At 41.7% G+C, this 72089-nt stretch overlaps 1 protein-coding gene across 1 annotated transcript; it reads left to right on the forward strand.

Moving 5' to 3' along the window:
• Positions 1 to 6679: 6679 nt before the first annotated feature.
• TMEM170B (transmembrane protein 170B) lies at positions 6680 to 41989 on the forward strand. Its single transcript, XM_044258931.1, has 3 exons — positions 6680 to 7273; positions 23921 to 24091; positions 34362 to 41989. Exons 1-3 carry the CDS (start codon positions 6952 to 6954, stop codon positions 34490 to 34492), a joined length of 624 nt encoding a protein of 207 aa, XP_044114866.1. The 5' UTR covers positions 6680 to 6951; the 3' UTR covers positions 34493 to 41989.
• The last annotated feature ends 30100 nt before the right edge of the window (positions 41990 to 72089 follow it).

Here is a 72089-nt window from a genome sequence, read left to right on the forward strand (position 1 = left end):
CCAGACTGTAATTGCATGATGAGTGGCTAATCCGTAGAAAACCTCCTCTCCCAAAAGTCAAAAATTAAATTATCTCTTTGAAATAATTTAAAAGTAGAAATCAAAACTACAATGGCAGAATTTCTGGAAGGTAATAATAGAAAATGTTAATGGAACAGTATGCTTCAAAAGCTCTAGAACAGAAGTACCACTCAGTGAACACTCAAACTTACGTACGGATTCAGAAACAAGAACAAAAGTAAATGAATCAAACAGCTAATGTAAAACTAATAGAAAATATCAAAATGATACAAAGGAAAGCAGAAGAAAACTGATCATGATAAAAGTAAATAAGTGAATGAATATATAGACACATGGAGAACTGATAAGTATCTCTTAAGACCTAGTTAATGGGGAGAAATATAAAATCATCAGCAAATATAATTAAGATAAAATGAGGGAATATGCAAATTCACAAACTAAGCAATGTGTTGGAAAAGTTTAAAGAGGCATTGGTTAACAGTGAAAATTATTTTTTAGGGGTGCCAGGGGGGCTTAGTCAGTTCAGCGTCTGTCTTCTGCTCAGGTCATGATCCCAGGGTCCTGGGATCCAGCCCCACATCAGGCTCTCTGTTCAGTGGGAAGCCTGCTTCTCCCTTTCTCACTCCCCTTACTTGTGTTCCCTCTCTCTCTGCATCTCCCTTTCTCTGTCAAATAAATAAATAAAACCTTTGAAAAATTATTTTTTAAAATGGTGGACAAACTTATAAAAAGGAATCAAGAAGAGAAAAACATATCCACATGGATTGACTGCCCCGGGGGGAAAATATTAAATAGAAAAAAGCTGATGAAGAACTGCTTCCCCAAAGCATCAACAGCAGTTGAATTCCTCCAAACCTTTAAGGAAGCGAGGAAACCCAAATAAGAACAGTTTCTAATTATTTTATATAAAGCCAATACAAATTAATTAGAAAAAACCCTAAATTAAACATGTTTTTAAACAGAGAACTGCAGATCAATCTCACTTGTAATATTAACGGCACAATTCCTTTTGTTCAATTTTTAAAGTATTTTATTTTTTAATTTTTTAGAGACGGGGAGAGAAAGAGCACAGGAGTGGGGGTTGAGGAGCAGAGGGAGAGGGAAAGAATCCTAGCTCCACACCCAGCACAGAGCCAGATGTGGGCCCAGATCTCATGACCCTAAGATCATGACCTGGGTCAAAATCAAGAGTCGGATGCTTACCCAACCGAGCTACATAGGGGCTGTCACCCACTCTTTTTAAGAAGAATTTATTTTTAAGTAATCGCTACACCCAGTGTGGGACTTGAACTTAACCATGCCATAATCCAGAGTCACATGGTCTACTGGTTGAGCCACCCAGGCACCCTCGATGGCAAAAATTTAATAAAAAATTAAGATGCAGAATTATCATATTAAAAGAATGAGAGATCATGACCCAGTAGCATTAATCATAAGAATTCAAAGAGAATGCATTAGGAAATGTATTAATACAATTCACTGTATGTGGAGAACCAAAGGAAGAATCACATGGTCTTATCTACAGATATTAAACAGATATTTTTAATAACTTTTCAAAATTAAAATTCTTAAAACAAGGGGAAAGTTCTCAATTTCCCCTAAACTTATGTATAAATTTAATATGATTCTACTAAAAATATAACCGGTAGTATTTTTAGAATTAAGAAGCTGATTTTAAAGTTCCTCTGGGATAATACGCATTCAAGATTAATTTTTAAAAAATTGAAAATGAAGAATAAGCAAGACAGAATTTAGATATTAAAGCATATTTTACAGTTAAAATAAAAACAGTGTAATACTGATACATGAATAGATAGATGGAACAGAAATGAAAGCCTGAAAATAGATCCAAGTATATAAAGAATTTTGTACATGAAGTAGCTGGTATTTTCGATGGTTAGATATTTTAAGCATTTAGGTGAGAAAATGATGGATTATTCAATAAATGTTTTAGGACAATTGAGTGGCCACCTTAAAAAAAATTGGATCTCTGCCAAGCTCCTTACATTAAAAAAATTACAAGTGGACCAAAGTTGTAAACAAAAACACTCATAAAATATTCAGGAAACATAGAAGAGACTTTAAAAATCAAATCTGAGAGAAAGGAAGACTTTCTAAAGCACAGCTGAAGACTCAGATACCATAAAAGGAAAGCCTGACAATGTAAATATCAGAAATTCTGTATGACAAAAGAATTTTATTAAAATTAAAAGGCAATGGACAAAGGTTATGGAAATGATAAATGCAATGCATGTCACAAATGGTGTGTTGTTAAATATCTAAAAGGTCCTACATGCTATTTTTAAAAGATAAAATACTCCAAGGAAAAATGGTAAAATTCCCTAGAAAAGGTAACCCAAATATTCCTATATGCATGAAAAAACATGTAACTTCACTCAAGATCAGAAAAACATTAATTAAGATACAGTGAAATATGACTTTCACCATTTTGTTCTTGGCATATAATGTTTGCTGATGTTTAGCTCAACAGTGAAATAATTTAAGTACTGAATGCAGTGAGAATTAGGTATTACAAATCTATAGGTGCTGTTCAGTCAACAGACTATTTTATGTTTTACATTTGGCCTTCCACCTATAATATGAGCAGGGTGGATGCAGGGTAATTTGTAAACATTGGTTTTAGGGTGAAAACTAAGTCTTGTATGTTGTCAATGCAGGATTTTGTGTGCATGTGATTTTAGCAATATTTTTCTTCTTGTGCTTGCATTTAGCCTTCAATATATGAAATTTTAGAGTCCAAATATCATTATGTATTCTCTCTTTTTAAGACTTGGGATGATATTGGGGCGCCTGGGTGGCTCAGTGGGTTAAGCCTCTGCCTTCGGCTCGGGTCATGATCTCAGGGTCCTGGGATCGAGACCCACATGGGGCTCTCTGCTCAGCGGGGTGCCTGCTTCTCCTCCTCTCTCTCTGCCTACCTCTCTGCCTACTTGTGATCTCTGTCTGTCAAATAAATAAATAAAATCTTAAAAAAAAAAGACTTGGGATGATAAATAAGGTGGTTTGAATACACAGGCAAAGATAAGGCACAAAAATGAGATGGAAAATGGAGCTGGAGGCCCTGGTGGTTATCTCTCTGTCCTCCCATTTCAAACATGGCCTTGACCCTTGATGACTATGGATGGACATCCCACTGCCAATGTGGAGAAACTCTTCCTTTTCTGGCAGCTCCATAATGGTAGCTTGGCATCCTAAGTGTGCCATATTGGGGAGATACAATAGGACACACCTTTGTATTTCCCGGACACAGAAATTTCAACTTTTTAAATTCCCAAGGTAGGCAAAGTGGAATGATTCTAATTGTGGTAGCTAGGCTATATTTGGGGTGTGAATTTGCAGTGTCATTTTGCAACATTGTTTTTAGAATTACAGCTTTTAGAGAAGGAAATACTCTTTACCTTGTTTCTCTGATTTACTGTGATAAAAATGTCTCTTGACTTAATAAGTATTCTGAGAAACAGTGCAACATGTAAATTTCGGTGCCATAGCATATCTATATACAACTCTTTCTTCTTCTTACTTCTGTCATTTCTTTCAACTGAATTTTATTTTCTTCAGAAAACAAGCAACAATGATCTCACTGTGCGTGTGTGTGTGTGTGCGCGTGCAAAGATTTGGACAGCTTTAAATATGGATTTTGAAAACAAAACAGTTTAAAAGTGTTGTGAAATTTTAATTCATCTTTGTGAAAATTAAATCTGTAGTATTTGACACAAGGCCTGACATAAGGAAGGAGGTTGTGTTCATTATTACTATTTCTCAGAGGACATCAAATATTTGGAGAGAGAGATAATATTATTATTCCCATTTTAAAGCTAGTTGCAGGCAGTCTTCAAACCATATTTTTCAGATAATCAATCTATTGAACCTATTCCACTACTCAGGGTTTAGAACCACTAAGACGTGCAAGAAGATGAAATTAGATTGTCTATGCAATGTGACATTATGCCGTAGTACTGTAGACCAAGAAAGGAAGATAATAAAGTGAAGGAAAAAATTCTGAATTGTCAATGTTTTTCTCAAAGGATCATATCATTTTATATTCCAGTTGATTTTGAAAGCTTTCTTGCGGGCCCTCTCTGGACAATTAATAAGATGCCAAAGACTTAGGGGTGTCCCTTCACTTGCAAGCAAAAAATAAACCAGGGACTGTTTGTAGATTGGGCACAAGGCACAAGATTGAAAGACACCTCAAGGATTCATTTGAGGCATTCCCCGACTTCTGCAGTGTGACTAAGCCATTCCTTGATTGCTACATTAATTCAGTATCAAAAATCTGTAAGGAAAGAAGTTACGCATGCGACTTCTTTTTGCATTAACTCAGTTTGGAGTTTCATTACTCTGGCTATTGGGAAAATGTTCAGTTCTCTTAAGACAATAGGGTTCTACATGGTGGGTATCATTAGCTTTATCAAAGCAAAGACAAATTAAATGCAATACATTAGCCTAGAGAATAGGGACCTTATTCATCTTCAAATTCTATAGATGAGGCCTCACATAGAACATTATGAATAGTAGGAGCCGAATAAATACTTACTAAAGTGAACTGAAAAGGAGGGAGAAAATTGTCAGGTTACCGAAGTACAGATCAACTTGAGGCTTCATTGCTGTGTTTTACTTTCTCATTTCCTGATGTTGTTTAGATTTAGTTTAAAAAAATATGCAAAACAAGCAAAATGCCAACTCTTCTATGAAGTTCATTCAATTATTCATTCAGCTAATATTTATTGAATATTACGTGCTAGGCACTGCCACAACTCCTGAATGTTTTAAATATATGCTACCATGTTTAAATAGTGTGTAACCAGAAGCACCCCAATTGATTCTATGTAAACTGACTAAAAGTTCTTGATGTGAGAGTTTAATGCAGCTGTTCCTATAAACCCTTCATAAACCCACATCATAGGATGTGTTCATGTTCTCTGATACCACTAACCAAATAATACCTAGTCTCTTAATGTTGCCATAAGGTAACCTGCACTTCCCCATTCAGAACCTTAAGTTATGGAGTTAATTACTGAGGTGAGAAAGATAGTGTCATTTGCCAGAAAGAGTTCATAGACGAGGAATTCAGAAACTGGGCTTTCGAGCGGTGTCACCTCTGTTCAATCACTTAATTCTGCAGGATTAGTTTTCTACCTGTAAAATAAAATGAATTAGAAAATTATTAAAGCCTCTTTTAAGTCTGGTAGTGTATAATCTTACATTAATTAAGATGTAATACTTCTAAATGGTAGGAAGAAGATAAACTGTACATTGTGAGTTTGGGCTCAATTCCTATTAATAACGCAAAAATTTCCCTTTCCTGTGTTGTAATATCCAACAGATAATACATACATATACACAACAATTACATACATATAAAATTATTTTTAAAGTGGTCACCAAGATCACTGTCTTAGAGGTGATTCAGTCAGTCCCTCTGTGCTTTGGCCAGATATTCTTGGTGATTTAGCTAACACATGAACTTCTTTATTTCTCTTTGTCGATTTTCTTTTCCAGAAAGCAGAACAGTTGAAAAAGGCTGGAGAGGAGGAGGGGCTGCCTAGTGTATGTTTATGTTATCGCCAAAATTTAGCTTTAATTTTTCAAGTTAAAAGGATTCATCCTTCAAGGAGAAGTTAATAAATGAATTTGCTGTAGTTGTAAATCAGACAGCTCCTCGGGCTCAGGTTGGACACAGAGATAGGCAGCAAGCCATGGGAAGAGAGTCTAGTTTCAGTCGAAGGGGGAAAAAAAACAACGGAGGCTCTGACAATTTAGATAAAAAGAATATTGCAACGAAAAGAGAGCGAGACTAGAGGACGGCATTCAGCATTAGGACACCTCCGGATCCCTGGGTCAATAGGTGATCTCGGATGCTAGCGCCACGGGAGGCCCAAATTCTTGAAGCAGGAAGGACTGGATGAATGATACAGCGGGTCTATTTCTGTTTTAGCGGCTTAGAAATGTATTCTGCAGGTTGTGACCTAGACAGATCAGCTGACTTATTTGAAAAACAACAACAACAACAACAACGCAAATTTTAATACATCTAAAACGTTGAGATATTTACATCCTTAAAAAAAAAAACCTTGCACGCAAACATCTTTATTAAAAACATTTTGAAGCCAAAGAGCGGTAATGCCACAGAACCCACCCCACGCGCTTGAGCACCCCGGCTCCGCACAAGGTGGGTCAGGGCTGCCCCGCACGCTTTGAGTCCAGCATCTCCGCCCCCAGCTCCGCCCCGGGGCAAGACTCCAGCTCACACCAGGCGCGCGCCCGGGGTCTGGGGGCGGGGAGGGAGTGGAGGTGGTTCCCTCGGAGCACCCAATCAGCGGCGGGGCCGGGCGGTGGCGCTAGTGACGCAGGCCGCGCTTCCCTCCGCCCCACTGCGGGCCGACGCTCGGCGCCGTCAGTCACCCGAGCTCGCGCGCGCGGGGAGGGGGAGGAGGAGGGCTTTGGGGGCCGGCAGGCTGTCGGAGGGCGGCGGGTCGAGGGGAGGGGGGAGAGTGAGCATGCGCAGCGGCTCCGGGGAAGGCGGGGGAGGTGGGGACCTGTGCGCGCGCGCACGAGCGGCCCGCCGGCGGCCGCGGGTGGAGGGGGCGGTTCCTCGAGTGTCCGCGGCCGGAGGGTGGGCAGGCTGGCGGCAGGTGCCGCTGCGGCCGCCGCCGCAGCCTCCTCCGGGTCCCGGGTCTCCTCGTCCTCCTGCGGTGATGAGCTGGGCCCCGTCGGGGGCTGCACCTGCCGTCTGCCCATCACCCCGGGCCTCCCTGCGTGACCTCGGCCTCCTCGCGTGCCCGGCCCCCGCGGCGCGGGGCTCCCCCTGAGAGGGAGCGGCAGCGGCCTCTTCCGCCCCGAGTCCTCGCTCGGGGGCCGCGCGGGGAGAGCGCCCGGCCCCCTCCCCTCCCCCGTCCGCCGTCCTCAATGTCTCCCCGGCGGGGAGGGGGCTGCCTGGGAGACGCGCTGAGCTGCCCCCCCCGGAGGCCCGTCGGCGGCAGCAGCAGCGCCCGGCCCGGCGCCCCGCAGCCTTCCCCGGCGGCGGCGGCGGCGGCCTGGAGGAGCCCTGCACCCGCCGCCGCCCCCGGAGCCTCGCAGCCGCCGCCGCCACCCGGCGCCCGAGGAGAGGGCGGCGGGCGCCCCCCGGGGAAGATGAAGGCGGAGGGGGGCGACCACTCCATGATCAACCTGTCGGTGCAGCAGGTCCTGAGCCTCTGGGCCCACGGGACGGTGCTGAGGAACCTCACGGGTAATTGATGCGCCTGGGGTGGGGACGGGGATGCGGTGCCGCCCCCTGCCTCCCTTCTCGCTCCCGAGGAGGGGCCGCGCTCCTGCAGCCCCACCCCCGTGCGCGCCGGCGGGCTGGCAGGCGGTCCCAGGTCCCGACCGGGAAGGTGTTAATTGGGGGCACTCCATGCGGGTCCCCGGGGCCAGACGCTCGACACACTCCCAGGGCGCTCCGAGGGGCCTGATCGCGGGCGGAGAATCCACGACCCCCTCCTCCTGCCCGGCGCGGGGAGGGCTGCCGACGGTGCTGCCTTGTGTAGTACGCGCGGAATCGCGTTAGTGCTGAGACTCGGGCACAGTTAGCGCTGGTTTCCCCCACACCCCCCGCCCCGCAAGCGCGCACACACACCCCGCTTCTTGCTGCTAAAATCCTCTTCTTTCTGGCAAATCTCAGACCGGATGCAGGATTTAAATTCTCTGTTCACCATGATCAGTTTGCTTCACCTGTTAAATTGTTGTTGCCCTAGATGACTGATGAAGTAGATTATAGGGGGTCAGGGGCTTGGGCCAAGATCTAGTGCATTTCAAGCATTTCAGCTTAACCATTTTCTCCCTCTTCTCTCTCTCTCTCTCTCTGGCCTCAAGCTGCCGCTTCTGTGACATTTGATTTTTTTTTCTTTTTTTTTTGCATTTCCCTTCATTCGTCCAAGGCTGTCAAGAGGGAATTGGACTTAACTACATTATAATAATTAACCTCAATTTTGGTTGTAAAAGTGAGCAGTAATATTCTTTTTTATCGAATTTGTAGGTTTGGTTTGTGAAGAAACTTCTGCATTAATGTGGAAATTCTTACACTCTGATTTCTGAATTTAAAAAATACTCTTTAAGATTAGTGGTTAGAGGAAAGAGATTCACTTGCAATGTGGGGTCTCCTCAGTCTCTGCTTCCCAGGGAAAAAACTTAAAAACATACTCAGGATTTAATTCTTGCAAATGTATAAAGCTAAATTTGGTAGGAACATTTAAAATACATTATGTCAAACTTGTTAAGTGTGAGGAGTATTTTACAAATATAACCTGTCCTGACATTATATACACATGTGTATTATATATATGATAAATATAGAGTATCATTTATAATATAGTAATATATGTATATATTTATTATAAAATCTGGCATGATATGGAATTCAGATATCTGTAGAGAACAATTTTATAGAATTTTTATACCGTAGAATGAATTTAAAGACACTGATTTTCTTGAATGCGGCAACTATAAAGTTAACATAGATTCTGGATTGATTCATGGTGTCCTCACTTTTAATCTGTGGTTATTTAACTTGATACAAACTGACCTTACATGATGGTTGAGGGTGAGGAACATATTTTTATTTCTAAAAAAAATAACATTGACAGGAAGACCATTTCATGATTCAATTGAACTTGGAAATAGCCTATGTTATCTTACTTCTGGCTTTGCTTATATTTATTTACTGTTCATATTTCAAATGTTGTATCAATAGTGTTTGTAGGATTGAAGTGAAAAGTAAGAACTTAAATATATGTTTGTATTTGGTAAGGACTGGCTTAGCTCATCATTTATTTAGAGAAAATTAGTTTGGGGAGCTGTAGAGTAGTGTAAATGTAACTTACCACTTGGCTAGATTTAACAGTATTTCTAAAATATTGACTTTAGGATTCCAATCATTATAGTGGCTTCCAGTTCTTTGAGTCAACCAGTAGGTTGATAATAGTTTCAACCCAGGGTTAGCTCTCATTATTGCTTAATATAATCTTAATAATTGTCCGTTGCTCATCAGACTTTGCCATTTCGTAAAGGATATGCTGAACATCCAAAACTAGTTCCTTGGGTGGGACTGAGGAATATGGGGACCGCTTCTAGGAAGTACCGAGCCTGACTATGCAAAATGCTGTTTGTCTGGGTAGAAACAGAGGAAGATGTAGGTCAGAAATACGCTTCACCAGCAGGTGAGTGGACCACATGTTAGGAATCCGTTTCTAAAAAAAAAGTGGATTCTGGAAGTGGTAACATTTGACGTGATGTGATTCACTGTGGCCCTCTCATGCTGGTGACCTTAGTAATCCTATATGTACCTTGGTCATTAGTCCAGAGATGCTCACCATGGTGCCATTTAGGATTTGGTCTATTCAAAACAGACACACACGTCCTAAGACAAGACTCGACTGCCACTTACTTTGCGAGTGCCTGCTGTGTAGCAGACACTTTACATATATTGTTTCTGATCTTAAGAATAACTTTCCAAAGTAGAATTGCAGAGAAGAGAGGCGAAGTTGCCCCAAATCATATCACCAGTGAGTGGCTGAGCAGGACTTTGAACCCCTGTCTTTGCCCACAAATGTACTCTTTCCCCTCTGCCACCTGCTTCCGCTCCTCGTTTTTCTTTTGGCAGAATGTGTTACTTAGCTCACCCTGCTGCTTCTGCTCCATGTACGTGCTTTTATTATTATATTGTTCAATTATAGTTTTTATTTGTCTCTTCCAGACTGAACTTTTGGGGAGGGGGTCATTGTCGTAATCATGAAATTCTAGAGTTTTAGCATTATTCTACCTGCACATATAAATACTCAATATGTGTTTATCGAATTGCATTTCTGAAATAATACTTAACAATTGCATTAGTTAAACATTCTACTTGCATTAGTTGGTGTGAATATACTGTTAACTAGGGGATGAGTTGTGTAAGCAAATTTTATGGCTAGATGTTGAACCTTTAAACTACTTAATCCTGAAACTACTTAAAATGCTTATTAAATATACTTTTCTGTGCTTGTTATCATGGCTTCATGTATTAGATCTTTTCGATAATCTTGAAAGAGATTATTGTTTATCTTTATGGATTCAAACATGGAAGCTGAGAGTAACTTGCTCAGCTCTGATAGCTAATAAGTGAAAATTTATTACCTTTTTTTCAGACTATGATAACACATTAACTCAGAAGACATGTTTGTCATCATGATAAACTTAGAAATGAAACAGGTAGAAAGGAGCATAGTGTAGAACCAAATTAATTTGGGTTTAAGAAATGACTGGGTGAAGGATTGTAGAAATCTGGTTAATAGGAACTCTGCTTAATTAAGCAAAAGGAGAGTGTGTTCTCATCTCTATTTTTTCTTTACACTAACATAAATAACAGGTGTTATTTATTCTTCTCTTTGTATTTTATCCTAAACAAAGGTGAAGTAGGGAAGTTTTTATATTGACTTTTTTTTCCCTTAGCTACTTATCTTTAGGAAACAGTCTTGTGTATGTATTACTTCAATAGAAATGCATTTTCAAAAAAATGAAAGTAAGAGCTAGAAATTAGAACAGGCTTTAGAACTAGAACTTACATAGTTTGACTGCTTCATTTTAGAAATACTGATGTATCACATCATTAAAGTAACATGGCTGGGATCAGTTACTCAGGGACAGAGGCAGGCCTAAAAATGATGTTCAATGATGCTTAGTTCTGTGCATTTCATTTTGTTCCACACAGAGTTTTAACTCAGGAACGTCTGGTGATAAATCTTAAGATATTTAAGAATAGCCTAGCATTATTTGCCCTGATAAGCCTAATAACATGTGAATGGAACTACTTTTTGTCCAGCAAACAAAAGATACTGGAAAATGTAAGATATTATTGAATAATATTTCTTTCCCAAAATTTTAAGTTGCCACTGCCTGTGTAAAAGTTAGTGATCATATTTATTATATATGTAGCTTTACAAATCCTCCCAAATTTGCTCTGCTATTTATTTTTTCTCCTTCCTGAAGACACTAGTATAGGGATTCCATATAGAACAGATTAGTACCTGGAAATTCCATCTCTTCTGTTAATCACCATTGCTAAAGTTCTCTTCTCTATCCATCACTTCCCAAAGTGTGTCATTCACAGGATTCCAAAATTATTAATGGTGTGTGGGTTATACGCTTCTTCAGCTTACTGAAGTAGAGATAAATGCCTTCTTTATGAAAATAGTTTTTCTTTCTTTCCATATGTTCTAAGTCTCCTTTCCCCAGTCTAAAATTATAGTCAGTATGCATGTACTCTTTCAGTTTTATGGGTAATTTGACTTAAAAAAAAATAATCTACAGTGTAATACATTCCTTTGCTTTACTTTTATTTTCTTCAACTACTTTGGCTCCCAATTTTGTGTTCTGACCCAAATTTAGTTGCTAAGGATTTAGAGAAGAATTTTTTACTTAGAAAAACACAGGATCCCTAAACCCGTGTGTAAACACAGAGTGAGACTGGTACTGGGAAAAGATAATTGGTCCCTGGGAAAAAAGGCACAGGCTGGCCTCGGGCTCATCTCCTTTCGCAGTGTCTGTTGCAAATGTGGGGCAGGTGCCCCTCTTCTGTTGGTACAGACATCGAGAAGCTGGGAATTCAGGCTTGAATGAAGGTCAGATAAAATATATATGTGCTTATTTTTCCTGTTATACATACACACTATTCTAGTTCCCTTTTAGACTTTATAGTGGCTGAGCTACTTTAGTGTTAATATTGACTGTCAGCAAAAAAAGAAAGAAAGAAAGGTGGTGGGGGTTGGGAAGTTTTTTTTATCCATTTTGTGTAGTTGGAATTGTCCATACTCACACGGGAATAACCAGCACCTTCCTTCAGTATGCCCCCAAGAAAGTGTGCAGCTTTCTGGGGTTCCCTGCTCCCTAGCTTCCAGTGAATTAAGTACTTTCTAGATGCTCTATTACAGGAGGTTTTTCTGCAATACAAGTGAAAAATTCCTTACTCTTATGTGGTACAGAGCCCATTAACTAGCGCTGCTATGATTTGTACTTTATAGGCTTTCACTTTTTGGAAGTTTTACCTATATGTCTTACTGAGAATGAAGCTACTGTAGTTTTTCAAAAACCAGAATTGTCATCTATGGATTCTTACTTTCTTAGTCTCCATCTCATTATCTTTGAATCATGCGTCCGTATGATTCATCCATATCCTCTGGCAATAGGAAGTCCGAGGTCTAGATGACATTTCTTAAAGCAATTTCTGGGTACGTCTTTGGACTGTGTGAGCTATAATTTTGACGCTTTAATAGACTCTTAATATAAACTTACCTTTGCTTTGTTTGGTGATTGAAAGGAAGGACCGGAAAAGTAAGGTAATTCAGGAAGAGGAGTCAAAATCACTAGAGGTATTTGTCTTGTAGAGAGAAAGCCTAAACTGCAGAGGAAGCGTGAGTCCGGGGTGGGGCAGAGGCAGTGAAACCAGGAAAGGAAATTGGGATTAAGAATATTTAGGTGTAAACTGCAAAGCTCCTGGAGAAAACAGAGGCAGTAATCTTTTTGACATTAGCCATGGCAGCATTTTTCTAGATCTGTCTCCTTGGGCAAGGGAAACAAAAGCAAAATTAAACCGTTGGGACTATAGCAAAGTAAAGCTTCTGCACAGCGAAGGAAACCCATCAACAAAACAAAAAGGCAATATACTGAGTGGGAGAAGATATTTGCAACTGATATATCTGTTAAGGGATTAATATCCAAACTATCAAAGGAATATAAATAATACCAAAGAAAGAATGATCTAATTAAAAAATGGGCAGAGCACCTAAATAGTCATTTTTCCAAGGAACACCTTTGGATGGCCAACAGACACATGGAAAGATACTCAACATCACTCATCATAAGGGAAGTGTGAATCAAAACTATAATGATGTATTGTAGAGTCAGACCAGGTAGAGTCAAAATGACAAGAAATAACAAGTGTCGGTGAGGATGGGAATAAAAAGGAACTGTCACGCACGGTTGGTGGGGATGCAGACTGGGGCAGCCACTATGGAAAACAGTGTGAAGGTTTCTCAAAAAATTAAAAATAGAGCTGTCATATGATCTAGTGGTTCTACTACTGGGTATTTACCCAAAGAGAATGAAAACACTAATCCCAAGACATACATGCAGCCCTGTTGTTATTGCAACATTATTTACAATATCCAAGGCGTGGAAGCTACCCAAGTGTCCACTGGTAGATCAATGGATAGAGAAGATGTGGTATATATGTACAATGTGATATTAGCTATTAAAAAAGAAAGATTTGTGACAAAATGGATGGACCTAGAGGATATTAGAATGAGTGAAATAAGCCAGACAGATAAGTCAGAGAAAGACAGATACCATGTGATGGTACTTACATGTGGAATCTAAAACCAGAACCAGCCAACAAATAAAAAACAGAAACAGACCCATAAATACCAAGAACCACCTGACGGTTGCTAGAGGGGAGGGAGATGGAGGGGTGGGCAAAATATATAAAGGGGATTGAGAAATACAGACTCCGGTTATCGAATGAATAGGTCACCCAGATAAAAGATACAGGATAGGGATTATAGACAATGGTGTAATAGCGTTGTATGGAGACAGACAGTACAGCCGTAGTGAGCAGATGCATAGGGCAGCGTCCAGACTTGTCCAATCACTGTGTTGTGTACCTGAAACTAACATTGTGTGTCAGCTCTTCCTTAACTAAAAAAAAAAAATCAGCTGTAAGAAGAGAGCCCCGAGACTATATAACATGCTGAATTTACCACAGTATCAGATGAAAAATTCTAATAAATACCAAAGCTCTAAAACAGTGATGTTCATTGAATATTTACTACATACCAGACACAAGGCAAAGCATTTGGTATGCTTCTTTTTTCCTATAATGGAAGTGACCATGTAACTTACTACTTTATTAAATGTATGTGGTTATATCAGGTATGATAGATGAATTGTGCTTTTCGTGGCAAAGTATTTTAGCATTAGAAGTATAATATAAAAAAGTAAAGTAAATAAAAAGTGTAATATAAAAAAAGTATGATATTAAAGAAAAGTAAAAGTAGTATAAACAGTGGCAGTGGAATCATTTAAAAAAAGGTCTCATTAGATTATCCAATTCCAGTGTAACCCCTTAGCTGAGGAGATTTTTCACCAAACCTTGTACAAGTAGGAAGAACCAGACTTTTACCTGGGTCCAGTTGCCTGTTCTTACAAATCTTGGGATATAATCTAGAAGGACTTTTTGTAAGAGTGAAGTGATATAATAGGAGATTTCGGAAAGCAGGAGGCAGCTGTATACTACTCCTATCAATGTCTAGCTGCGGTGTTTCTGTCAGTGTTGTGGACTGGATTTTCATGATGAAATTGCTCCCCTCTCCCATTCCCTGCCACGAATTACTTTAATCCAACATAGTTTCTGAACTTCGCTCCTTATCAGCATCACCTGGTTTGGGTTAAAGGTACAGATCTAGGGTTCCAGTCCCTATTTATGGAGGACTTTTGAGAAAGGGGTCTATGAAGCTACATTTTTAGCTAGTTCTGGGTGATTTTGTTATTGAGAGCTCGAGGTTTAGGAACACCCAATTTTTAAAGATAAAGTTTTTGGTGATCAATCTGTAGCTATGTTGTGATATATAAAGCAAATTAATATGGAGAATTTGGTATAACTAAAGACATTAAATTTTCAATATAAACAACTCATTTCCAAGAGGATGCTCAAACCCAGTTTTTAATAAGCGACTTTTAATCTTAATTATTAATATTATTTTTAATATTTTAGTAATGTTTCTTTATATGAACCATTAGCTGTAGAGAATAATTCCTATTAAATGACCATATTTTGAAAATTCAAGATGGCTTAGCTACATTAGATCTGAAGTAAATGGGAGAATTTAACATTAGCAATATTTATGTAAATACTTAGATAATGTGCAGTTATTGGAACTCTTCCTTTTGGAATAATCTGGGTTCTGTCAGATTTTTGTATGCAAATAGAGAGTCTAAAGAAGCAGTAGGATCCCTACATTTATGGATCAAGAAACTGAGTTTTATGCTTGACTGCAACTAACTGGATTTTGCACGTTGGACAAGCCACATGTTTCCCAGGCTCAGGTTCCTTGTGTGTAATACAATCTGATGCCAGCCGTTCTCATGCTGATGTTATGGGAAAGCTGAGTTAGAAATTAGAAAGTAGGGAGAGAAAAGTTTAGTTAGGGGCACCTGGGTGGCTCAGTCCTTAAGTGTGTGCCTTTAGCTCAGGGCATGATCCCAGGGTCCTGGGGTGCAGCCCCACATTGCGCTCCTTGCTCGGCAGGGGGCCTGCTTCTCCCCCTCCCACTCACCCTGCTTATGTTCCTTCTCTCTCTGTCAAATAAATAAAATAAAATCTTAAAAAAGAAAAGGAAAAGTTTAGTTAACTATGAGTTAAGGAAAATGCTTACCATTTGCTTATAAACTTATTTCTTTAATCTTTAAAATTAAGAAATTTTTCTTTTTTAAGGGGTGCTTCCTCAGATTTTTAATAGGCTGATTTGTGAGGTGAAGCTTAGGATCTAGAAAAATCCATGCTCTCTGAACACCATTTAACAGCTCTTAGGATGGGGCCTTCTTAAAATTTTGTTTAGGAAACTCTGGATTCAGTATCTGAAATTGTGTCTTCGTTTAATTTCTTTTTGTTTATCCGTGTGTGGTGTAACTGCTTCCTCTGGATTATTGTCAGGTGATATCCAAGGTGTGATGCTCTGACCAGGCGTGCACGTTACTTGCTAAGTTTTCTTGGTTGTGCTTTTATTTTCTGATCTGTCATTCATCTGGTCCTGTATTTAGATTTAACTTTAGGAGTTTATTACATCGAGAATTTCATTATACGTTATGCTCATTCATGTAAAAAGTTCAATTTTCAGGGTTCAGTGTTAATATCCCTTGGAAATACTGTGTCATGAGATTGTGAAACATTTTATCAATTGCTGACAAGATTTGATAGATCAGTGACTGATTCAAACAAACATGTTGTTACTGACTTTTTTTTAGTATGACATGTATAATTTAAGATACTTGAGGGCATACAAGTAATAACAATTGAAATCATTGTATAATGCTATAATTTCATAATAGATTCAGATTTTGACATTTAATTCTTATGCTTTTGTAACTGAGTTGCTAATCAATTACAAGGAAGAACAAGTTGAGTGACATCTTTTAGGAAGACAGTACTATGGCTTGAATATAGAGCAGTATTTGAACTATTTTAAGTAGCCTTAACCTGATTGCTTTAAAGCGGTGATATTTTGATTGTTTTAAATTAAAAACTTGCTTTTTAAAGAAATTTCTTTTACTATTCAATGATAAGTACTGTAATTTACAGTTTGAAATTATATAATTAACTGGCAAAAGTGTAATTTAGTGAAAGTGGGTAATAAGTGTTGCCATAAGCTTTGAGAAAGCCAATAAATTAAGGCAAACCTTGACAGTATCACCATTGAATTTAAAAACTAGTGTTTTTTTCTCTCTTTAAGAAGCAGAAGCAGATAGCTATTAAATATTTACTGTAGCTTCAACTTCTATGTTAATTGCAGTTTCAAGTGGACGAATACAGCGACTTATTTTTAAGTCCAGTTAATATGTTAAGAATGATTAAAAATAAGGAAAAATGTCCTTTATGTTTACCTTCATTTTAACTTTCTTTTTTGTTCATTTCTTTGTGTAGAGTTAAGCTTCCATCTACTATCATATTCCTTCTGTCTGAAGAGCATCCTTTAATATGTCTTTTAGGTCCACTGGCGATTAATTCTCCCAGCTTTTCTTCTTTTTGATGTTTCATTCCGCACTCTTGGTATTTATACCAAAGAGCAAATTAAAGCAGAAAAGAAATGCGCTTTTCTTCTTTTTGAAAAAAGTCTTCATTTCACCTTCAGTTTTGAAAGCTATTTCTCCAAAATATAGATTCCTGCCTTTTCAGGTTTTTTGTTTGGGTTTGGTTTGTTTTCCCCTTTCAGTCTTTAAAAAAATGTCACTCTATTGTCTTCTGGTTTGATAGTTTCTGATGAGAAGTTTGCTATACTTTCTATCTTTGTTCTCCTATATGTAAACTGTTCCTACTACTACTTTTAATATTTTCCCTTTATCTTTGATTTTTCATCATTTCATCATATCTAGGTAGTGTATAGCTTATTTTTATTTTATTGTGTTTTGGTTATTTTGGCAAGTCTTTATCTTGCTTGAGATTCTCTGGGAGTCTTAGATTTGTGGTGTGATATCTTTCATTACTTTTAGAATTTTTCAACTATCTCTCTTCAAATATTTTTCTTCTCCATTTTCTTTTTCTTCTCCCTCTGTGACTCCAATTACATGTGTGCTAAACCACTTGAAATTGTTGCATAGCTCTTAGATGGGTCATTCCTCTTTTCCCTTAATCTCCTTCTTTCCCTTATTCTCCTCCTTTTTTTCTATTCTTTTTTCTCTCATATTTTAGTTTGAATAGTTTCTTTTGGTCCATCTTTAAGTTGACTGGTTCTTTGCTTAACTGTGTCAGGTCTATTAGGGAGACCATTAACAGAATTTTTTATCTCAGATATTATGGTTTTTGTTGTTGACTTTTAAAAAAATTTCAAGCATTTCCATTTGACTTTTACTTGGACTTTACATTTTTTTGCTAAAATTCCCCATCTGTTCATGTGAGTTTTCTACCTTTCCCATGAAAGCCTTTAACATGTAAATTACAGTAACTGTAAAGTCCCTTTCTGCTTATTGTAAAGTCTGGGTCATTCCTCAATTTGGTTCTATTGATTGCTTTATTTCTTGACAGTGGATTGTTTTATTTACCCTCATGCCATCTCCAATATGTGTATTATTTGGTTAAATTAAATTTATTTAAAAAATTCATATGTGACAGTGAATTCTCTTAGGACCTTCCTTGACATTGTCCTTCTTGTTCAAGCTTCTCTTCCACATAACATCAGCTACCCACTGTGCTCTGAAGAACCCGAGTTATTAGAATATATGCCATTGAAGTATCATTAACTAAGCACTCAATGTGTCAGCTCTTGCTAATATATGAAAGTACTGTATTAAATTAATTAAAGTACCACAGTAAATATTTTCAGCTATGCAGGCCATATGATCTCTGTCATAACTACTCAGTTTTGCTTTTATAGCATGAAAGTAGCCATAAAGAGTCTGGATGAGTCTGACTGTGTTTCAGTAAAGTTTTATGGACACTGAAATTCAAACTCTGTGTAATTTTGAGGTGTGAAATATAGTTCTTTTGATTTTTCAACCACTTGAAAACGTAGGAACCATTCTTAGCTCACAGACTTTACAGAAACAGGTGGTGGGCCAGCTACAGCTCATGGACCCTACTTTGCTGACCTCTGATCTAGGGGACTTTTTCAAATTACAAGTACATCATCTTCCTGAGAGTCTAATAAGTCACCTAGGTGAGATGCATCCCCAAACTGAGAAGTCACTGATATTGGAAACTAAGGGGAGTGATTTCCACACTTTTAGATTTTCTGGAATGAGAACAGAGCTTGAGATAATCTAATGTGAACACAGACTATCTAAACATACAATGTGGACCATTTCTATAAAGAAGGTAGAAATCATGAACAGCTTCAACATATGGTCTTACTGGCATGCTATTTTCTGCTGGAGACTTCGAGTATATCGAGCATACAGTAAGAGTTCGGTATCTGTTAATGATTTTAGTAGAAAGGTGAGATAGTCTCTAGAGGATTAAAAATATATTTAGTGTTGTTTGTCTAATGAGATGGTTTTGTTGTTTTTATGACTTGGGGATTTTTTCATAAGCATCTTTTCTGTAACTTTAGCATGGGGTAGTAATTCTGATTTCTATTCCATGTTGTGATTATTTGGTAGAGTTGACGAAAGTGTTGTTCTTTAGGTCCTACCTCCAGAGATTACTTTAATTTAGGGTAATTCTTGTGAGCAGCCTGGGTTAAGGAACTTTGACCTAGTAGAGCACATTCATTGATGAATTTTAGAATGAAAAACTACTTTTTTGAAGACAGTATGTTTGCAGCAAAATTAAAAAATTTACACATTTCAGGCAGATTCTAAAAAATATAAAGAATATATAAAATAATATCACCCATCTCTTATCTTTAAAAGATAGCCATTGTCAAGTTTTCTGTTTATGCTTTTTTTCTGTACATAAACATATTTTTTAGTGAATAGGATTGTACAGTATGTACCATTCTTTGACTTGTTTTTACCCAGTTAATACATTTTAGACATCTACAGAAAACCATTTCTCATAAATAATTTTGCCCAAGGATTAAAAACAAAAGCACAGAAGATAATTTTTGAGCAACTTGGCAACGGGCGCTGATGAGAGATACAGATTGGGAGCAGGGCTATTCTAGGATTGTTTGGAGGCCGGGCACATCACAGTTCTCCGTGCAACAATTCAGGCAAAATTTGTTTACGGTGAAGATTCCATAATCTTTGAATAGGGAAAAATAACCAGAGGAGATGCACCCAAGAAGAAGGAATATTTCCTTCCAGTGAATTAAGGTGAGTGTATGGATGGCAGGCTTCAGAATTTTCTGCTTTGTGCATTGCATTTTTAAAATTTTGTGTTGCGTCTTGTTTAGCATGCACCAAGTCTCCCTCTGGCCTATCCTCCTCTCACCGTTGCTCAATTGCTGGAGGCTTGGATTAGGTGGGCTGTTGGCAGACAGGAACACTGGGCCTGTGGATGTCCACATCAGCTGTAGGCAGCCTAGGCAGTTGAGGAGAAGGTGGTGGTATTCCATGCCTGTCCTCCTAGCATCTGTCCTTCCTCTCGGGCTCTTGGACATCTGGTCTTGCTCTTCTCTTAGGATCCTGCAGTTCTCTTCACCTGAACTAACCCAGCAGGCTTCCTCTGTTTGCCAGTAGTGAGCAGGGCCTAAGACAGACTTGCTTATGCAGAGGAGATCAAGTTCTTCAGAAGCCCTGTCCACGGACCAGGTTGCGTGCAACCATCAGGTAGTTCACAAGCATAGTGATAACAAGAGGCCTAAGTTAGCTATAGATATTCTCAGCAGAGTTCAGTTTTTCCAAGATAAATAATAACAATTTTTTAACAAAGACAGAAATAGGAAAATAAATTTAAGTTTAGGTAGTTTATGCTCAATCTGCTTAAGGGATAACCCTGGCCTGGTCACTAGAGGACTCTTCGAGGTTCTATTTTAGTTGTATAATTCTTTGATATCTTGGGGCTTCATAGAACATTAAACTTAAAATTTACATTTCCAAATGATCAGGCCAATTTATTGTTGAAGCCAATAACTATATAGTCAATAGACAAACACCATTATTTATAATGTCAAATAATTCCTCACTCATAGTCTTAAATATAGTTAAGAATGCTTTCACCCTATTTGTATTTCAAGGACAACGAACAAAAGTGTTTTCTGGGGTAGATCTGGTAAGCTACCAGAGCTGGCTTGGGATACGAGGCAGATGATTGTTTTCTTTCTTCCTTCCTTCCTTTCTTAAGATTTTATTTATTTGTTTGACAGACAGAGATCACAAGTAGGCAGAGGGGGGTGGGGGAAGCAGGCTCTCCGTGGAGCAGAGAGCCTGATGCAGGGCTTGATCCCAGGACCCTGAGATCACGGTCTGAGCTGAAGGTAGAGCCTTAACCCGCTGAGCCACCCAGGTGCCCCGATTGTTTCCTTTCTTAAGAGTATCTGCCTGTTGCTATCGAACCCTTCTTGTCTCAGAGCCCCCCTGATGAAAATGCCTTCGTGTTCCCTTATATTCCTTTATATTTCCAGTTTTTTAGGTTCACTTTGAAAAATTACATCTTTTAAGATAGAAATATCTTCTGAGCAGGTTAAGCCTTTTTGTCTTTAATGCATTTATTATAAATTGAAGCTATTTGTTTGGGATTGACAGCATGAAAACACTATTTTCCTGAAATCTGGAAAGGCAAGCTTTGTATTCTTTTCCATAATGACCAGCATCTGTCTCTTATGCCACTGAGAAGCATGCATGGTCCTTCAGCACACATTGGAAAATATGTCTGATGACTCTTCCTTCAAATTATTTCACATTAACTGAGTCCAATCTGATTGTTACTCTTAAGAATTTGGCATGCTGAAATGATTTTATTTTTTAATCTGTTTTCAGTGTATCCTCTCTTTTAAAAAAAAAGAACTTTTTACTTGGAGACGATTGTAGATTCACATGCGTTTGCAGGAAATAATGGAGAGAGAACCCCCTTACCCTTTACCCAGTTTACCCGATGAGATCATTTTGGAAAACCACAGTATAATATCAAAACCTTGATATGGACCTTATTCAGACTTCACCAGTACTACTTGGATATACTCCAGTACTACTTGGATGTACTCAGTTATGTGTGTGTATTTATTTCTGTACAGAGTGACAAAACTGTGCACTTGTACAAAACCACTGCAGTCAAACTATAGAATAGTTCCATTGCCCAAGACCCCTAGTATTTACCTTGTTCTATCCACACCTTCTTTCCTTCATGAAGTGTTTTTTTTTTTTTAAGAATGCATTTATTTATTTATTTATTTATTTGAGAGAGGGAGAGCGCAGGGGTGGGGGGAACAGAGGGAAGAGGACAAGCAGACTCCCCACTGAGCGCAGAGCCAGACGCAGGGACCCATCCCAGGACACTGAGACCATGACCGGAGCCAGAATCATGAGTCAGGTGCCTAACCAACTGAGCCACCCAGGCGTGCTACTTCACACGTCTTTAATTTGTTTCTCATTTATGGTCATTAAAATAATTATCTCTTTTTTTCTTTAAATTTTATTTTATTTTTTTTAGTGTTCCAAGATTCTTTGTTCATGCACCACAGCCACTGCTCCATGCAATATGTACCCTCCGTGATACCCACCACCAGGCCTTCCCAACCCCCCACCCCTCACCCCTCCAAAACCCTGTTTGTTTCTCAACCGTGAAAGACTGTGGACTCAGAAAATAATTATCTTTGAAAATTATATCCATACTTTAAAAAGTTTATTTTTAATATGGTTAAAAAAAAACGCATAAAATTTCCCATCGTACCTATTTTAAGTGTGTAGTTCAGTAGCGTGTAGTCCCTTCACACCGTTGTGTAACGGATCTCCACATCTTTCTCGTCTTGCAGAACTGCAGTTCTGTACCCGTTTCCCTCTCCCCAAGCCTCGGGCAATCATCATTCCGTTTGTTCTCCGAACCACACTGCTTTGGATCTACCTCATGTGAATGGAATCACGCAGTATGTGTAGTTTTCTGTGACTGGCTGACTTTACTCATTATGACATCCTCAAGCTTGAGCCCTGTCGTGGCATGTCCCAAGGTTTCTTTCCCCTTTTAAGCTGACTACTATTCCATCGTATGTGCCATCCCCGTTGGTGGACACTTGAGCTGCTTCCGTTTCTTGGCTGCTGGGAATAATGCTGCTATGAACACGGGTGTGCAGATCGCTCTTTGGGATGCTGCCTTTAATTCTTTGGCTCTATACACAGAAGCGGAATTGCTGGATCACATGGGAGTTCTTCTTCCAAGTTCTTGAGGAACTACTCTACTTCTCCTTGGCAGCGGCCCCATTCTACATTCCCACCAACAGCACATACCTGATAAATCTGTTCTTATTCATCCATTTTTGCTCTCTCTGTCTGTTTCATGACTGTTTCATTGACCTTTCTTGAGGTCAATGAGAGAGAACGCTAGCGTAGATAGATATCTTGCATTACAGAATGTTGGCTTACCAAGGATGATCCTCAAGGTGACATCCCAGCATTCTGGTGTCAGCTCTTCCAGCTCTAAGTCACACAATGTGTTTACATGAAAAGGAATTTTATGACAAGGAAACTAGGATGTTATGTGGAAACTAAGGGTGATGATGTGGCAGGCCATAGGAATCACTGGAATGAGGGATTTGGTTGTCTCTTCTCTTTGGTGGGTATAGTTTTCTTTTGTCTTGTCCCAAGGCTCTCATCATGTGATGAAGAAATGGCCCTTCAGAGATCCCTCAGCCACCCAAAGACTGAGGTGCTCCCTTGGGCCCAGTCCAGAATTCCCAGAGGAAGGGAAAGAGCGGCTCAACTGGGATCAGTTGTCTCCCCTGACGTATCTCACCATGGGCTTGGGCGGGGAGATGGAGTCAATGCAAGGACCTGGCCAAGCCTCTTGGAGCTGCATGGGTTGACTGGGAGGGTGCAGGAAGCCAGAAAGAAAGGGAACAAGCATGAGAAAGACAGAATGGAAGGTGTGCTCATTGACCGTAACCTAAACCACAGTGAACAGTAATTAAGGACACTCTCAGGAAGGAACAATGGAGCTTGGAAAGGTCTGGGTAAGGACTATTAAAATTATGCGAGACAAAGAAATTAAAAAAAAAAAAAACAAACCCATTCTGAGTGATGCCTTAGTATATAAAGTTGGGATCCAAGAGGGGAATTGCCTGAAATGCCTAAAATCATAAAAGATGAAATTGTTGATTTCTGGAACAATTTGAATTAAGAGGTAGATTTCAAAAATCTCAACACTGTTATTTGGTGTAGAAAATAGACAATCCTATCTCAAACAGCAGTTAATAAATTTATTGCACGAGATTTGCAAATATATTAGGGACTCTTTAGACATGTTGATGGGCTTTAGCTGTATGATGGAGACAGAGCCAGTCAGAGCGTCTTCGCCTTAATGTTTTGAAGGCTGAACTGTTCCCCCCTCGAGCATCAGTGATGATGATCATCGTTAATGTTTAGTTAGTGTTGCTACGTGTGAGGCACTTTTCTATCCGTTCTCTCATTTACCCTTCCTCCAAACCCTGGGTGCGCCCCTGTTGGTTAACCCGGATTGTCTAGGTTGTTTCCAGCAGAACTATTAACCCTCTGCTCTTCTTTTCAGAGATGTGGTACTGGATCTTCCTGTGGGCTCTCTTCTCGTCCCTGTTTGTCCACGGTGCTGCGGGCGTGTTGATGTTTGTGATGCTGCAGAGACACAGGCAGGGGAGAGTGATCTCCCTCATCGCCGTCAGCGTCGGATTTCTGGCTTCTGTCACCGGCGCGATGATTACTAGTAAGCTGGTTTTGCTTTGCTTAAGGACCTGACCGTGCATGCACTTTATTCTTACGATGAAGGGGACGTTCGTGTCATCTCCCACGGAAGGTTTTTTCAGCACCGATTACACTTCACCTCCGAGGGAAGGATCCGTTCATGGGCTCATGGAATGGAGAGTTTTAGTACTTCTCTGTGAAGAGTCGCTATGCAAGGTTCTGTGGGAACTAGAACAACTTGTGGAAATTGACAAGGGGCACAGAAATTCAGGGGGAGGTTTATTTTCTAGTGGACTTAGTTTTTGCTTTAAAGGAACTCTGATCTAGTCAGGGAGAGAGACAGGCACAATGATTTGACAGTGGTCATTGTCATTAAAAAAGTGAAAATAGAGCCCGGAGGTCCTCGATGTGATCTGCCGAGGACTACAAGGTAAAACCGCACTTTCTTCTTCTTCTTCTTCTTTTTTTTTTTTAATATTTTATTTATTTATTTGACAGATCACAAGTAGGCAGAGAGGCAGGCAGAGAGAGGAAGGGAAGCAGGCTCCCTGCTGAGCAGAGAACCCGATGCGGGGCTCGATCCCAGAACCCTGGGACCATGACCTGAGCTGAAAGCAGAGGCTTTAACCCACTGAGCCACCCAGGTGCCTCCGCACTTTCTTCTTAAATACAATTTGTTACAACACAAATCTCCTCTGACCTAGTGGGGATCGGCCGCGTGTGAGTGTCCTCAAGCCCTGACCAGCTGTCCTCCTGTGCTGCCTGAGGTGCCCAGCAGCCCTCGGCATCCTTCCCTCTGCCTTTCCTTGACGCTAGAGCTGGGCCCAGCCTCTGCCTGGGGTTCAGAGAGGCGGTCCCAGGTCCTGCGGTGCTGGTTGAGCCGGGGCTTAGATGTCCTGTTGAGACCAGAGGGTGCCATGGCTGCTTCCTTGATGCAGCTCTGCCTGCAGGGGCTGCTTCTCTGTGCTGCTGGGGACTTCTGCCCTCACCAGGGCATCATAGCAGCTTACATGGCCCTGCACTTGGGGCCTGCTCCCTGGTGTCTGGGCAGCTCACTGCTGCACAAGAAGGACATCTTCCTTTCTGGTTGGTTTCTAGCCCCCCAGATAAGAGTCAGTCCTTTTCTTCTCTAGTTCAAAGGCCTCCTTTTGTGGGGGGCAGTCACCTTTTCCCAGAGGGATTTGCATACCTTGTCCTGTTCCCATGTCCCAGTGTCTGTCCTGTGGCACTAATAGGACATTCATAAACAGCTGTGGGACAAAGTGTAACTATGATTTGTACTGGGATTTAAGGGAATGGAGAGGTTAATGTGGAGGGAACTGGTATAGTAAACTATTCCCCCAAAAAACATGTATTAGATTTCCATGTCGTCATCTGTTTCTTCATCCTTTCTTCCCTCACCATTTGGTTTTTCTGTGTTACTCTGTTTTGGGTTTCTGTTGCCTCAGGCAGCCTGTAACCCAATCATACGGTACCACATCCATTCTGCCATAGCTGGGGTGTAGGGCGAGCGCTCAGGTTTAGCCGAAGCACAGGACATGCAGAGTGAAGCTGGAGATTCAGCTGGAAAGACAGTGGAACCAGATCCTAGAGGGCCGTGGAAGGCGAGCCAGAAAATTTGGGCTTTTTTCCCCGCAGGCCATGGAAAACAAGTAAGATCGTTTTGAATGGGGTTGGCAAGGGACAAAGCAGTCCGACGGAAAAATGTAATAGCTGAATATAGTTATACATAAAGAACCAAGAGGCAACTCTGAAGGGGCAGGGGCCTCGTCTCTCTTCACCACTGCTGCCTTCCTAGCAATAAAACAGTGCCGGGATCATAACAGATCCTCAGAAAATGCTGGTCGGAGGGATGGGTTCAGTAGGGGAGGAGGTACGGGGTAAGAAAGGAGGAAACAGGGGAGGGAAGAAAGGAGAAACGGAAAGGAAGAGGAAGTAAGAGACCTTACCTGTGATCTGAACTTGAGGCTGAAATCTGAACGAGTTGTAGCTGTGCTTGGATGTGACGGGTAAGGACTATGGCAAAAGGAAACAACCCAAATTAGTTTTACTCACTGTGGTGTCATACACAGAGGCTTGGAAGGGACTGCAGTGTTTTTGGTGGGCGCCACTGCTGGGATTGTGAACCCACGAACAGAGTTGGGAAGAAGGAACATTGTGCTCAGCAGTTGTGAGCCGCGTACGGATATGTGCATCTATTGGCATAAATTACCGTAAAAGCTCAGAGAGCAGGAGAAATGTCACTCTCCTTTAGTTTATCTCTAATGATGCATTTGTATGTTGATTACCTAGTTTCAGTTCAGCCAAGAATAAAATATGCCAGTGATTTTAGAAACTGCTGTGTTATATTTTAAATCCTTAAAAAGATAAGTCTGACATAATTTCAAGTAAAAATGTGTATCCAGGTTAGCAATAAAGCATTTAAATTTCTTCTGGCTAGTCATTTGACCTGCAGACACTTGAATTAAGAAAACTAGCCAAAATGAAACTATTTTAGCTATATTTATTTTCTTAATGCAATTTGTGATTGTCCATATTCTCACGACTGTGTATTCAAGTCTGCAAATGATTGCTTCAGATCTCTTCTGAATAAGATACTGATTGAATATAGACACATATCTATTATATTTTGCTCCTCCTTAGGTTTTATTTCCAAGACAGTGATTTTTCATTTTAGTTGATATTGATGGTTAATAACAAACTTGGGAGAAACCAGGTGTCTGTATATTGCCATCAGCCAACATTATATAGCTGATTAATTTTAGCAAATCTGAAGGTATAAAATGACACATCTGTTTGTTGGGTTAATTTGCATTTCTCTGATCACTATAGAGTTTGAACATCTCTTCTTATGCTTATTATATATTTAGATTTCTTTTTCTGCAAATTGCTTCTTTAAGCAATTTAAGTGCTTGCTTTTCTTTTGGGGTTCTTGCTTCTTATTAAATTATAGGGGTTTCTTATACACTAGAGGTGTTGGTCTCTTGTTGGTTTTGGTCTTTGCAAATAACTTCTCCATCTTTTATTAATTACCATCATCTATGATGGTAGTTGATCTATTCTATGATTCTATGATCTATTGAGCCGAAAGCTTGAATTTCTGTGTCATCAGCTTAAAGAGTTTTTTGCCTTTTGGTTTATAATTTAAGAAGTTCTTCCCCCCACCAAGGTCAAAAGATATGCTGATATATTTTCTAAGGTTAATTTTATTGTTTTACCTTTAGTACTGAGGTCTTTAACACTTACAGAACAGGAGTCAGCCAACCTTTTCTTAAAGGGAGTATGTAAACTTTGCAAGCCCGCTGGTCTCTGTCAGAGCTCTTTGGCTCTGCCACTGTAGTGTGAAAGCAGATACAGAAGTGTGTAAATAAATAGGCATGGCTTTTTCTAATAAAATTTATAAAAACAGGGGTCTGGCATTCAGGAATAATTTCATAAGTTCCTGACTTGTGCCCTGGTTTAGAGTCTAACTTTGTATTTGGTGTTAGACAGGATTCCAGGTGTATTTATTTTTCTTCCCACATAATAAGTCGGTTTTGACCACACCATCCATTAAAAATACCCATCATTTCCTCATCAATTCACCTTGTCTGCATATTATGCTCAAGCACGAGGATCTGTCTCCGAACCCTGTTCCAATCTGTTAGTCTGTTTATGTGTTCTTGCAGCAAGGTCACATTATTTTTCCCCCCCTGTGGTTTTGTGGTATTTCTTGATATCTGATCAGGCTAGATCCCTCTCATTTCTTTCTTTAAGTTAACATGGCTGTTTAAGGACTTTTATTCTTTCACATAGATTTTAGAATATGTCTACTCAATTTCTCAAAAAGTATAACTGTATAATGTTTATTGGGGTTTAATTTAATGGAGAGGTTAACTTGAGAAGACCTGGCATAGTAAACTATTCTACCCAAGAACATGTATTATTAGATTTCCATGTATTTGGATCACCCTCTGTGTCTTTCGTTAGAGTTTAAAAATGTCTTTCTAAACAAGAGGGTTGCATGTTTTTGGTTAATTCCTAAACTCTTACATCGTGGTTGCTGTGCATGGTATCTTTCAGTGACATTAGTTAGTTTTATTGGTACAGAGAAATGCTCTTCAGTTTTCTGAGTGGAGTCTATGAAAGATAAAGCAAAACAGTATCTTAGTATCTTTCCAAAGAAAGATACTAAGATAAATAATCGCTGGTAAACTGATTTAAAAAAAAAGTTAAGAAAAATAAAGTATAGAACAAAATAGAATAAATAACTAGAGACCCAATGGTAGAGATAGAATAAAGAATTATAAAAATAACAGTTTTGTAAACAGGGATATATTCCTAAGTATAAAATGTCAAAATTGGTATAAAGAGAAACTAAATGAGATTAGGACAACAAGTATATTTAAACAATTGAAATGCTGAAGACCACCCCCCCCAAAGGAATTCCAGGGTCAAATGAGTTCTACCAATATTTTGAAGGAACAGTTTAGTTCCTATTTTATCTAAATTTTTGAGGAAATGGAAAGAGTAAAAGCCTTGCACAGCTCATTTGCTGAGGCCAAAGTAATCTTGTTAAGCAAAATAAAGACTGTGCAGGAGCAGAAAAGTATAGGCTCATTTAACTTTTGAGTGTTACCCTAGGAATGCAAAAATAATTCAGGATCAGACATGACTATGGCTGTGTGCCAATAAAACGCTATTTATGAGAACTGAAATTTAAGTTTTGTACAACTTTCATGTATCATGAAGTATTTTTCTTTTGACTTTTAAAAAATTATTTAAAAATGTACACACATCCGTGTGATGTGGTATGCAGGGTGGACCTGTGAACCGCAGCTGGCCAGCCCCTCGTTGGACCACACAGGCTGGTGGAACCAACACTGTTAAAACCAAACCTGCCTTAGCCTTCATGTTTACTTTCTCTCAGGAAATTTGGAGGGCAAGTCAGGTTACTTTCTTTGGTGTGTCACTGTATATTGACATCTTTCTTCCGCTGGTGGCTCTTCTAGTCTCTCTTGACCTTGTAGGTTCATGTCTTTCACTAACCCTCATGTCAACTCAACAGTATTGCTTTCCGCACTTCATCTTTACTGTGCAAGAGTTTGCTAGTCCCTAGGTCCTCAGGAGCTCTTTCCTTATTTCTAAGTGATTCTTTCTGCCGTGGTTGGTAGGGGCAGTTCCAGACATGCACCATTTATTTCAAGCATCCTGTTCTGCTTGGGTCTTCTTTATTCTTACATAACTTAGCCTTGTACTTCACCAAAAAAATAAAGACCATAATATTTGTGGTCTTTCATCTGGCTAGTGTGTAGCAGAATACACTGTAGAGAGAGTGAAAACTAAAGCAAGAATTGGAGGGACAACCTTTGTGAACATATATATATATAAAAAGATTAATATCCAAACTATATTTTAAAAACCCTATGAATCAAATAATAAGAAGAAAACTCAATAGAAAAAAGGATGGAAGATTTGACAAGCATTTAGTAAAAGTAGAAAACCCTCCTGGCCTCTAATATGTGAAGAAAAGTTCAGTCACATTAATTATTGGGGAAATGCAAATTTATCACAGAGATGACATCCCTTATCAGATTGACAAAAATTTAAAAAATAGATACCAACTGTTTCTGAAGATATGAAGTAACTGAAATATAAATTGGTACAACTACTTTGGAAGATAGTTTGGCATTCCTTATTGAAGTTGAAAATGCCTATAATATAAGGCTAAGGAATTCTACTTTTACTCGTGTATTGAAGAGAAATTTTTGACTGTGTATGTGGGCCAGGGGTCACGCACAAGGATCTTCACAGAATCAGTGTTTGTCATTGTTAAGGATTGGAAACAAATTCATAGATACATTCTCTTCTTTTTAAGTTTACATTTATAAGATTGTTTTTAATATTTTGTTCTTTAACTCATATGAAGTATATTCTGGGGAGTGGTGTAAAGGAGGGATCTAGATTTTCTCCTTCCAGTGGCAGAGTGAACAAATTGTGGTGTATTCATGCTTAGAATTCTATGCAATAGTGAAAATGCATGAATTATACACACCCCAATGTGGGTAGCTTTCAGACCTATGATATATTCCAATTCTGGAATACTTACAACATCAATTTACATAAAATTAATTTACTTTACAAAACCAAATAATATATATTTTTAGGATACAAGAAGGTGGTAAAGCTGACAAAAAGCGAGGGAATGATAAAAACAAATTCAAGGAGGGAATGGGACATAAACTGAGCAGAGTACATGGGAATTTCAGAGGAGATAGTGACATTCTTCTCTTCAGTTGGATGATGGTACTTGGGAATTTGTTATTTTATAATCTACACACACACACTTCAAAGATTTATATATTTGAGAGAGAGTAGGGGAGGGGCAGAGGGAGAGAGAACCCCAACAGGCTCCACCCTGAGGTCACAACCCTAAGGTCATGACGATAGCTTGAGACCAAGAGTCAGACACATAACCGACTGAGCCACCCAGGTACCCCCCCACATAGGTTTTTATAAATATTCTTTCATAGCTGCTTCATATTCAATAGCAATATTTCCAAATTCATTTATTAGGTACCTAAAATTGTTTTCTAGTAGATCTTTTAGATTGAGAATCAAAGGTACACTCTTCTGACCATTGTGTCTGGGTGTGGAATCCAACACAGTGGGGATTTCTATAAATCTGCTTCTTCTGGAGGAAAATTGTAACTTCCGAATTGTTTCCTGACTGATTATCCACTGGAAAGAAAACGGTGGTTTGTTTTCTGTACAACACTACATAGGCTTGAAGAGCTGTCCTCTGTTCCTTGAAAGATTTTAAAGAAGAGTGGTTTATTTAGTAGCTTTGTTTGTTTTTCCTTGAACAGCAAGGCCTTCCAGCGTGAAATCCATTTTAATCACTAGAGCAGCCAAATATTCAGTAAAGGAGTCAGCTTATTTGGGAAAGGAGATGCCAGTAGAGTGGAAAGGTTCTCAGTACTCATTTTTTATTCCTTAAATCTTTTTTATTTTTTAATTCCCTTCTCCCTTTGTCTCTTCCGGTATGTTTCCATGGTTCCCGACCTCCAGTTAAAATCTGACCCCCTACGGAGATGCCCCAAATGCATTTTCCTGGGCCCTCTCCCTCCAGCCAAAGGACCCACCCTGAACTTCAGAGGCACAGAAATAATAAATATAAGCACCGCCTCTTTTAGTTACATAGAAAACACTTGACATTGAACATGTACACAATTTTTCTTATTCTATAGGATTTGCTACCTAGCTTAAAGTGTAATTTATTCCTTATTATTTTATATTAAGAATTCAGTGAACTTTGTCATTACCTACAAATATTTTAGTTTCGAAAATAGGATTGAAAGATATTCTGACCTTGAGGTTGAAAGTTTCTTAGACTTACAGAGAAGTATAGACAAGTTGGCGTGGAAATTGTTAGATTTTTAAAATGAGTTTTAATTTCATAAGTAATAAATGACTGCATATTCTCCTTGTAAAACGCAAAACATTATGGATGAGGCAAAGGTCTCTTTGGACTAGCATTCCCAAACTAACGCTGTCCTCAGTTGTAATCCCTATTTTTAGTTTGGCTTTTATCCCCCCAGATTGTATGTCTATATGAATATTACATTTATTCATATTTACATGTATAAACGTTTACATACAGGCACACCAGCATGCAGATGCATGTACTTGTAGAGAATAGATACAGTTTTCGGTTTCATTTTCTTTGTTGCATAAATGATATGTCTTAGGTTCTTTTCATATCAGTTCATAAGTTTTTTTATTTTTCTTTTGAAATTGTATGGGTTTCATCGTGTGGGCTTGATCTAGTTTACCCACTCCAGACTGAAGGATATTGGGTCCTTGCTTTTGATTTTGTGGTGTTTGTTTGTGTTTGTTTTTGCTACTACAAAATGCTCTGCCTTGGTTATCCTATACGTGTTTGTGTGTATGTGTGTGTCTGTGCTGTGAGTCAAGTATTTTTCTAGTCTGTCCTTTTAGGGTTTTTCTATTTTTTATATAGTTTTAAGCTCTCTTCTTTTTCCTAAGGTCATAGATACATTCTCTTCTTTTTAAGTTTACATTTATAAGATTGTTTTTAATATTTTGTTCTTTAACTCATATGAAGTATATTCTGGGGAGTGGTGTAAAGGAGGGATCTAGATTTTCTCCTTCCAGTGGCTGCTAGTTGTTCCAACATCATATACCGAATGCGAAGTCACTGGGAATGCCTTTTTCATTTTCTCCTATGACAACCATTAGCCAAAGCTGAGTGCATGCTAGGAACAGTCACTCTTTATCTGCATGCTCGCCCATTTTACAGTTGAGGAAATGAGGCACAGAGAAGTTGGGGGACCGCCCCATGTAGCATGTCTGCTAGCTAGTGGATTTCGGAGTTTGATCCACACTGGCTTAAAACCCGTGCTCTTCCCCTCACGTGAGCACGAGATGTTTGACTTGATGCATTTGCTTACCATTTCCTAGGAAGCCTGAGCTAGTAAGTGCTTAGATTTTCACTTCTTGGATCATTTTTGAAAACTTAGTGCTGGAGAGATGGAGGCCAAATTGAAGAGAGTCATGGAAATCTAGGGTAAATCCACAGAAAAATAGTATTTCTTCAGGTTTATTTTAATATTACTTTTGATAACAGAGAAAGCATAAAATCTTTAAAATATTTTTTTCTTTTTCAAAGATCTATTATTTTAGGGAGAGAGAGAGAGTGCATGAGGGAGGAAGGGGCAGAAGGAGCCCCGTGCAGGTTCAATCCCAGGACCCTGAGATCATGACCCGAGGCAAAATCACGAGTCAGATGCTTAGCCCCTTAGGCACCCACATGCCCCAGATCTTTAACATTTTTTAAAGAATGTTCTCTAATTCTAAAATTTGAGGACATCACCAGTTACACTAGTGAAGCTTATTACTTGATGAGGTAAATGTTAGTGCCACTGGTTTTATTTAATGTTGAGATGTTTGTCAGACTTTATGATTTTCTGAATTCCTTGTTTTCTTTTTTACTTAGTACATATGTGAAGTGATAGAATGATTTGGAGATTTACAGCCAGATTAACTGTTACTGAATTTCCAGCTCTTGTCCTCACTGTACTTTCTTGGGCTGGTCATTTAACCTCTCTGAACCTCTGTTTTTCATCTTTACATTAGGTGATAATATTCTGGCCTGGGATGATATTTAAACAAGATAGTATTTGTAAAGATAGTATTTGTAAAGTTGCTATCAAGATACATAACACGTAGTAAAAAGGATGTACATTTTAATTTCCTTCTTAAAAAATGCACATATGAAGTCCTTGGCTTAGATCAGTAACTTCTCTTCCCAGTTTATATCTCTTTAAAGGAATATAGTTACTTTTGTTTGGGGGATTTTAAGAGAACGACAGAGTTAATTCTTAGCTAATTTTTTATGAACAGATTTCTATCTCAAAGAATTGTGTCAGTATCTCTGAATCATTTACTTCTGGTCTTGCATTTTGTTTGGCCATTCTAGGATAGATCGTTTTTTTCTAGGGGAAAGTTTGAAGGCCATCTCAATCTCTAAATGAAATACTCTACTTACTGTAAATTAAATGCTTAGAAGGCATACTCTAAATTAAATGTTTCATTATATGTAGTATATTAATAAGGTGAAGTGTTGAATCAGACGGGCTCTGAGACTCCTGGAACTCCGGGATTCCCGCATTCTTGGAAGTGTGCACGATCTAAACATTTTTCCAGAACAGACGTCAGGTTCATCTTCCATTTTTATTAGATGTCATGATACTAGTCTCTAAATAACTTTATGGTTGTATGCTTTATTACAAAATAAAAACTATATGGTAGATTCTGAGATGTAGCCGTCAATTCTTCAATATTTCATATCACATTTAAGAATTTTTAAAAAAATTTCTTGAGTAATTTAGGAACTGCATTAAACTGTGCAGTTTTCTGTATTTTCATTTGTGATTATCAGCATATTGAGTTGTATGTTTATAAAAATAGTGATTGGCCAGTTCAACACCCAGGTGAGAGGTTACAGTAACAGATTACTCATGTTTATGAACATGTTTAGTGTCACGTAAACAGCACGTGTTGTAAATACGTTTTTGCAGCTGAATAGAAATCCTGTCTTTCCTGGAAGCGATGTGGTCAAGTGTGACTTTCACGGATCACACGGAAACCTCCGTGGACAGTTTAGAACACGAGCGTGTAGGTGACTGACTCTGGTGTGCAGAGATGGAGGACGATCTGACGTGCCCACGGCGCAGGGTGTCAGGAAGGGAATGAACGTGTCTTGTCTTTCTCTGCCCCTTGTCACCCAGGCGCAGCCGTCGCGGGCATCTACCGAGTGGCAGGGAAGAACATGGCCCCCCTGGAGGCGCTGGTGTGGGGCGTGGGACAGACTGTATTGACATTAATCATCTCCTTCTCAAGGATCCTCGCCACACTCTGAGCTGTCGGTGGGAATGTCTAACTTCACAGAAGGAAACAGATGTACAGATTCTCAGAACACGGCGTTGTGAAGGAGCGGGGATGAAATTGAGCAAGGAGAACGTGGAAGGAGCAGGTCGCTGCAGAAGGCCTTGAGCTGTGTGCGAAGATCGCCCTCTGGTGTCCAAGTGATTGCACTACCGCACCGCACCTTAACGTGCCTCCGTCCCAGGCCAGGCGCATCCTGGAAGCCGTGAGCAGAAGCACCTTGTTCAGCTGCCAATCAGGTTAACACTGGCGTTGACTCATCGTTCTTTAACAGTGTTGTGTTGAGTTACAGGGACGTTTTGAGGAATTGATATATGTGCCAAACTCTTCTCTCTCTCTCTCTCTCTTTTTTTTTAAACATTGATCATGTGACAATTTGCAAGTGTAGATGTAGATGAGTGCTGTGAACCACATTTGACATGAATTCAGGTAACGTAGTGAGATTTTTCTTTCGTGATGCTAAATCCCGTGTGAGTGCTGAACACCAAATCCTTTAGTATGCGGCGAACTTTTTGGTTTTTAATGTTGAACGTTTCTGGGATTTAGGGCTTTAATATGTTTAGGCATTATTGTTATTTAATTTATGTGGAAAATAATACTTAATGGAAAACTAGCTAAACTCTTGTAAGGACTCAAAGTAGACCCATAGGGTGCATCTTCCCACTCACTTAAATAACAAACACTCTTTTAATAGTTTCCCTCCTACGTAACTATTCTATTGATATGAATTCAAAAACTATGGGTCACACACATTGACTGTAGTTTGTGTGTCATAAAAATATAATTTGAAAATTTTCTTATAAACTTTGTAAGAAAAGAAGTCTGAAATGCATGTTGCATTCTTTGACCCTTCTAAAGAAAGTTTTTGCCATGTATCTCATGGAGAAAACATCTTTATAACTCGTATCTCGGTGGGATTATATTACTTGTTGCATATTATCTTGATTTTTGACAAAACATAAATGATCTTGCATTCTGGAGTATTACCTATATTTAAAGAGTGGCCTAAATTAGGCTGTGAAAACAAAGAGCCTCATTTGTAGATAAGTGACAAGTTATATAAGAAGAGTAATAAACTATCTTACATTGGGCATGTGGTAACATAATTTCGCTAAGTAAAAATGGGGGAATATAAGTAATTTAAAAATTTGGCACTTAATCTCAGCATATCAGTACAGTACTGAACATATATTAGAGCCGTTCTGTCGTTCAGTTCTCGATTTGCACTATTAAGTTTCCTAGAATCAGTGACGACATTTAATAGAATGAAAAAGCCCTTAGTAATACAACATTTTAAGAGGTTTTGGCAAGATGGAGTTGTTTTTAAGAGTGCAAGGAGTAAGGGGGATAGAACCTGGTTGAATTTGTCTCCAACTGATTGTTTTAAATTCCAGGTCCTCTGATAAATGTGCTAACTCAGAAACCCACTGCAGAAAATGTGAAGTTAAGGGCAATCCAAAAAACAATCTGCATACTCTAGCCTCACTGTTTTATACCCCGATTTGCTAAAAAGTACATTTCTATTAGGTCCCATTCAAATTTAAGACCCTCATTACCTACACCACTTCTTTTCCACCGAAAAGAAGAAGATCTTTCAATAAGGAGGGGATACTTTTACCAGTATGGAAGCCAGTTTTGGGGGTTTACTAATGCTGTGGCTTGGAAATCTGTTTTTGTTTTTTTTTTTTTTTTTAAACCAATAAGCAACTATGCATCCCTAGAGATCTTTGAAGTAAACCTTAAAATTGATTCTTTTTATTATGTACAAGCCTAAAAATTATTTTCATGTGTTATTTATGCTCCTGATGTTTTCCCAAATTAAATTTAGGCATAAATTTTCCAAGTAAGTTTGATTTCTCCTTTTCTTTCAGATTTGAATAGTGTTCTTCCTTTACTTTGGCTCTTCTGTTGGTCATTTCAAGGGTTCATATTCTTTGAAAGGAGTTACCAATCACATGTTCACATTGTTTCAGATCGACGATACGAATATTTCTTTGAACATTTGGTTGTTTCATGATTTAAGAAAGTTACCTTGGTAAGGGAATACGAGCACATGGATTAGAATCCAAAATTAGCCAGAAAATAACGCAGACACATTAAATCCATCCGTGTGTGGACCAAAGAGATTCTAACTCCTGTTTTTATTCTCGAATGGAAGTATAATTAGGTGGTTCTTAATTAGTCTGTGGAGTGTCCTGTAGCTCTCTCCATCAAGTTGCTTTACATTCTGAATTGTGTCTGTGTGTGAGCTCTTAACCTTTCGAGGAATTGCTGGTTTCTTTGCTGTTTTCAGTTCTTTCCATTGGGATTTTGTGCAGATGTCACTCTCTTGATATTTTCAAATGCAGTTGAATCGTGTGAGTTGAAGAAATTGTCTTAATAGCTCTTTCTGTGCCGAGATTTTTTTTTTTTTAAATCAGTGGTTTTCCTACAGAGACAACAAATGCTTAATGTTATATATCCACACACACATATATATATCATTATATACATATATGTAAAGCTGCTACATATGAATATAGTCTAAGTGGAAAGCTTTTGTTCAGTGAACACTTTCCCGTTCTAGTAGAGAATTTTATATATTTGTTCAGTTGAGTGATCTTTGAAATAAGCAAGGATGTTTGAGATTTTTTAATTTGGAGAAGTTTTTCTTGGGTTATTAGTGCTGGAGACCCTTGTTTGTGATATGACAAGAAGCCCTTATTGATGTATTTGGGTTACACCGTCTTAAAATTTATATATGATTTAGCAGTAAACTTTCTTTGTGATGAATGCAGGAAGGAAGGGGGAAATCTTTTAGAGTTTATACTCCTTTATTAAAAAAAATAATAAAAAGTTTACTAAAATACTACTAATGGTGAAATCAGCTCCCCAAAGAAGAGATCTATGCCAACATCTCCAAACTAATTATTACTTAACATACTGGTTAGAACTGTCCATAGATCAGCATCAATCAGGGGGGCCCACTGAAGCTACAAATAATGCAGAACTTTTAAATGAAGGCAGTGCAGGTGGCCCCATGGGAGGACTCCACTGGTTGCCTAGAATAAGGACATTTCTAAATGGTGGCTGTATTCAATGCCCACAGCTTAATCACTCTTACTTTACATCTTACTGTATACTAAGCAGTCTTAGTCTGTTACCTGAGGTACTTTCTTAGTATTTGCAACGTATATTTGCACAGCCCAAAAAAGCATAAGGGTTTTGTTTGTTTGTACTTTAAGTGAGAAGTAAGGAAATGAGCTGCCCCGTATATCACGCATCTGTGATATAAGGAATAGGGGTAAGTTAAAATCAAAGAGTGTTGTTGAAAACACCTTTAAAGAAGGACTAATTAAGACACAGAGGGCTCTGCCATGTTGCTGTGCCCATGCCGGCACTTCCACGCCAGCTAATTCCGTCTGGTACGCATGGCTCTGTGGCTTTCCAGGTTCCGTCCTGAGTATTTCTATAGTAAATACAAGGATGGGGGGGGGGTCCCTGCCCTTGAGTCCACCAAGAGCTAGCAAGGTAATTGTAAACCCTAAAAAGTTGGGGAATTTTACTTCCCGATTCTGTTTGAGAGTTTAAGTCCTGGTCCCCCTTCCCCCTGCCCCCAGATTCTGGTTTTCCCAGTTTATCCACTGAATGGACTTTCTGAAAGTGAGATACCATTGCTCTGACAGTGTGGACAGAAGGCTAGACTGTAGCCCACCGCCTCACCTCGAACCCAGGACCCGTCTCTCGTTGAATGCACAGCCGTAACTATTTGGCAGTAGGTGACCAAGGGAATCATTAGGATGGTTTCAATTACATTTTTAACACCAACTGAATATGTTGTTTTGTAAAATTCTTCTATTTTCTTCCATTTCCACATGTTCCCCTACATCTATTTTAAGAAGGAAACTAAAAAAAAAAAGTCTCATAATCTTGCTTCCTTTACCTCCTCTCCAGCTCTTTATTTTGAAAATAAGCAGATTCTGCAAGACCACTTCTGGGAGTTGGAGGGGGTGGAGATGGCCAGGACGAGCAGGATTAAATTCGTTTGTTCATCGCTAGTTCAACTAGAAAAAGGGTGAGAGTGGCCAGCTCTGGCACTCCCCCTCCTCGGCCCGGTCTTTGTCTTATCCTGCTTTGCTTCCCTTGGATCATTCAGCCTACGTCCACTGAATATCTACCACATGCGGCTTCACTGTCCTTGTTTCAGGGATGGGACAGGGTGTCCTCCGTGTCCTCCCCTCCTCCGCCGCCCTGCGCCGCGGGCTTCAGGTGTCTGGTCAGTTCTGTAGGAAATAGATCTGGGCTTTGGTGCCTGCCGTGTCCCTCATCCCACGGACCAAAGATGCTTATGCCCTACTTGTTTCTAACTGCAGAGGGTTCTGTTATTTTTGATTTATGTCAGGTTATAATTCATGAAGTCACAAGACATGAAGGATATTTTCTGAAATATTCTCCAACTACTTCACTCTTCTATTACCTTTTTTCCCCCTCTCCCGAACGTCTTAATCAGAATCTCTTCAGAGTCCTTACTTGTTGGTAAGATGTGAAGAACATAGAAGGTCACGAAGAAGTTCTAGTAGACCTAAGGGGCAGAGAAGTTGGACACCACCTGCTGGGTCGCTGTGTAAATGGTGGTTGTTTTTAATCGTCAGGGGTGAGAATCTCAGTGCGGAAAATTGGCTAGTGATCCGATCAGTTGGCTCATAATCTCTCTTAACTTGAGGGGAGACTTTTCATGCAAAAGGACATTATTCGATTAAAGATGACAAGGTGTTTCAAACACGTGGTAGCATTTTGTAGCAGGGGGCAGTTTGTCCTTTAGGCAGGAAGAAGCTGGAGGGGAAGCACCCCAAGTCAGGGCGAACACAGCTGCCCCCCGGTGGTAGGTCTGTAAACTACACTGTGTGAGGACGTCTGCTGTTTATTTGAGAGACTCAAGGGAGCATTCGCAATCCGTGTGTGTGTGTGTGTGTGTGTGTGTGTGTGTGTGTTGATAGGTTAGCTCTTCTCATAGAACGATCTCTGTTCAGTGTAGACAGTACAGTGTTTTTAAGGAGGCTGCTAAGGTTGTTATCTAAAAATATATTTACGAATTTGTTTGGGGGAGTAGTACTTAGTATGTTTCAGTAAATGTGGAGGTTTACCAGTGAATACTTGATTAAATCCATGGAAACACCCACATTTCTACATGAGCTGAGCTCTGAACTGTATCTCCTCCCCGGAGATTAGAGGACTCCTCCTTACATTCATTGCGCATACGTTGGACTTACATAATGACCCTTTGTCAATTTCAAGAACGAATTTTCCAGTTTCTTAAAAATCTCCCCCTTCCTTCCATACCAATGTCATAAGTTAAAGGTTAAACCCAAGTGCAGTTTGTTGATAGACTCAGAAGCACTGTTTAGAAGAAAAGGTTCTTAACACCTTACAGTCATGCAGTTATAATTTCACTGAAAAATAAATGTTCCAGGCAAGCCAAGAAAGCATGAACCTCTTCCATATTTTTTGGATGATGTTCTGTGTCCTCTCAGTCTGGCCTCAATGGTAATGTGACTGTCCCCTCTTTGGGAATCTATTTAGGTACAGAACTGGAACTGGAAAGCAGTGTAACACGAATATATAGAACGAGGCACCATCATCCATAATGACGATAACTGTAACACTTTTTCTCCTAATTACATATTGAAAATTTCCAAAGTCCATCTCTTGCTTTAGAGCCCTGTACGAATGAATGTTAACTTGACAGTACTACTGATTAGGAGAAATCTCTCTTGTTTTTAGACTTAAATATTTGCACATCATCACTAAGTATCTTGGGGGAAGGAACGTTTTAAAGTTTCCTCCATAGAGAGCGAAATAGAGGCCCTTGTTTGAAAAGAAGTTAAAAATGATTTACTTTCAGTACTGGATGAGTTGGTTGTTAAATGTTGACCCTTTCTTGGTGTTTGTGATAGCAGATGCATTTATGTGGAGAAATTTTTAGTTTCCACCCTCAATACACACACACGTGAGCTGTACATACTTTAGATGAACAAATAAAACTCCACAGTATTTTCCATTACAGTCCTATAACTTACTAAAATTTATAGGATTCTGCCATGAAGTATTAACCCCTGACTCTAGACATTTGAGGACGAGGGGATCCACTTCAAATGAACCAACAACAATGGCTTGATTTAAATAGCAACAAAATATAGTTTACCCGCTAGGTATTAAAAATTCACTTTCAAATTGTGTTAACTCTCAGGTCACTGATGAATCATTTAGTAAAACGCAGCAGTTTTTAAAAGCTAAATGATGCCTTAGTGCCTTGGAAGTTAAGATACTTTTGCAGAGTGAATTTGACGGGATTCAGGACTGGCATACTTGTTACTGGAGATTTAGAATTTAGGGATGGTTTTATTGAATTCACTCCTTATGGTGAATAAAAATCAGCCATTTTGCCATTGACTCCGACAAATGACAACTACTTTCCTTACATTTTCATGATGTGGTATTTGTCTATAATTTTTTTTCTTTTTACAAGGAAGTTCGAAATGGAGAAAAATGTAGTCAAGACAATGAAGTGTGGGATTTTAAAATTCAGTTTTGTCGTAAACTAGAAATTCTAGCGTGGACAGTGTTAGTTTTATATCGTAGTATTAAAGGGCAGAAACTTTATGTAACCTTTAGGAATATGTTTACCATCAGGGATTTCTTTTTACTATAGAAAAACTTAATGTACTGTGAAGTTTAAAGACAGGAAGAATAAATGTTAGACGGGGTCACACACAAAAGCAAAGGCATATGTGATGAACTACCCCATATTATGTGAACACAATCCCCTCCTTCTGTTAAGACTATAAACTACACTGTATGAGTATGTGTACTGCATGTTTACATAATATAGTTTAATTTTGAAGGATTATTTTAAAAACTATGTTTATGTATAATACCTAACGAGCTGTAAATATTGTATACTATTGATTTTTAATTTTATATAAGCGATTTTTTTATTTCCCAATTCATGTACAAACCTCATTGTGTATATAGCCTGATTTCCTGGAGAACACAAATTTTGCAGTGAACTTTATTTTAATTGTGGTAAGCATCAAGTTAGCCTTAGGGATGTTGGTCTTTATTTTATTTTTCACCACTCATTTTCTTCAAAGGGCAGCAATAAACACATGCAAGTTTTTTTTGACTCTAGAAAGTTGGTCTGCAAACACAAGATCTAGGTTCCAATTCATTGCTTTAAAGAAAAGATGCACAATTACTATCTATTGTCTGATCACAGGACCATTTCTGAGGTCCGTGTGTCTCTCCTCTTTGTAATTTACAGGGTGAACTCTTTACTGACACACACAGGACAACTGTTAAAAGCGAATCCAGCACTTAAACATCATTACACAGAATTTATTGGATTAAAAATTTGTAATATACAGTATTTTAATAAAATTTCTGTATTCAATTTCATGCACTTATATATAAATAAACCTGTCTTTAAAAGCTTTATGGGGCGTTTTGACTCTTGACGACAGCTTCTCAACTCATTCACTGCGGACTGGAATGTTTTTTCTCTTACCCTTCGGTCGGGTTTTCTCGGCCTGTTTTACATGTGGATTTTGGAGGTAGTCCTGCAAAAGTAAGAAGTCCAAAAGACAAACTTGGTGGAATTTATTGTTTTACCCAGGACTAGTCGTAGGCCACATAAACATCTTCTTCTAAGAATTATTGTTTTTTATTAATTAATGACTTTTATTAATAAATGACTACCATTTATGGAGTGTTTATTATCTGTTAGACACCTTATTCTTTAACACGGTGATCCTTCAAGGTAAGTGGATTACTAAGGTTTGCAAAGGTAATCCTTTGCAAATGAAGCATTGGAGGTTCTGAGAAGGTGAGAACTTCTCAAGGTCACACAGCTAACAGCGCTGTGCTGGGATTTTCTTACTATCTTACCTGTGTGTTTTCTCCACAAAGCTCTGTCGGCTTCCACAGAGCATTCTGAGAGCTCCTACCTGCAGGAAGAAAGTCTCATTCTTGACCAAGACCAGATGGCCTCACAGGGATTTGAAAAATTATCAACTCGGGATTCATATTGTCAAATTTATGAATACTCGGAATTTTTCTTAGGGATTTCAGGGGGCTGGTACGGGATACCCAGTTAGACTCCTCTATTCTTCTGCCTGAGAAAAGATTGGGACTGACAGAGGCGGTCCCTGTCATCGTTACAAACCCCACAGGAATAAAAGCTAGGTAACTGTAAAAACTCTACAAGCAAAACGCAAGTAAACAGGGTTTTTTTTTTTTTTTATGTACATGGACATATTAATTACTGAACTGAAATAATTTTTTCTCAGTACCTATAATAATTATAAAATTATTATATTTCTCCTTTATAAGTCTTAAAAAGTTCTTGAGCAAAACATAAATCTTGAGATTAAAAAAGCATTTTCTGACGTACCTGGGTGGCTCAGTGGGTTAAGCCTCTGCCTTCAGCTCAGGTCATGATCTCGGGGTCCTGGGATCGAGCCCCGCATCGGACTCTCTTCTCGTCGGGGAGCCTGCTTCCTCCTCTCTCTCTGCCTGCCTCTCTGCCTACTTGTGATCTCTGTCTGTCAAATGAATAAATAAAATCTTCAAAAAAACCCCCCTCATTTTCTATGTTGCTTCTATTATCTTTGACACTTAAAGTAATATTTTTATAATGTTTTTCTAACGGGTAAGCTCTCCTTGGGTATTTTGATATTTACTGAGCATTGAGAAAAAATGTCAAATTCAGACTTAGTGCCGCTGGTGCAAAACAAGAGCAGGGGGAAAAGGTTCGGGTATAGACTGAGCTCCGTGAGGGAGCGTGGGTCCTACCTAGTGAGACTCGTGGAGGAAGAGGAGCTCAGACTTCCTGGATAGGCACCTGCACCGTCCATGTGCTGAAATGGAGCCCGGGTCAATTAGTGAAATAGTACTAAACGTTTCGGGGTACAAGGAGAAAGGAAAACAGGACCTGCCGCTGATCTTTAAGGAGTAGAATTTGGGTTCACCTCCAGCACTAATGGAGTCTTACCAGAAGAATTTTGACAGAAGAATAGTTTCCGTTCCACTGTTCTTGTTGACTGCCATTGATTTCCCATTATTTGTTGTATTCAGACACCTTTCTTTAGGCCAGTTTTACGAATATTCTTCAGGCTCAGAGACTTCTGGGGACTGATTTGCAGTATGGAATCACTATCGGGTGGTTTTCTTGCAGAGCAAGAGTTGTACCACTAGATGGCGCAATGGCTCCATTTTATTTTTCCCTGCTTTCGTCTGAGCCGTTCCCTACCAACAGAGCCTGTGCTTTTGGACTCAATTCTGTAGGATACATCCAATGTTCATTTTTTTCCGACAAAAATACACATGAGGAAAGTAAAGTTGAGAAAAATCAAGAGCTATGCATTATCACTAACAAATTTAACTTTCCAAAGAACATTAAGATCAGGTTCAGAGTTTATTTGCAAATCAGAAAAATCACATTAACTGTGTGACTTTGGTAAGTCATTAACCTGGACCTGGATTTACGTATTTTTCTCAAATTTGTTACTCTAACCCCTAACACATTTTTTTTTCATTGAAAAATTAATGCTTTAGTGATATTTAGTTATTTAGTTGGTCAACTTGTTGGATCAAAGAGGATACCCCAGCATAACGCCTTGTCGTAGCATGAGACTTGGTTGTACATTCATGCTCTGCCATTTCGTGTGTGGACTTGGCCAAGTTATTTTCCTTCTGTGACCTTCAGTTTTCTCCTCAGTAAACAGGGACGCTATCTCCTGTTGCATGTAATGGGTATTCAGCAAATACTCCATCCCATTCGTCCTCTCGTGTAATGTGGGCACTGGAAGGGTGATGCCCTATCTAGACTTTGCCCTCAGTTGTGGTAGTTAAGTTCAGATACCTCCATTTCCAAGTCAGAGCTGGATCCTGTTTCCACACAGCGCACAGTGTATTTTTAGAGAGAGGATTCGTTCCAGGTTCAAACTGTCCCACTGAACCGTGTGCTGCTCTGGCAACAGTCCGCTGAGGGAATTTCTCAGAGACATTCCTCAGTAGACAAGAGCCTGGTTAGAAAAAAAGAATGGATAAACTTGCTCAGCAAGCGAATTCCTTGTATTCTGCCAACCAAATACGTACAAGATGAGGAAGCCACAGCAGCCAACATCGATTCAGGCCCCCGATGACGGTCGTGACTTGCCTGTCAGCTGTACACAAAGTCATCCGTCACCTCAGATCCTGCTTCAAGTGGGCTTCTCGGCTTTGTTTATTGTTCTGCAGAGACAGGGAATTGTTGGGCGTCTCAGCTCCCGAGTTTCTGACCTTAAAAGCACAGGCGGAGACAAACATGCCTGTGCACTCAGGGTCTTAAAGAAATCGAGACCCAACTTGAGCAACCAGAGAAGGTACCAAACTGATCTTCACTAAGTGACATCACCCCCGTTCCCTCTGCGTTGTTTCGGGGGGAGCTGGTGTTGGTGGGTGAGCCCAGCTTGTGATACAAGACACTGGTGTTCTCTTCGGTGTGGAAATCAGGAGGAGGGATGGAGATGCGTGGGAGATGTAGGGCTGAAGGAACAGCAGGTTTGAGAGACTTAGGAATTCTGGAAGCCCCATGGTATGGACTGATGGGGAAGGGGTCAGATCTGGGTCTTCTCCCCGGTTCTGACCCCTTGTGCCCATGAGACCTCACATGCCAGTTTCTTCTGGAACCTCTCTGTGCCAGTTTCTTCTGGAAAACAGATTGGCTCTTTCTGTCTTCTCTTAAATATGGTTTGAAACTTTCCATGGGACAACATCAGTACAGATCCGTCATTCAAGGATCTTACTGGACCCAAACTGGTTTGGCATCCTGGACTGGACATTTGCCACATCTGTTACAGTTCTAAGCTTTGGTCCACCTTGTGATTTCTTTTCTTTTCTTTTCTTTTCTTTTCTTTCTTTCTTTCTTTCTTTTTTTTTTTTTTAAAGATTTTATTTATTTATTTGAGAGAGAATGAGTGAGAGAGAGCACGAGAGAGGAAAAGGTCAGAAGGAGAAGCAGACTCCCCAAGGAGCTGGAGCCCTTGGACTCGATCCTGGAACTCCAGGATCACAACCCGAGCCCAAGGCAGTTGCTCAACCACCTGAGCCACCCAGGCGCCCCATCTTTTGATTTCTTATCTGAAGCTTGTTTAGCTTGGAAACTTTTTGCAAGGTGAAGGAGAAGGGATGGAATTTTCAAAACTAAGGTATAACTTTTTTTTTTAAACAAGTATTTGGAGGAAATGTGTAAAACCTGTGTGGGTAATCCTTGTAATAATGTTGATAGTCAACTTTTACTCCCAAACCATTTTTCACATCTATAATCTCATTTTATTCTCACAATTCATTCTTATTGGAAGAAAAAAGAAAATGCCTTTTCTTTTTTCTTTTTATCTTTCTTTTTAAATCAAAGCCATTTACCTGGTTAAATACAGGTTATTACGATCAGATGCTAATAAGAAGAACAGACCGGAAAGGGCCACAGCAACCTAGTTGCCTGGACTCAGGTAACCCTCAGATGCCTGAAGAGATCCCCTTGGAAACTGATTATTTCCTGCATAACCCATGACTAGATCATTCTTCCACAATGCTTTGGCTTAAGACATTTTCAGAAAGGATGCAGAAGGCCCAGATGGGTCCTACTGAGAATTTATTAAAGAATCAACCTATTTTCTTCCAACAGAAATATCTTCCTGGGGCACCTGGGTGGCTCAGTCAGTTAAGCATCTGGCTTCGGCTCAGGTCGTGATCCCAAGGTCCTGGGATTGAGCCCCACACGGGGCTCTCTGCTTGGCAGAAAGCCTGCTTCTCCCTCTCTTCCTCTGCTCTTTCCCACCACTTCTGCCCACTGTTTCTCTCTCTGTCTCTCGAATAAATAAGAAAATATTAAATAAAAAAGAAAGAAAGAACTTCCTTGTGATGAACATTTTTAGTCCTAAGATTTCCGTGCCCAGTGTTGATAGAATGCTCATATCGACAGAAGAGCCACCATATTTAATTAAGGTTTTCCCACGAGTTAGCTTCACTAAGCAAACAATTCCTTTCATAAATAAAACAGCATGATTGTCAGAGACTCTTGTTTTCACCTTAACTGGCTGAATGCACACTACAAATTATCTGGACAGGAAAACTTGCCGAGTCAAAGCAAAACATTAAGTCTTCCTAGACATTTTTGCGTCCAAAAGAGACCAAAGAAAAAAAATGTAATTTTGGTATCCCGGAGATGGGAAGCAATGTGTTCGGGATATCTGTAAATTAGGGTCTTTGGTATTTCCGTAGCAGACTCGTTGACTACAATAGGCAGAGTGGACAGCACAAGTCAGGACTAAGTGAAAACACATCCACGCTTGACATCAGCAATCTGTTCGTAGTATGTGAGACTGTACTGAGAAAATTATTGAAAGCTGGAACCAAAACCTAGATTACAGCCGTGTCCGTAAATAAAGATCAGCTCAACATTATGTCACCCCACCTTCACAATGGAGGAAACAAGAGGCAGAGATAATAAAATGGCAGATAACCCCCAAAGAATTTTTGCCTGACATTGAAACCCACACTGCTTTATCAACATCACTTTGTATCTTAAAGCATTTCTTTCTCAAATGTATATAAACTTGGTCTTCACTCACCATCTCTGGAAGGGGGCAGAGGTAGTTAAGCGTTGAAAGATTTTGAAGGATTTTGTTACATGCAGAATACAGAATTAAGACGGATTGAGCAGATAAGATTCTTTTTTTTTTTTTTTTTTTTTTTTTTTGGTCAAAACAACCCCAGAAGTTTACGAAAGAAGCCCTCGAAATAGATTCTGACATAAGGGCAAGGTTTCTTCCATCAACTAAAATGAGAACAATCAAGCTAAAAATAAGGACGAATTGTTTTATTTTTGGAAATATCCATTCAGTGTCTTTATTATTAGAAAATATCAGATGTCAACTGGAGAAATGTATCAAATCATTTGGTAGGGTTCCAGGTTTTTGAGGTGCACCTTTACTGTTCTGTAATTATCTTGGCTGTGATTAATCCAGGCTGGAATCATTTTATCTGAAGCTACCAATAACTTGGGCTCTTAGTATAGTGAAAATTTGGTAAACCAGGCTCAATCTCTCTGAAATTTCCCAGTCTCACTGCTCTCTTAGCCATGAAGAAACACAGGTTTCACATAAATGTACATAGGGTATTAAGGATATTCCAAAGTTCACTCTTGAGAAAAAGAATTCCGGGGACAATTAAGTGATAAAACTTGCCTCGCATCTTCCTAACTTAGACTGTCACAGTTCACCCAAGCCTCCTTAGGATTTTGAAAAACTTTGAGTTAAGAGCCCTGTTTGGCTTTGCTTCGTTTCCATGAGCCCTCTGAAAAGTTGTCCATGGCTGTAAGATGGATCTCATGGCTGATCTGGGGGTCTTTTGGAAATCATTTCCAAACGCATTTTTATTTTTAATATTTTTTATTTTATTTTTTGTGTGTGTGTTTTATTTTTTTATTTAATTTTTAAAATTTATTTTCGTCGAATCAGTATTCATTGTTTTTTGCACCACACCCAGTGTTCCATGCAATCCTTGTCCTCTCTAATACCCACCACCTGGCTCCCCCAACCTCCCATCTCCCGCCCCTTTAAAACCCTCACGTTGGGGACACCTGGGTGGCTCAGTTGGTTGGGCGACTGCCTTTGGCTCAGGTCATGATCCCGGAGTCCCGGGATCGAGTCCCGCATCTGGCTCCCAGCTCCACGGGGAGCCTGCTTCTCTCTCTGACCTTCTCCTCGTTCATGCTCTCTCTCACTGTCTCTCTCTCAAATAAATAAATAAAATCTTAAAAAAAAAAAAAAAACCCTCACGTTGTTTTTCAGAGTCCATAGTCTCTCATGGTTCACCTCCCCTTCCAATTTTCCTCAACTCCCTTCTCTTCTTCAACTCCCCTTGTCCTCCATGCTATTTGTTATGCTCCACAAATAAGTGAAACCATATGATAATTGAATCTCTCTGCTTGACTTATTTCCCTCAGCATAATCTCTTCCAGTCCCGTCCATGTTGCTACAAAAGTTGGGTATTCATCCTTTCTGATGGAGGCATCATACTCCATAGTGTATATGGACCACATCTTTCTTATCCATTCATCCATTGAAGGGCATCTTTGTTCTTTCCACAGTTTGGCGACTGTGGCCATTGCTGCTATAAACATTGGGGTACAGATGGCCCTTCTTTTCACGACATCTGTATCTTTGGGGTAAATACCCAGGAGTGCAATTGCAGGGTCATAGGGAAGCTCTATTTTTAATTTCTTGAGGAATCTCCACACTGTTCTCCAAAGTGGCTGCACCAACTTGCATTCCCACCAACAGTGTAAGAGGGTTCCCCTCTTCAGCACACACAAAACAGACAATCATATAAAAAACGGGCAGAAGATATGAACAGACACTTCTCCAATGAAGATATACAAATGGCTATCAGACACATGAAAAAATGTTCATCATCACTAGCCATCAGGGAGATTTAAATTAAAACCACATTGAGATACCACCTTACACCACTTAGAATGGCCAAAATTAGCAAGACAGGAAGCAACATGTGTTGGAGGGGATGTGGAGAAAGGGGAACCCTCCAAACGTATTTTTAAATTTCCACCTGGTGTGCCCATCTCAAAGATCCCTGGCTCAATCATGCTAAGCATGAGGTAGGGTTTTAATATCTAAGTTTTAACCCACGTTTTTAATCCCAGCAGCCCGGGGCTGCTCCTCTCTGGCTTCCAGTATATGCTGACCTTTAGGCTTCTCACCCTTGGCTTGGCCCAGACCTCTGGCCGCAGGTGTGTCCCTGCGAGGTCATGCTTGGCAGAGGTATGTCGGCATTGCTGTAACTAGCATGCCCTTCTGGGGCTTCTCGGTCCCAGGCTGGCATTTGCCATCTGTGACCCAGGCTCAAGTTTGTCATGTTCACTGGGATTTTCATGTAGACTCAAAGGTTGCACCTGACACGTGTCAAGTGAGAGGTACAGGCTGGATGTCATGGCATTTCCAGGGGTGGGAAAGTCAGGGACAACTTCCCAAGTGACATGGCGTCAGGGCAGGACTCTGAAGGGTGTTTCTCCAGCCTCCGTTGAGGAGGAAAAGGATAGAGCTGGACAGTGCAGGGGGAAGGATAACAGAAACCCAGGCGGTGGGGTGGGATGTGCCAGGAGAGCGACAGACAGGAGAGGGGGAAGTGGGAGATGGCAGAAGGGGGCCTCGACGGTGCATAGACACCACATGGAAGAGCCCTCACCTGGGCTCATGAACTTGACTTTGATCCTAGAGGAGAAGGAGCCATTGGAACTTCTGGAGAAAGAAAGGCATGCCTCCATCTGAGATGAGAGGGAAGGAGAGCGCTGGGGTCCGGGAGCTCCCCGGTCATTCCAGTGTCCCCTTCTCGCTGTTAGAGGAAAGAGCAAGGGCTTCCATCCAGAATCCTCCTCCTGATCTCACTTATGATTCTGAGAAACGTAATTGGCCTCACAAAAATCTCAGCTTCTCCATGTATGAAATGACTGCAAAACTACCTCGGTGGGGACCCAGTTGTGGTGAGCGTCCGAGTTCCACCCTTGTCAAGCGGCTGTGCTGTTGGAAGAAGACGCGGCCGCCCACCGTTTGCATCCATGCGGATGGAACCGGAAGGGATTCTGCTGTGCCAATCAGTCAGTCAGAGAAAGGCCAGGACCATCCTAGGGGTCCGCTCAGATGTGGAATGTAGGAAATAGCACAGAGGACCACAGGGGAAGGGAGAGAAAGCCGAATGGGGAGAAATCAGAGCGGAAGACAAACCATGAGAGGCTCTGGACTCTGGGAAACAAACTGGGGGTTGATGGAGGGGACACGGGTGGGGGAATGGGGCCACTGGTGGTTGGGCATGAAGGAGGGCATGCGATGTGATGAGCCCCAGGTGTTAAACGCAACTGATGAATTACTGAACGCTGCATCTGAAACTAATGACATACTTCCTATAGGTTGGCTAATTGAATTTAAATAATAATAATAATAATAAAAGACACGGCTGCAGACAGCGGCAAAAGCCATGCCCTTGGCCATCACTCTGCTCTTCCGGATACAGAGACGTTGATCAGCGTGCCGTGGGCTAAGCTGCGCACCCCGGCGGCATCCCTGGCTGGCATGGCCCCAAGTGCCCAGGACAGACAGGATCCTGCCACCTCCATGCTTCCCCTTCTTGAGCCGCTGGGTCCGTCTGTTTGCCAGGAGCCCCCTACCACTGCTTTCCTCAGCAGCATTAGCCCTAGCCTTAGCTGTCATCTGGAGAAAAGCAGCCACCTGGGCTGGCTCTGGGAGCAGGAGGGCTGAAACCCTATCTGCCCAGATAGCTCCCGTGCAAAGGAGACTGTCAGAGGAAGGTGAAACCCATTGACCCCAGCCTGGCTCTTTTCACAGAAAGCTGGAAAATCCCAGTTCCCTCGTGGCTTTCCCCTTCTTTCTGAAGTTCCTTAATTGGGGGAGGGAAGGCCAGATGGGAATTATCTCGAAGAGCTCTTACCTGGATGCTAGCCGGGGCCCAAGGTGTTGAAAATAAGCAAAAGTACATTGTCATCTATGGGATTTTATTTAAACTGTAAGACACTTAGTACATTGTTATTATTAGCTAACATTTTATTTATGTCCCTTCTGTCCTTATCTTGTCTCTATATGTTGGGATTTTACAAAATTGATTTGAACACCCCAGGCACCTGGGGGGCTCCGTCGGTGGAGCATCCAGCTCTTGGTTTTGGCTTGGATCATGATCTCAGGGTCGTGAGATCGAGCCCCACGTCAGGCTCCTGCTGAGTGGGGTGTCTGCTTGAGATTCTCCCTCTCCTTCTGCCCCCCCACACGCCCTCTCTCTATTTAAAATAAATAGATAGATTATTTTAAAAAATTGATTTTAACCCCTCAACCCAGACTCTCTTTCTGGACTAAAGGCCTTATCTCATTCTCCCCTCACGTGGTAGCTTTTTAAATAACGTGTCCATTTGGTTCCTTGTCCCTGTCTTTGTGTTTTCCACCTCCTCTAGGCTAGACACCCACCATGGCCCTACTCCAGGGGCCGTTGCGCCTGGACACGTCTTCTGGGAAAGAACTTGGGTAGACTCTGAGTTATGGGGACAAAAATGCCAATGGAGAAGGAGGAAAGGTGACCGAGAAACAGAGAGGAAGACAGAGAGAGGGAAGGAAGGAGGGAGAGACAGAGAGGGAGAGACAGAGAGAGACAGACAGAAAGAGGGAGGAGAAGAAGGGAGAGCTAGGGATAGGGAGAGAGGAGAGGGAAGGAGCGAGAGGGGAGAAAGAAGGAGAAGGGGGAGATGGAGGGAAAAAGAGGAGGAGGCAGGGAGGGAGGATAGAGAACTGGGGACTAGGACAGCTAAAGAGAGATAGAGGGAAGGAGAGGAACAGAGAGAGGGAGGAGTAGAGAGATTGTTGGAGGAGAAAGAGAGCAAATAGCCTCCATTAGTTTCCACAGGGTGGGAGAGGACGGAAGCCTTGACCTCCCAAGGCTTCTCTTGCAATGACCCGGAAGAAAGGGATAGAAGACTGTGTGTGGCTGTGGGAACGTAGATGCCATTGATCCAGTATCGATATCACATGATCATTATATCAGCACATACCCTCCCAGTGGATAACGGTGTGGGCTCTCTCTCTCTCTCTCTCTCTCGGTAAGAAGGAAGAGCGCCAGAGCCAAGGTTGGTCATGTGTTGAGTTCAGCACTTCCAACTCTTGGCTCCTGCTGCGGCTGTTGGTTGTGCATTTTCTGGTCTCCTGGGGTCCTGCGGTCATTTTCATAAAGAACACTGCAAGTCTACATTTCCATTCTTGTGTACCCCAGAAGCCCAAATCCTGCTAAAATATTGAAGGCTGTATTTTGCCTCTTCAACTTCCTTACGGATTAATTGCATTTAAAATGAAATATCAGATCTTTCAAATCAAGTTGATGTCAGCAGGATGGTCAGAATATCTTCCCGGATTTATAAATAGGTATTTAGAGGTCTTCTATGAGGCAGTAACCAACGTAAACGTAGTTAGATCAATAAATAATTTTTGGTGCGAATCATTTGGTTTTAGTAGAAATTGGTGGGAAGTTTCTCAGGAATGGTCTCTGCCATGTACCACACATTTTCCTTTTGTTTCATGACAAATAATAAACTGCCTAAAACTGTGCTAAGATTTTTGGGATACATTAGAGTCGTATTTTATGGACTGGAGATGAAATATATCTTATCAGTGTTCAGTTTCTTGAATTTGATAACTGCACTGTGGTTACAGAGGAGAACCTCTGTTCTTGGGCAAACACTGCTCTACCCCGGGGAAGGGGACATCTCTCAAGGAGTTTAGGGGAAAAAATATGGGGAGGGTGAGTCTGGCTACGTGGACTTAGCAGGATTCTTGCCGAACTTGGACAATGCAGAGACAAACACAGAAGCCCACAGGTCAAAGTCTTGTCTGGAAGAGTTTGGAAGAGGCTGGATTCAAGTTTGGTCAAAGAGAATGTGTATCAAATAGCCAGTGGTGGTTTATAGAGAGAATAATGTGAATTGAGTTAAATAGTCAGAATGAGTTACTACCGGCAATTAGATCCTTTCATTCTACATGCCCTTTGCTACTAAGACTGCCCTTGATCAAACACTGGTCAGGCTCATCTGAGCCTTCTTTTCTACTAGGTCTTAAAATTGACCCCCTTCCTGTACTTGGCCTACCCCAGCCTAGACTTAGCAAAGAATCCCGCTAGGTCATCTAGCAAGAGTCCCCTATTTTGGACATGACCTCTGAGTAATATCCAACCACACCTCCCCTCTGACCCCTTACTCCTTGGGTAGAAACCCTCAGATGTTCTTACCAGGTTCAGAGGTGAGTCTGTTCTCCCTCCCCCCAGGGCTTATTTCCAGAGATGCTAAGACTGGTCCCAGCTGGGGTAGAAGTGCTTAGGATCCCACACGGAGAGCGTGGGTGGGGTGAAGAGACAGCCATGCAATAGAAAAATGATGAGAGCAAAAGTAACAGGGCTAGGAGTCAGTTACTGTGAGGATCTAGACTGAAGTGTGTGCTAAAGAATGGGTACAACTGGGGCGCCTGGGTGGCTCAGTGGGTTAAGCCGCTGCCTTCGGCTCAGGTCATGATCTCAGGTCCTGGGATCGAGTCCCGCATCGGGCTCTCTGCTCAGCAGGGAGCCTGCTTCCCTCTCTCTCTCTCTGCCTGCCTCTCTGTCTACTTGTGATTTCTCTCTGTCAAATAAATAAATAAAATCTTTAAAGAAAAAAAAAAAAAAAGAATGGGTACAACTTTGCCACATAGAGAAACAGAGGAAGGAGTGCTCCAGGAGGAGAGCTTCAAATGGGGACCTTTTATGTCTTGGCTCAAACAACTGATCTACTGATAGGGATTCCAGACCCTGTCTGGGGGTCCCCCTCAAATCACTCCATGGGGCATCCAGCCCTTCCCCCAGGAAAATGCTCATTTCAATGACCCACATGCTGCAACGCCCTGCCTTTGTTATTATAAAGGGATTTATTAAAGAGGAACTTTGGCCCTTTGGTTTGAAATGTCAAAAAAGAAATGTTTCTCTCTTTCTTTAAAAACACAATCTTTCTTTTGGTTTTTCTGAAAGTGACCGAGAAGACCAAAAGGGGTGAAGCAGGGAAGGAAGAAGGAAAAGAGAAAGCTTGGCACCAGGGCCTGGAAAACAAGCCCCTACGTGTGGAAAATGTTTTCGCAGTTTCTCCTAGGCAGGACTCGAAGCAAAGAAATCATGCAGAAAAGCCCATGGAAAATTCAAGCAAAATATTTTTAGTTAGTTGACCTTTTTGTAAGAGTAGTATCTCCTTTAAAAGGAAAAATTATCAAAAGAATGTTATGGTACTAATACTTGGAAGGGAGGCAGGAGCAGGAATAAGCCAGAGGTAAAAATATCCAAGTTGGGGTATACATTTGTGGGCCCTGGGCACACAGTGCCTCATCTTTCTGGACTGGATGGTCTGGAACTCTTTTCTCTTAAATCTGGTAGACCTACACTCTTTGCCTCTTGGAATGTGTCTCAGGGTCATTTCTCCGTTCTCAAAATGTTCCCTTACAGCTCCCTCCCTCCCTCTCTTCCTCTCCCCACCATCATTTCCCTACCTCCTTCCCTCTGTCCCTATCATTTTTCTTTACTATGCTCAGGAAAAAGCAGCATCTTGGAGGTGGTGAAGCTTCTGGTTAGGAGCCTTGGCTAGAGAGTCTCAATGGTCTGAATTTGAGTCCAGACTCTGCTACTTACTATACACGTGATCTTGGGCCACTTACTTAATTTCTCTGGGCTTCTGTTTCCTTATCTGTACGGTGGGAAGGGTCACAGTGGCCCCCTCATGGGGTAGTCGGGATGGTTAAAGGAGAGAAAAGTACAAGGGAATTCTCAGGGGAGCTGGAGGAGTTCCTTAGAAACCTTAGAAACCAACATACTGACTCTCTGCTCAAGGGAGGAGGAGTGTAAGATAAGCCGCCTGCTGAGGATGCCCCATCCAGCCCTCCTGGGATTTTCATACCTTCCAGTGTCATTCCAGTACTCCCTGACTTGATTCTGTTGTACTTGGCTAGATTGTTTGGACAGAATAAACTCTGAGCTAATTCCACTCCATGTTCTGCAATAAAACCAAATCCAAATAAAATTATGACGCCGATAGGGCTTTGCTTCTGTTCCTCTCTACCTCTTCTCTTCTCTAGGTTTCTCATCTCTGCTTCTTGCCTGCTCTGCTAAAATCCCAAGTACCCAGAGATCCAGACAACGTCACTGCAACAGCCCGCCCAGTTCTGCCTTCTTCCTTGTTTTCCAAAATGGTCTGTCTTGGTGATGGTTTTCCCCCAATCTCATTTCCTGGGGCAGGAGATGCCAAGGTGACCCATCCGCAGGTGCCCACAGAAATGACCTTCTCTCCTGTGCCTCTCTTGTCATTTTGATTTCCAAGGCACGTCTCTACTAATGAAAGAGTGACACATTGCCAACCCACCCCTGATGGTACCCATCCTGTAGGGAATTCCCTGTTCTTCCTGGAGGTTAGGCTGGCTCCAGCCAAGTCAGGGTCACGACTCTAAAGAGACCCACTGCCGGATAGAGGGAGCAGGCTGCAGGGCTGAAAGTTAGACAGGTTACACGGCAGAGGGCTGGGACCATGGGTGGGTCATCCTGCAGGCAGAGATCTGGTTGTCCCTGGGTGTTCGCTTCGCTTGACTTTGCCGATTGTAGTAATTGTTGGAATGGATACAGTCCTTTTCTTCTCTTGGAAAGTCTTGTCGAACTCACTTGGGTGGTTGGAAAGGGAAAGGAGTGAGCTTCCAGGACTTGCATGCTGTGATTTCAAGGACTCTGTGGGGTCTAGACCTTCTGTGATATTAACATTCTTTTTTCTTAACCAGATAGAGATTTTTAAACCTTTCTTTCCAAACCTGGCAAGACCCATGTCCCTCTTACCTGAACCCCACTCAGCCAATGACCTTGGCTCATCCACTGGCCCCTCAGTTTCCCTCACCTGCCTGTTTTCTTTACTTGTCCATCCCTCCTACCTCTCCCCTCTCTTCAGGACCCCTGTGTTCCTCTGCCTCTTGAAGGCTAATGCCCTGGTCCCTGACCTAGACTTAGAGGCCTCCTGCAAACACCACTGACTTTGTTCGGTTATCTGTGTCTTCTCTTGTTTGTCTTGGAGTGCTCTCCTAACAGAGTATTATGAATACTAGCATATCTTTGCAATCTTCTTGAGTGAGAAAAACCCACATCCCTTCCTCCTTTGAACTCCTGCACATCTTCCTCTCCTTGCTGGTGGCCAAGGTCTTAGACATGGCAATTCTGTTCACAGCCACACTTGCTAGGAGCTCTCGTCCTCTCTCTGACTTCTGAGCCCAAAGCACTCCAGGTCACTGTCCCCCTCCCTGATGCACCAGTGTGTCCCCTTCTTTAAACCTTCTCTTTCCCCACTTCAATGGCACCTTCTCCATTGTGATTTTTTTTTTCTAACCCTTGATATCATTCTGTTTTCTTTACTGTGTTCTCTTCTCCCTTCCTCCTCCTTCTTCCTCCTCTTCCTCAATGTACAGGTACTGTCCTGACATATTTTCCATTTTTTCTATGGATACTCTTTTGTCCCTTTCGTTTTTCTTCTGACTTCATCTGTCAATGACATCTAAACGGGCACTTCTCTCTTTTCCAAACTCCAGATTTTCTTTCCCCCCCTTCCTCCCTCCCTCTCTTCACTCCTTTCCTCTCACTGGTCCAGCAGGTAATTACTGGGCATCTTCTGTGGGCCGGGCCCTGTACCAGGACATTGAAATAGCACTTACAATGATGCAGAGCAAGTGCTGTGATGTGGGCGGGGGGGGGTACAGGACATTTTGGGAGAACCCAGTAGGGATCCCCATTAGTGATGGGACCATGAGGAAAGGCTTTCCCTAAGGAAGCAGCATTGAGGAGGAGCAATGGGACAAGCTAGAGACCTGAAGGGTGGGGACAGTGTGTGGGGGAGTGTCTGCAGGACCAACCAGCAGAGTGCAGGCATTTCTACTGGCTCTGTTCCTGCACTCACAACTCCACCTGATGAGGCGTCCCCTGGTGACAGATTCTTAAGCCTGGACAGGTTTCAAACTTCTTCTTCTTTTTTTTTTTTAATATTCCTTCCCACCCCTTCCATGCTGGTTTCAGGAAAAGTCACTTCAGTGTCTTTTCCCCAACTCTTCCGAATGTCATATCCGATGGCTCTTGTTGGCTCACCCTTCACGTTGGTCCCACCTTTGCAACATCTGTCTCATCCTTCCCCATGTTTTCACGCCCATGAAAATGTTCATTGTTTTCTTTTTCTTTTCTTTTTAAGATTTTATTTATTTATTTATTTGAGAGGGAGAGAGAGAGAGAGAGAGAGCATAAGTTGGGGGGGGGGAAAGAAGATGGACAAGTAAACTGTGCTGGGAGCAGAGCCTGACACGGGGCTCAATCCCATGACTCCTAGATCATGACCTGACCTGAAATCAAGAGTTGGACGCTCAACCGACGGAGCCATCCAGGTGCCCCCCAGATTCCCTGTTCTTCTAGCTCTTCCTTTTTCTCTGAGCCCTCCAGTCCCTTCCTCATTTGATGAACCATGTATTTCTGTTTATAGATATTTCCCAAAATACATTGTTCATCATATCACCCTCTTCCTCAAAAACTGTCAAATCACTGCAAAATAACTTATCTGACTTTGATGTCATGCATTTTTACCATCGGACTCAAACAAATATTTCAACTTTTTCTCTCACCATTCATTTCCAGTGAATGGTCCAGGTAATGCCATGTGACCGCTGTGATGGGATCAGGCATGCACTCAGCTCTCGCCGCTCCAGGATTCCCACAGACAATCCCTCCACCTGTGATACCCTTCTTTTCCATGGTCTTTTTTTTTTTTTAATTGTGGCAAAAGACACATATCATGAAACTTATTATTTTAAGCATTTTCAAATGTACAGCTCAGTGGAATGAAGTGCATTCACCACCATCCACTCCCAGAACTCTTTTTATCTTCTATAACTAGAACTCCACAGCCCTGGGGCACCTGGGTGGCTCCGTCATTAAGTGTCTGCCTTCAGCTCAGGTCATGATCCCAGAGTCCTGGGATCCAGTCCTGCATCGGGGTCTCTGCTCCATGGGAAGCCTCCTTCTCCCTCTCCCACTCCCTCTGCTGTGTTCCCTCTCTTGCTGTGTCTCTTTCTGTCAAATAAATGAATAAAATATTAAAAAAACAGAAACAAAAACAAACAAACAAACTCCACAGCCCTTCAACACTTGCTCCGCATTCGCCCCTCTCCCAAACCCTGGCAACCACCCTTCTGCTCTCCATATCTATGAATTTGTCTGCTCTAGGGACCTCACATAAGTCGAATCCTACTAAATTTGTCCTTTTGTGACTAGTTTATTTCACTCAGCATAATGCTGTCAAGGTTCATCCATGTTGTTGTGTGTGTCAGAGTTTCCCTCCTTTTTAGGGTGGAGTGATAGTCCATTGTGTGTGTAGACCATGTTTTGCTTATCCATTCTTTCACTGATAGATGCTTGGGTTGTTTCCAACTTTTGGCTGTTGTGCCTAATGCTGCTGTGAACATGGGTGTGCAAATGTCTGTTCTAGTCCTTGTTTCAATTCTTTCTGATCTATACCTGGAAGTGGACTGCAGGCTCATGTGGCAATTCCATTTGGAATTTTTCTGATGAACCGCCATCTTGCTCTTCAAGCGACTGTATTATTTCACCTTCCCAACAACAGTGCGTGATCATTCCAGTGTCTTCACATCTTGGCTAACTCTTGTTCTTTTCTTTCTTTTTCTTCTTCTTACAGTAGCCATCCTAATAGGTACGAGGTAGTTTCACGGTCTCCTTTTGAAACCCTTTTGAATATTCTGAAATTCTAGAATCAGTAGATTATTTTTTATATCTTTATTACTTAATGATAAAAACAAGTCTTATTCCCTAAAAATAAATAAATAAATAAATAAAACCTAAAATTCAAAAAACCCTACCAGGCATTAGAGGGGGTATAATTCCATGGCTGGTCTCCCCCAAACCTTGCCCTACTCCCAAACTTCTTTGACATCTTGTTATCTCCTGTACCAGCTGCACCCCGGAAGTGGGAATGATGTTGGTAGGCATGAGCTTGCCCAGTGGCTTACAGTATGTTCATTCCCACAGGTCCATTCCTGCCTGTGACTTATTGGTTATTTGATATTCAGAATATCAGTCTTTTCCTGGGAGTCCTTTCTTCCAGATACCTCAAACTCAAAACGGAACAAAGAGGGGAGAAGTTCTGGTGCAGCATCCACGGGCTGGCGGGCAGAGCCGCCATGAAGGACTTCTCATCTGGCTCACTCAGTAAGAAACCCTTGGAGACCCTGCTCTCAAGGCCCAGGTAATATAAAGGCCTTCTTCCCACTGCCTCCTCCATTGGAGGTCATGTCTTCCCTCCTTTGTGCTCCGACAGCACTTTGCTTGGGTCTGCGATTACATACGATTACTAATAAACTTTTGGCTCTTCATTGTCATTATTTATGTGCATCTCTCCTCATCCCTGGAACTGTGGGCTTTTTCACTCCTTTAAGTGGTGGCCAAACTATCTTGCATGTAACAGGCATAGATAAATGTTGCCCAATTCAACTGCATCGGGGCTGTTGCTCTGGAAGGCCCTGGTGATTTCATCCCGGGACTCGTTTGAACATGTGGGTAGCATTGAACGAATCCAGGGATGCCTGCGTGAGTTCCAGCAGCAACAGCCAGACAGCTAATGATGTGTTTTTCCAGATCCAGAGATGCCGACTGGGACCTTCGACCTGGACTGTGGTTTAGAAACGACACCTAGGGGGCACCTGGGTGGCTCAGTGGGTTAAGCCTCTGCCTTTGGCTCAGGTCATGATCCCAGGGTCCTAGGATCTAGCCCTGCACTGGGCTCTCTGCTCAGCAGGGAGCCTGCTTCCCCCCACCCCCCGCCTGCTTCTCTGCCTACTTGTGATTTCTCTCTGTCAAATAAATAAACAAAATCTTTAAAAAAAAAAACAACAAAAAAGGAACCAACACCTAGGGTTGCCTCCTGGGGTCTCTTTACTACCAAAGTTGCTTCCCAGGACTGTTTACATGCTCGGGGTGGGAGTGGACGAGAAGCCTTTGTGTCAGGAAAGAAAATGTTGATGGGGCATCCGATTTCTTTTCTGAGGTCCTTCTCATCCAGCCTCACTCCTGCACAAGAACCCTGGTTGAAATCCAGACTCTTGAGATCATGGCACCTGACAGCTTACCCACAGTATGGTGCAGGTTGTTAGTAGCTGGGCCTCAAATTCCTAATCTTTGGACAACCCTATGCAGGCAGGGGACATAAAGGTAAGGGACACTCCAGGATCCTACCCTGGAGAGCTGGGCCAGAGCACATTTCGGCTCATCAAGGTGGCAGAGCCTCAAGGGACAAAGAAAAGGAACCAAATAATCAGGAATTCACCCTCGTGAATGGAAGCTGAGGCCAGACTAATGACCTATAAGGCGTCATGGTGGCACTGAATGCGTAGGACAGTTTCTGGGGTTGGGCAGACTGTCCACGTCACTACGAGGAAGCTGTCTCCATGACATAGCTGAAGGCATATGAAGATGATGTCACCCAGGAGTAGGGGCCTGGGGGGCGGAGGGGAAATCAGCACCTTCTCAAGTATAGCTCTAGTGTGGGTCCCTGATGTGAAGCTTGTGATCGCTGAGGCCTCCATCTCAAAGACAGTCACCTTCAATAAACACATGGCCCCCGACACACCTCCACGCAGGGCCAGGACACCCCAGCCACGGAGGTTCCCCTTGCAGAAAGGCCACCCCAGCCACGGAGGTCCCCCTTGCAGAAAGACCTGAGTGCGAACACAACAGACCATTCCAGGGACCCTGCTTTCCCTTCCTGCTCTGGTTTTAAGTTCGCCAATAAAAAATGAACCCGAAAAACCCGAGGCACTCCACTTTTGACCTCCCTGAAGCGAAACCCCAGGTCGGTGAGCTCTCTCTCTCTCTCTGCCCCCACACCCGCACAACCTTACTGTGTGGTCTCAGGCATGCTGCTGTGGACCGTGCAGGACCTGTGAGTAACAGCCTTGTTTTTTCAAAATTCCTCTATGCAGGTTGTTTAGGCTCAACTTGGAATCCCAAGATCCATGGAGGGCCAGTCTGGCTGCAACACTGGTTCTGGTCAGGGAAACTTTGGAGGGGCAGAGGGGGGAGTTGCCCCAGCAGTGCAGGGTGGGGTGGGGTGAGGACCGCAGGGGACGGGAGCTGATAGCATCTATCCGTGGCCACCAACAGGCTGAGGCTAACCCAGAACTACCTCTGGAGAGCTCTTAACCCCCAAGAAAAGCAGTCTCATCAGGATGACTTCAGGTGACCAGGAAAGTGAGAAACAGAGGGAGGAGGGCTACGGGAAGGGAACGGAGAACACAGGTGACTCCAAGTCTACACTGTGCGTTTCATCTGGGTTTTGTCAGAGTCAGAAAATGGTTCAAAGCAGGAGAGCCCCAGCCTCTTTCCCTATTAGACTCCCTAGACCTCGCCTTTTAAAATCTTATCATTCTTGGGGCGCCTGGGTGGCTCAGTGGGTTAAAGCCTCTGCCTTCGGCTCATGTCATGGTCCCAGGGTCCTGGGATCGAGCCCCGCATCGGGCTTTCTGCTCGGCAGGGAGCCTGCTTTCCCCCCCTCTCTCTGCCTGCCTCTCTGCCTACTTGTGCTCTATGTCTGTCAAATAAATAAATAAAATCTTTAAAAAAATAAAGTAAAATCTTATCATTCTTTTATTTAAAAGGTGCTGTGGAAGAATAGAAGAGCATGAAAAAGGCATTCGGCCTCTAAGCCTAAAGTAATTTTTATCAGCTTCCAGAAGCTTCCTTTTTGAATAATCTGTTAATCACCTTTATTTTAGGAGCTTGGAAGAGGTAGACTTACTAACTACAGAGGATTCCCCGGAAGCCACAGATAGGACTCGAAGATCAATGGGGAAGGTGCTTGGAAACCACCGCCCCTCCCCCAGGCAGCCCCAAGCAGAACCTCTGGGGCTTTCCCATCAAGAATCTACTCCTGTTCTTGGCCTGGTTGCCCCACGGGTGGGGTACAGGAGGCCTGGGAAAGGAAGAAAACCAGATTGCAACACCACTTGTTTTGTTTCTCCTAACACGCCCCCCCTTTCTCCACTTGAGTTTGGGCCCTCAAGGGTACCATTTGTTCTCATACAAAGGCACAAATAGATCTGTTGCGAGTTCCCCGTGTACCTGACTCTGCTACCTGACATCAGGGATGGTTTGTTTTCTTGGATGCCTACAGCTGTACACATTCCTTTCTGGGGCGAATGCTTTGTATGGACAAAAACAGCCTGCTAAGCTGTGGGGACTAAACCTGTAGCCGATTTTCTTTCTTTGGAGCTACATTCCTGCTGAGATAAATATACAGAAAGACAGACAGATTATAAAGGAGGAAGGACGCCGTGTCAGCATGAGGGCTCCAAAGAGAACAAAAGGGTTATCGTGTGCAGAGGCCGAAAATAGAATATAAGCTCTTGGGGCTAGGGAAACAGTGAAGGCCTTCCAGGGAACCACCTGCAAAAAAAAAAAAAAAAAAAAAGAAGAAGAAGAAGAAATTCTGAGCCTCCCAGGAAAACAAGCCTTGGGTTGACTTGAGTGAAAGCAAAACTTGATAATCCGTGTTGAGTAATGCCAGAGGAGAGAGAGGAGAGAAGCCACTGCCTTCAAGTTTTGCAAGGAGCAAGGCACCCTGGCCTTGGGCATAGGGCTTCTTCTGAGGCTGCGGCAGTTCGATGCAGTGGAGGGGGGGGCTGTGGGAGCCTGGGGCAGGTCTTTCAAATGGGCCCTGCTGGCCACTTGGAGAGAGGCAGGAGAGCTGCCAAGGAGTGCGTGTTTCTAAAACAATGTATGTGGATTGATTTTACATTTAAGACCCTTCATGAAAGCAGATGCTCTCCCCCAGCGCCTTCAGGTTTTTGGCAAGCTTGCTAGAATCCAGAGAACCAAGTCAAGGGTCTGATTCTGTGCGGGTTCTCCGCTCCTTTGCAGATGAAGCTGCTAATGAAAACCGAGCAGAACAGAGGTGATTTCTCCTTTTAGGCTGTTTCAATGGGTAGTTAACCTTGGGGCTCACCAACTCTGTGCCTGGTTCAGTTTCCTCCTCCTCCCAGATCTAGTTGGCCACCTGCCTTCCTGTGACAGAGATAGCCTGCTGAACCGCCCTAGGGATGCTCAGCTGAGTGCCAGCCGGTCCTTGTGATAAATCCACGAAAGGATGGTGCGTTTTAAGAAACTCAGCCCTCTGATTAACGTAATAATGAAGCTATGATGCCTCTTTGATGGTCTTGGGGCTGGCTATGAGCTTCTCCAGACAGAAGCCCTCATCCAGACATTGAAGTCCAGTTCCTCCTCCTTGCTGTTCCAAGACTGAGTGCCAGGATCCGTGCCCATCCCGGGGAAAGAGTCTTCAATTCTAGACACCTGTCATTGAAGCTCGTCTACCTACCCTATTTATTTGTTCACACATCCATTAATTTTGAGGGTCCAGTGTGTGCCAGTCACTGGTCTGTGCCCTTGAGATACCTGAAAACTGACAAAACTTCCTGCCTTGAAAGGTCACCTTGTGACCTTCAAGGGGGGATGGGGTGTGTGGGAGACAGATGGGAAACAATAAAGAAATAAGTAAATTGTGTGACACGTTAGAAGTAATAGAAACAGAGGGCGCCTGGGTGGCGTAGACGGTTAAACGTCTGACACTCGCTTCTTGGTTTTGGCTCTCGTCATGATCTCAAGGTGGTGAGCTTGAGCCCCACCTTGGGCTCTAAGCTCCTCGGGGACTTTGACTAAGACTGTCTCTCTCCCTCCACCATTCCCCCACCATATGCATGCACGCTCTCTCCCTCTCTCTAAAATAAACAAATCCTAAAAAATAAAAAAGAGAGAGAAAGAAGTTATAGAGACAAAATAGAAGCAAAATTGGAGCAGATAAAGGGGGACCTGGTGTGCAGGTAGAATGGGGAAAAGAAAATTTTCAAAATATTTTCAAGGGCAACCTTAATGAACAAGAGAGAAAAATGACAAATGAGAATTTCTGATCCTTCTTATGGAGAGTTGGTCTTGCCAATAAAAAAACATTGAGACAGTGATATACATATCATTGTCTGTAGAATTAAAAATCTTATATTAATATTTATTAATATTAATATTTATTTATAAAACAATATTCAGAATATCATTTTATAATTATATGTATACACATGTACATAATAATACAGGCTGTAATTTAATGAAAATTTTATCCTCAAGGAACTTTGATACCTTTTTCAAGTCAGGGGGATCTAGATTCCTATATATCTGAAATTTCTAGTTCCCCAAATAGTCTTTATTTATTCAGGAGGAGCTTTTTGACCTGATCAACTCACTCGGTCAACTTGGTGACATGAACAGCAGAGGCAAACTCCCCGTCTTTTGATCTGATCCTGCTGACCGAGGTCAAAGCTACTTCATGCTGTCCTTCACCCCAAGATGACTTTTGGGAGCAGAGGGAATTCTAGGCTTTGGGGCTGGCACAGCACCGGGAGACTCACACTCCTCATGAAGGGAGATGGCCCTGAGGGGGAAGGCCATTGCCCACACATCTCCTTGCACACTACATTCAGCTCTGAGCCCAAGTGAGACCCCAGTTTCTGGTTTCTTTGAAAGTATTTGGTGCACAAATAAGCAAATTGGGGATAAGGAATGTCCAGTCATTGTTTGAGGATTTTCTGGAATTTGGAGCATTGTGATTTTTGTTGTTTAGAAAGGCTTTGGTTGCCTGTTTATCATCCAGTGCAGGCTCATGAATAACTTCCTGGGGGACTGGCCCACATTCTTGGTCCCGTTGGCGTCTCTTGCCCAGCAAGGTTCACTCAGGACGTCTTCCCAACATCCTGTCTGAGAATGACCTTCTTTTCTCCACTTACTAAGCTCCAAGTCCTTATTGAAATGACCTCCTGCACAGGAAGGCCCACGGTGGCGCCTGGCAAGAGCAAACAGTTCTGGTTTCTAGGAAGTTAGATACACACACACGCACACGCACACACGACGTCTCGTTCAGAAAAGGCAAAATGTTTGTGTTCCTCCGCGGGCCTGATACGGAAAACTAGCAGACATTCCAGCAACACAGAGAACAGAGGTGAAGGCAGGTGCAGGGAAGACAGCTGGAAGTCAGAGAACACAACAAGCCTCCTGTCCCTGGGCACCGCAGCCTCAGTGACCCCACCAGGCGGATGTGGCTGCTTAAACAAAGCCAAGAGCGTGTGTGCGTGGATCTGTGGGGACACTCGGGCTGAAAAATGACTCAGTGGGAAGCCTGCAAAGCCCTAAGCATTTCAGAGAAAAATAGCCATGGAATTTATCTTAACATCTAGCAAGAAGTTTGCTCTTGCCAAATAGGTTCTGCAGCGGTCAGACCTTTTTCTCAAATTTACCAGGGAGAGTGAGGGGAACCCCAAAGAGAGGGGCGGATATGTTCTTTAAAGTCATTGTAGTTCGGGGTCTCTGGGTGGCTCTGTGCGTAGAGTGTTGGACTCTTGATTCCAGTTCAAGTCATGATCTCAGGATTGTGAGATGGAGTCCAATAGAGTCGGGCCCTGGGCTCTGTGTGGAGTCTGTCTTCTCCTTCTCCCTCTGCCCCTCCTTCTACTTATGCTCTCTCACTCTTTCTCTCTCTAAAATCAATAAGTAAATTATTAAAAAAAAAAATTCATTCCAGGTCTTAAATGAGACCTGCTTGAATGTGAAAAAGAGCTTTAAGGACCCCTCTCTCTCTGGTACAATGATATGATTTTGGAAATAAGAACTTTGTAAAGATCATATACAAGAAACTCATTTTATAAGGACTCTGATGACCAAAGAGGAGTTGTGCCTTGCCCTTGGTCATCTGCTGGGTCATCTGTCCATCTTAATGCAGAATGGTGATTTCCAACTCAGGCTTATCTATCAGACTTTCCTTCTCTACGCTGATGAGGAGGGCCGGCATCATGGACACGTAAACTGTGCTGCGGCCCGGAGCCCACTCTCAGAAGGGACCCATACCCTGTGGTTGAACACTCTGCTGTCACCATCTTGAAATTCTTAATAATATTGTCTTTGAACTTGTGTTTTGTAAATGAAGTCCAATGGGAGAGCAGAATATGCATATGAGTTGAGTAATTCCACACAGTATGGACCGCCATTGGTTCTGGTTCTTAGTGCCCATTTCTGGGTACCATTTGAGATGTCCCATGAGCACAGAACTCTACAGGACCCAGGTTGGGTCCAAGTCTAGGAAAGACTCAAAGCAAATACAAGGAAAGCGTGCCTATGACTAAGGTGGGAGCAGGAAAGAAGGAGGGCGCATTGATAGTCCAAGTGAACACAGAACTCACTCCTCTCCAGAAAGAAGGCAGTGCTGTTCTGAGGAGCACAGATGACCACAGAACCCTGCCACGTCCTTCCATACTGCCTTTGCTTCCCTGAGTTAGCCAAGCATTTCGGCTGAAAATGAAGACATAGAAGAAAATGGAAAAATAGAGCCAATGGTACTTCTTTTTCTTTTCAGTTCTTTCTTGCTCACCAGTAAGCCAGAGATACAGGCTTTTGAGAGCATGTGTGTATATCATGAAATGAAATGAAAACAATTGAGTTAGGTTTTTTAAATAGCATTTCCGCTGTTTTGGTAAGAATAAAATGAACTACAAAATATGAATTATATAATTTCAGTGATTCTGCATGAGTTACATATTCTTAGATTTGCATTTAAAACTGGCATTGAAATAAAAATAAAACTGGCATTGCACCTGTAAAGAAAAATGGTAAAATTCATGCTAATAATTAAAATGTTTCAATTTTTCAGAGTCCATAGTCTCTCATGGTTCATCTCCATGAGAGACTATGGACTCTGAAAAACAATCTGAGGGTTTTGAAGGGGCAGGGGGTGGGAGGTTGGGGGAGTCTGGTGGTGGTTATTATGGAGGGCATGTATTGCATGGAGCACAGGGTGTGGTGCATAAGCAATGAATTCTGTTACACTGAAAAGATATTATAAAAAAAATAAAAACAATTCCTCATTGACTTTATCAGAGTAGACAATAATTATATGGAGAATATTGAAACTCAAACCTTTAAAAAAAAGGAGAATTTCTCAAATGTTGAAAAATATTAATCGTAAGTTAGAATCAAAGGTATAGCTGTTTTTAAATTCATTTTTAAATTTTATTTTATCTATTTTATTTATTTTTTAAAAGATTTTATTTTATTTTATTTTTTTAAAGAGAGAGAGGAAAAAAAGCATGGGCAGCAGGGAGGAGCAGATTCAGAGACTCTCAAGCTGATTCCTCCCTGGGAGTAAGGCCCGACACAGAAATCAGGTCTGATTTCAGACCTGAGCTGAAATCAAACGTTGGATACCTAACAGACTGAGCCACCTAGGTCCCCCATATTATAGTACCTTGACAACATTAGTTCCCTTGCTTTTATTTTTTTTTTTAAGATTTTATTTATTTATTTGACGTAGAAAGAGAGACAGCATAAGCAGGAGGAGCAGCAGGGAGAGGGAGAAGCAGGATCCCATTGAGCAGAGAGCCTGACATGGGGCTTGATCCCAGGACCTTGATCCCAGGATCATGACCTGAGCCAAAGGCAGATGCCGGACCAACGGAGCCCCCAGGAGCCCCAGTCGCCTTGTTTTTAAACAATCTTCATTTTGCCCTGGGCTCCACTGTAGAGGGAGCTGGGGGTAAATATAAACGTCTGCAGAAACACTTAACGTGGTCATTAGACTCAACCCCGATCATAGATTTGTCTGGTTCAGGTCTCCTAAGGTTTATGTCACATTTAGTTAGGATTTCATTTTAGTGATTGTCTATGTTTGCATTTCCCCAGAAATGTGCCCTGACATAAAGATTTGAGTTGAAATAATGTATTCGGAAGATGATCCCTGAAAACCCCCGTAAGGGGAGAGGTGTGGAGGGGAGAAATGGAGAGAAGGAGAGAGAGAAGGAGGCCAATTAACATTGTGCTATCAAACTAGTTACCACTGTGGGGAACTAGAGCTTGATCCTGCTGGGGCCTCCAGGAGACAGTGGTATCCCACAGTCACCCCAGATGAAGACTGAGGAAGCTGGGGTGTTTGTCTTTCAAATTTCCATCTGTCATGAGTGGAAGTCTATTCCTGGGATCATGAATTCTCTGTCGTTTCTGGCTTGTTCTGCTCATGGTTACCATGGCCAGAAACTTAGCCCTAAGGAAGAGTGTTGCAGGAATGGGAAGGGTAGGGATAGCATCTACAATTTGTCAAGCAATAGGAGATTCTATACAGATTGGAGCTACCTGTTGAAATGACTAGTGAGACCCCCCACCCCCAGCAGAAAAAAGATATAACACAATGATGAATCTTTGCTTGGCCAGGCTGAGGCTTCAGGAAAACACATCACTAGAGTCCTCATAGATAGGGGTCTGGATGATGGTATTACATCTGTTTCTGTGCAGAATGCGGGATGAAACTTTCAAGGCAACAGAGAAAAACAGGGGATCTGAATGGAAGCTTTGGGGGAGCCATGCAGCTAGCACAGCTTTGCTAAGGAGAGCCAACAGTCCATCAGGAGGCCTGGGAAGAGAATCCTACATTCTTGCCAACGGCCAGCTTCAGACCTTATGATGAATGTAGATCTTTGATGACTTTGGCCTGCTGTTGATTTCCTAATGCCCCAGCTCTCCAGGGCTCAGAGATGCTCAGAGATACACTGGCCCCCTGCAAAATCCCACTGGGGCATAAACAAATGATCCTGGCTCAGTATATACCTAGCTCCAACTGCACTGGCCTTTGACCTTTTATTCCCCCCAGAAACTAATTATGTTTGGTTTCCCTGTCTTTTTAAACATTTCATTGTATTTTTTAAAAAATTTTCATTTATTTATTTGACAGACAGAGATCACAAGTAGGCAGAGAGGCAGGCAGAGAGAGAGAGAGAGAGAGGAGGAAGCAGGCTCCCCACTGAGCAGAGAGCCCGATGCGGGGCTCAATTCCAGGACCCTGGGATCATGACCTGAACTGAAGGCAGAGGCTTTAGCCCACTGAACCACCCAGGCACCCCCATTTCATTGTATTTTAATGGTTTTCTCTTAATTTTATTTCTTTACTTCAATGATAAGCTCATTCCTGGATGAATTCTGTGTCTTCCTTTCTTAACTCTCATGGTGCTTAATCTGGCTGGACACACATAGGTGAGTGATAACTGTTTGCTGAAGGACTGTCTCTCCCAGGGCCAGAGAGCCTCCCTCAAGGCAGCTGCTAGCAGGTTGGACAGTCCTGGAAGGGTCTGCGGCTTCTGAACTACAGGCCCAAACAAATGAGGTCAGGACACGTGCTGTCAGGGGCTGGGGTGGGGAGTTACTTAGGGTTATGAGATTCCTGGTCTTGGAGGAGCACCGAAAGGGATGGGACTACTCCCAGAAGGTTACAGAGTGATGGTAGTCTTGGGGCCAGGAAGGGGCTGCCCAAGCATCATGGGACCAGATAGCTGAGTGGGCCAGGGATCAGGAGGTGGTGGTATCTGGTGGTCATGCATCAGCGGGGAGGGAGGGGCTGCTGAGGAGTCATCATGGCAGGTGCCAGGCCAGATCGCCCTGAGCACAGGTGCCCCCGTCCATGCTCTCACTGTTCCATTGGCCGCTGAGCTCAGGTTATTTGCCCTGTTCCACATTCAAGTTCTGGCATTCAGTGAACAACGGCCACCTCCGTCATTCTAAAGCCCCTCCCCATGTCCCTCCCCACCCCCACGCACCTCAGAATGTCCATGTCTGATCCCCACGTTCTTCATTTCTGTCTCAAGCAGGAGAACAACCAGAGACTTGAACTTCCTACCCTCCATGGCAACCGGGCATTGGGTTTGGGAGCAGCCGAGGCAGCTAGCTACTTGTGCCTTAGAAATGACAAGTTCTGCTTTCTTCTTCCCAAGATCATCCTCTGGTGAGTTCCATGTTCTCTTTGCCCTCTCTCCTGATTCGGTATCCTCCCTGACTTCACGCTCCTGCTCCTTCTCGCTATTGTTTTTTTCCGCTTTCTCCATCTTGTCCCTTATCATCTTCACCTGCTTCATTTTCACCTTTTTCTTCTGCCTTTTTCAGGCTGCTGACCATTAGATTCTGCTCCCATTTTCCCTATCTCCAGCTACTCTCTCTCAGAGGGTTCCATGTCAGTCATACAACTGCCCTCAGGCCCGAAGCACTAATGGGGAGATTCCCAGAGGTCATAGGTAATTGAAGGATTTACCTAGGGCTAAGAAATCACTTCTACAGAGAGTCAACATAGGAAAGATGGATGGATGGACAAGTATACAGCCAATCCTGATTTGCTTTCTGTGAATGCAAATGAGCAGTTGTAAAATGTAATATTTACCAAATGACAGTGGTTCAGTCAGTGCCATTGAGAGGGGGAATGCATTTACTCAAAGCCCTTTGGTTTTAAAAGTTTATATTAAATAAACAAAGTGTGTACATATACTCAACTGAGCTTCGTTTGAGATTTTTATTTTATTTAATTTTTTTGAGTTGAGGGAGGGTCCGAGGGTGAGAGAGAGATAGAGAGAGAGAGAGAATCTTAAGCAGGCTCCATGCCCAGTGCAAAGCCCAGCATGGGGCTCCATCTCACGATCCTGAGATCATGACTTGAGCCAAAATCAAGAGTCAGGCTATTAGCTGACTGAGCCACCCAGGTGCCCCTCATTTGAGATTTTTAAAAGATCAGACCACTTTTTTATTCAGTTTTCACTGTTGTATTCTTCTGGGCCTGGGGTTGATGTTTACCGTATATACAAGTTAGCAAAGTAGTGTGTTAGTGTTTTCTGGAAGCCAGCAGAAGCTATGAGCTTCTTGAATCTGAGAAAAAGAATTCTGGTACTTACGGCAATGCCACTAACATATGCCTCTTCTCACCAGAGAAACACAATGTGGCCCAGATGAATGCCACTCAGTGTGCTTGCATTATAAGTGACCCTGACCTTGAGGGAATCCACTACAAACAGTAAGTTAATTTGGCTCTTATTCAGGGAGAGGTGTTGCCTCATTTCTCAAGGGGAACAGCTCTAAGAACATTCCTGAACAAATGCCTGGGTAAAGAGTGACAGGGCCTTGTAGTATTGGCTCACCATGTAAAAAATGTAAGAGATAGTAAAACACCCCCTAGAAATTTATTCCATATTTAAGAAGATAGAGGAAATTATGAGCATATGGAGGAAATACATGACATTTAATTTAAAATTAAAAAAAAAAAAAGACCTGAGTCAACTAGTTAAGTATGAAAATGCCATGTCTGAGATAGGATTACACTGGATGGCATTAATAGGAGCTTAGACATGATGAAGGAAAATATTAGTGAACTTGAGGACTCAGCAGTAAACACTACTCAAAACGGAACATGCAGAAGAAAAATGGTAAACAAACATCAACAAAATATCAGTGCGCTCTGGGTGAACCAGTCATAATTTCATATACGTGTAAAAGAAGCTGTAAGAGGGGACCAAAAAAATGGCCAAAAATTTCTAAAATTGTAGAAAACCTTAAGCTCACAGACCTAAGAAATGGAACAAAAATCAAGGAGAAGAAATGTGAAAAAATTTCTTTGATTACTCCAAGGCATATCATAATCAAATTCAATCGGGTAAGAACGGTGGTGAGGATCAAGTTCATGACAGATTTTTAAATTTATTTATTTATTTCCTTCCTTCTTTCCTTCCTTCCTTATTTATTTTTAGAGATTTTATTTATTTGAGAGAGAGAGGCAGAGAGAGCACACGCAGGGGAAGAGCAGAGAGGGAGAAGTGGGTTTCCTGCTGAGCAGGGAACCCACCTATAGATTTTTAAATTTAGATTAAAATTAAAAAAAAAAATCATGGTGAGGAGAAAATCTGGGAGGTGACCAAAGGAAAAACATACATATACAAAGGAACAAAGATAAGAATTTTAGAAGACTCCTCTTTGGAAACAATGCATGTTACAAGATGGTGGAGCTA

This window comes from Neovison vison, chromosome 1 (genome assembly GCF_020171115.1).
Source record: "Neovison vison isolate M4711 chromosome 1, ASM_NN_V1, whole genome shotgun sequence".
Classification (NCBI taxonomy): domain Eukaryota; kingdom Metazoa; phylum Chordata; class Mammalia; order Carnivora; family Mustelidae; genus Neogale; species Neogale vison.

What these genes read in the sequence shown, in the direction of transcription:
- TMEM170B (XM_044258931.1), top strand. Translation starts at nt 6,952, where the DNA reads ATGTCTCCCCGGCGGGGAGGGGGCTGCCTGGGAGACGCGCTGAGCTGC. An exon ending in GGTGCTGAGGAACCTCACGG is followed by an intron (nt 7,274 to 23,920) that starts GTAATTGATGCG and finishes TCTTCTTTTCAG; the next exon opens with AGATGTGGTACTGGATCTTC. An exon ending in CACCGGCGCGATGATTACTA is followed by an intron (nt 24,092 to 34,361) that starts GTAAGCTGGTTT and finishes CTTGTCACCCAG; the next exon opens with GCGCAGCCGTCGCGGGCATC.